Below are 72,089 nucleotides of genomic sequence, written 5' to 3' on the forward strand. Positions count from 1 at the left end.
CCACCACTCTGCAAACCTGGGCCATCACTGCCGCCACCAGTCCTCCTGCAAGGACGAGCACTGACAACGAAGAGCAGCATCAGCCACCTCAGCAGCATCAGCCACCTCAGCAGCAGCAGCCACCTCAGCAGCAGCAGCAGCCACCTCAGCAGCAGCAGCAGCCACCTCAGCAGCAGCAGCAGCCACCTCAGCAGCAGCAGCAGCAGCCACCTCAGCAGCAGCAGCAGCCACCTCAGCAGCAGCAGCCACCACCTCAGCAGCAGCAGCAACCACCTCAGCAGCAGCAGCAACCACCTCAGCAGCAGCAGCAACCACCTCAGCAGCAGCAGCAACCACCTCAGCAGCAGCAGCAACCACCTCAGCAGCAGCAGCAACCACCTCAGCAGCAGCAGCAACCACCTCAGCAGCAGCAGCAACCACCTCAGCAGCAGCAGCAACCACCTCAGCAGCAGCAGCAACCACCTCAGCAGCAGCAACCACCTCAGCAGCAGCAGCAACCACCTCAGCAGCAGCAGCAACCACCTCAGCAGCAGCAGCAACCACCTCAGCAGCAGCAGCCACCTCTGCAGCAGCAGCCGCCACCTCAGCAGCAGCAGCCATACCAGCAGACGGGGGACCTACATTCCATATTTGCCCCTACTTCAAGGCGAAATCAATCAAGGCGGGCATTGGGCCAAAGTCGGTCCAGGCACACAAGCCTACGGCGACATGCCATTACAACTAATGTAACTGAACAGATTTCCTCTCCTACAAGTGTTCCAAGTTTAATTCCCTTAACTGGACTACCTTCCCCCACAAGTTTTGTTGCCCCTTCCCCTCAAACACCGTCTTCAACTGCAAGTGTTGCATATTCCCTGCACACCCCCAAATTGAAACCATCTGCCCCCAAACGCCGTAAAAAATAATTTTTAGTTTTTTTTTTGTGATAAAAAATAAATTTACATTTGTGGTTCACCATTAATAAGTTTCATTAATGTTGTTTGCGCCGCTCACACACACTGATGGGTAAATACATGTTAAAAACCAACCCAAGGGCTAGTATAGTCATATGTGAAATACCACGGCCTAGTATAGTCATTCCAAGGCCTAGTGTAATAACTCGAGTTTTACCAAATAGAATCTGGTTTCATGAAAAACAAATTGTTGAAACTTGTCTAAAAAATAAGTTTCTTTCTAGTTTTACCAGTTTGTTTTTTGTGAAACAAGATGCTAGTTGTTAAAAATCGAGTTATTACAGTAGGCCTTGTTATGACTATACTAGGCCGTGGTATTTCACATATTACTATACTACTAGCCCCAAGGCCTACTATACTCATATTTGAAATACAACGGCCTAGTATAGTCATTCCAAGGCCTAGTGTAATAACTTGTAATGGAGCAGATTACATGAGCAGATTACATTCATCCACTCAATGCTGACTTGTATTCCCCATGGACTTTCATTGGGGTTGGGTTTTGAGGGTTGTGTTTTGAGAAAATCACATACTTTGTTTTAAACTAGTTGCACAATTTTCTCTTGAAAAAAAATGGTTTCCTGATTCATGGCCTGCAGCTTTGCTCATTCCAATATATTTCACGCAGACTAGCAATGCTGCATTTTAACTCATATGTGTATTTACCTGCCCAGGTGTGTGAACATAAAAAAATTCAGTTATACATGGGAAGTTTTTTAATTAATTGGAGTTTAAAAAATATAGTGCACTCAGTAATGGTATCAAATAAGGTTTTTTATTACCATAAACAAACAAAAACATTACACCATTTCATCTTGCCAGTGCACCCGTCCTACATCAGAAATAAAGTAGGCCGCAAATTGGTCCCTCATTTGGCCAACTTCAACGGATGACCTGAGAGTGTGCTGAGTGAATTCAGGCAATGGGTTAGGAGCATCATCGTCCAGTTCAAAGGTCGGGTGCTCTTTAGCCATCACAAAGTTATGTAGAACCACACAGGCCTTCACCACCTCATCGACTGTTTCAAGTTTAAGATTAATGGCCGTGCCCAGAATTCGCCATCTGGAAACAAGAATCCCAAAAGCACACTCGACAGTTCTTCTGGCCCTGGTCAGCCTGTAATTAAAAATTTTTTTGGTGTGGTCCAAGTCCCGGCTGGAGTAGGGTTTCAGTAAGTTTCCGCACATTTGAAAAGCCTCATCGCCAACCATTACAAAGGGCAGTGGCGGAGCTTCGGTGTGAGGAAGAGGCCGTGGCATAGGGAAATTAAATTGGTTGCCATACAACCTCCGGCCCATGTCTGAGTTTTTAAAAGCCTGCGAGTCATTACCACGGCCAAATGCTCCAATGTCCACTGCTACAAACATACATCCGGCATCCGCAATTGCAATGAGTACTATTGAAAAGTACTTTTTGTAATTATAGTACTCAGATCCCGTTCTTTGGGGTTTGATGATCCGTATGTGTTTCCCATCAACAGCTCCCAAACAGTTGGGAAAATTGCATACTGTCCAGAATTTGTCAGCAATTTCCATCCACTTTTCAGCGGTGGGCAGGGGCATAAATTCTGGGCAAAGAACATTCCAGAGAGCCCGGCAGGTGTCAGCAACAATTCCAGACAAGGTAGAGATTCCAATACGGTACTGGAAGTGTAGTGAAGATAGGGTTTCTCCAGTCGCCAGGAATCTGTGAACAGACAAAGAAGTAAAATTAATATTTATGTATATTATTTTTAAAAACTATAAAAAAAAAATATTAGTACATTCACGAAAACTAATTACCCAAGGTTTTGAATACTAAATTTACAAAAAAAAACATCAGACCACACCCCTTTGTTTTTAAAACATACCGTAATGTCACCAGTAGCCGTTCCTCAGGAGGAATCGCACGACGGAGCTGTGTGTCCTGTCTCCGGATGGATTGTTGGACACGAGCAAGCAAATCCATGAAACTTTCGTGGGACATCCGGATATAATCAGTAAATTTCTCCGGGTTTGCACGTAGCTCGCTGTAGAGGGTGTGGTATGCCCCACGGCTCTCCCGGAGTTCAACAATCGGATGTATCCACATACGCCGCCGTCTTCGCTGCCTCTCTCTCTTCCTTTGTTCATGGCAAGCAACTGCATACGCCTGAGCCATCGCGATGTCCAAATCCAAGTTGAAGTGAAAACTCTTCCAGCGCAGATCCATGGTCACGAGAAGAATTAAGCAAATGTGAAGAATACTGTAGACAGGGTCTATATATATTAACATACCACACCCACAATGAAGTCCCATTGGTCTTGTGTGTTGTTGAATGGTTGTTTTTTCTTTTTTGTGGGGTTTTTCCAAAATCTGTAAAAAAACGCAAACGCACAAAAAACGCATACAAACGCGCAAAAACGCTGCGTTTTTTTCCTGCATGCGCATTAAAATGCTGGAAAAAAACGCAGCGTTTGTATGCATTTGTATGCGTTTTTTTAATGCGTTTTTTTGCGGGAAAAACGCGCTGCAAAAAAAAGCAAGTGTGAAACTAGCCTAACTCATCAAATTGCATCTGACCTGCCCCAAAAACATTCAGGTGTCACACTACTTGTGTTCAAAGAAAAGTAAAGAGAAATATCACAGATTTCCCATAGAGATGCATTGTACAGCCCCACAGCTGCCAAAATTAGAAGCCTGGAGCTGTGGAGAGGAAATACAGAGCAATGCAATGCACTGAGAGCAGACTGTACTGCCATCTAGTGAATATTTTTTATACTACACTCTAGCAGATTTATGTTAAACCTCCCTCTATACAAGCACTTAATTAACATCCAATGTCTTCTCAGAGAGATAAGCTTCAATAGAGAAAGGCGTAGACTCCCTCCCCCAGCATTGTCTTGCACTGAAAACAGATTGTACTGCCATCTAGTGTGTATTTTTTATACTACACTCTAGCAGATTTGTTTCCACAGTACATGCTGTTCACTCTACAATATAGAAATAAAACCACCATGGTTACTTACCGGTAGCCGGTTTTTCCGGAACCCATGACAGCACCACATGAGAGAGGGATCCGCCCCGCCAGGACAGGAACCTACTGAAACATAAGGGGCGGCACCTCTCCCCCGCTTCAGTTGGATTACAGAGCATGAGAGGACTTCCCGGTTAGTTACATATTTATCCAACACCACATCACACAAATACACCCGACTATTGTGCACACCCAAACGGTGAAAAAGGGGGGGGGAAATATACGGGTGCTGTCATGGGTTCCGGAAAAACCGGCTACCGGTAAGTAACCATGGTGGTTTTCCCTTCACCCATGACAGCACCACATGAGAGATTCTGGAGACTTCGAACACCTTAGGGAGGGACCACCGCTTGCACCACCCTTCTACCAAAGGTCAAGTCAGCAGAGGAGGATAGATTTAGTCTATAGTGTCTAAAGAAAGTTGAGGGTGAGGCCCAGGTAGTGGCCTTACAAATTTGCTCTATTGATACCTCTGCTTTCTCAGCCCAGGAGGTCGCCACGGCTCTGGTGGAATGAGCCTTGATGCCGTCAGGAACCGGGACGCCACTAGCTGAATAGGCTACACTAATGGCCTCCCTAATCCATCGGGCAATAGTCCCCTTTGACACTCCATAACCTTTCCTAGCCCCCTGGAAGGCTACGAATAGGGACTGGGACCTCCTCCACTGGCTGGTTATAGACATATACTCTACTAGGGTTCTTTTAACGTCTAGGCTATGAAATTTCTCCTCCCCTGGGTTTTTCGGATTCTCACAGAAGGAAGGGAGGACAATTTCTTGGTTTTGGTGAAAGTTAGTTACTACTTTCGGCAAGTAAACAGGGTCTGTTCTCATAACCACCCTATCCTGGTATATCTGGGTATATGATGGGTTGACTGAGAGGGCCTGCAAGTCACTAACTCTACGTGCCGACGCTAGAGCTACCAAAATGATGGTTTTTAGGGTGAGGTTTTTAGTTGAAATCTGCTGTATGGGTTCAAACGGCTCCTTCGTAAGGGCTTCCAGCACCAGATTTAGATCCCATGGAGCTATTTTTGGTAAGGAAACTGGCCTAGATCTGTGGCAAGATTTTATGAACCTGGCTACCCATCTGTTTGCCGCTATATTGCAATTGTATAATGCACCCAGCGCTGAAACCTGCACTTTGAGGGTATTAACCGCCAGGCCTAGCTGTAGACCTGTCTGCAAGAACTCCAAGATGGACTCGATTGGGGGTTCTTGACCTAACTGTTTTCCCAGGAATTGTAGAAATTTCTTCCACGTCCTGCCATATATGTTGGTTGTTATTGGTTTTCTACTTTTCATTAGAGTAGTCACCAACCCCGGGGAAAAACCTTTATCTCTCAAAAGTGCCCTCTCAAATTCCACGCCGTCAGATGGAACCCCTTGACTTGTTTGTGGAATATCGGCCCCTGAGCTAATAAATCTGGAATTTCTGGCAGTACCCACGGGTCCGAGAGAGACATCATTTGCAGTAGTGAAAACCACGGTCTTTTTGGCCAGAACGGGGCTATGAGGATTACTCTGGCTTGCTCGTCTCTTATCTTTTTTACCACTGCCGGGATTAACGCTACTGGGGGAAAGGCATAGCTCAGTTTGAACAGCCACGGGATTTGCAGAGCGTCTACTGCCCACGGGTTTTCCCCTGGGTTTAATGAGCAGAACCTCCTCACCTGCCGGTTGTTTTTGGTGGCAAAGAGGTCGATCACTGGCTGCCCCCATAACTGTACTATCTTCTGGAATATTACACGATTTAAGGCCCACTCTCCCTGTTTTAACTTGTTGCGGCTTAGAAAGTCGGCTTGAACATTTTCTGTCCCTTTGATGTGTAGGGCCGTCAGGGAGGTTAGATGTTGTTCTGCTTTGAGAAAGATTCTTTTGGCTTCGTCCATTAGGGAGTTTGACCTTGTCCCTCCCTGGTGGTTGACATACGCCACTGCCACCCTGTTGTCTGACATAATTCGGACATTTTGACCCTGTAGCCTGGGAATGAATGCCCCCAAGGCTCTGTTTACCGCTCTTAACTCTCTTAAGTTGGAGGAAGCCTTCTGCTCTAGGTGACCCCAGGACCCTTGGGCTATTTGTTCTCTCAGGTGTGCCCCCCATCCCAAGGAGCTTGCGTCTGTCAATATTACATCGGACACGGGCCTGTGCCACAAAGTTCCCCCTGCTAAATTTGTGCTGTCTAGCCACCAAGTGAGAGAGTTTTTCCCCTTTTCGGAAAGTTCCAGCTTCCCTTCTAAACGCCCTTTCGATCGTTTCTGGGCTGACAAGATTTCCGCCTGCAGTTGTCGGGTATGAAACTGTGCCCAGTTGGCCGCAGGGATACAGGCTGTTAGGGTCATGCGCGGTTGTTGTATTGCTGTAAGGGTCATTTCTCTCACTTTCTCTAGTTTTTTCTCTGGCAAGAGACAAACTTGACGGTCGGAGTCCAAGACGAAACCTAGAAATGTTTGTTTCCTTAGGGGTTGAAGTTTTGATTTCTTTAAGTTTACCATCCAACCCAGTCTTTGCAGGGTTTCTGTTATTTTCTCTACTTGATGTGCGCAGTGACGTTCTGAATTGCCAATGACCAAAAAATCGTCCAAGTAAGGCACCATAATCACATTGTGGATTCGAAGGAAAGCTGTCATTTCCGCTATTACTTTCGTAAAAATCCTTGGCGCTATGGAGATGCCAAACGGAAGAGCTGTAAATTGAAAGTGCCTGAGGTTGCCCTGGATGTATAGGGCTACCCTCAGGTATTTCTGGTATTCTGGATGCATCGGGATGTGGTAATAGGCATCCTTCAAATCTATTACGGCCATGAAGCAGTTGTGGTGTAACAGCTTTATGGCCGAAGACACTGATTCCATTTTGAATGTTTGGCTCATGATCCATTGATTGAGGCGCCTGAGATTTATTATCGTTCTGAAGGAGAGGTCTGGTTTTCTTATTAGGAAGAGGGGAGAATAGAACCCCCTTCTCTCTTGATCTTTTGGGACCTCTATTAGAACTTTTTCTCCAACATTCCTAAAATTTCTGTTTCTATGGCTGATTGCTCCCCTGGTTCCTTTCTGACGGGGGTCACCACAAATGAAGCTCTTGGATGCTGGAAAAAAGGGATTTTTAGGCCATTCTTTATAATGCTCAGAATCCAATTGTTGGCTGATATTTTCTCCCATTCTTGAGAAAAGAGCTTCAATCTTCCCCCCACCGGAGGGCTGGCGTCATTGCGGGGATTTTTTGGCGGTTGAGGTAGTTCCCCCAAACATGAACCCTGGTTCTTTTTTCCTCTTGTCTTCCCACCTTTTCCGCTCTCCCGGGGGACGGCCCTGATTGAACTTTCCCCTCCGAAAGGGCGGTCTCCTTTGATCACCCATGAATCTGGGGAAGCCCTTCTTTTTATCCCCGGCCTTCTCCAAGATGTCATCCAGGTTTTTCCCAAACAGGAACTGCCCATCACATGGTAACGAGCATAATTTCGCCTTAGATTGAATGTCCCCAGGGCAGCCTTTGAGCCATAACGCCCGTCTTGCGGCGTTCGATAGCCCCGCTGCTCTTGCCGTTAACCTCATCGAGTCGGCGGAGGTGTCAGCCAAGAAAGCGGCAGCTCCGTGTAGCAAGTACATTTCTCCTAATATTTTCTCTCTTGGTACCTTGGAGACTAATTTGTCTTCAAGTTGTTGCAACCAGACCATTAATGACCGGGCTGTGCAGGTGCCGGCTATTGCCGGTTTCAGACCCCCTGCCGCTGCCTCCCAAGTGTGCCTTAGGTATGAGTCCGCTTTTTTATCCAAGGGATCTCTCAAAACCCCTGAATCCTCCAGGGGCAGGGCCGACTTCTTGGAAGACCTAGACACTGCTGCGTCAATCTTTGGGACCTTGTCCCAGACGTCCGTGTCTTTAGCCTCAAAGGGGTATCTTCGCTTTGAAGAGGAGGGAAGGCTACCTGACTTCTCCGGTTTCTTCCATTCTCTTTCGATTAGGGCCTGAACCTTGTCATTGACCGGAAAGGTACGCTTCTTCCTTTCTTGCAGGCCGCCAAACATTACATCCTCCAGTGATCTCTCTACCTTCTCCTCTTGCAGGCCCATAGTGGACCTGATGGCTTTAAGGAGAGCGTGCGTATCTTCTACGGGAAAGCAAGGTCTGCCCCCCGTATCACTGTCTGAGGATGAAGATGACCCGTGCTCAACTTGATACTCCGAAGAGGAGGAGCCTGACGAGGAACTCGGGGAGGCTTTCCTACTCTTACTCTTCTAACAATTTTTTAAGTGAGCCCTGTACCTCAGATTTTATCATCGATCTGAGGTTTGTTGCCAGGCTTGGCACCTCTTCAGCCATAGTCCGCTGGATACAGCTGACACATAAGTCCTTTTGGTAGTCTTTTGCTAAAGGGCTGTGGCATATGGCACATTCTCTATTTTTCTTTTTGCTTATAGCTTTTTTGCCTCCCTAAAAAAAAAAAAAAAAAAAGACATAGGAAAGCCTATTATTGTCTAACTTTCACAGAGATCACTCACCACCCAGGAAAGATGGATACCGGGCTCTGGGGCTGCGAAGGAGCGTGCGCTCTGCGCTCTTTTGATCTCGAGGAATCCCTCGATCGGTGACTCGGACGGCTGCTGCTTTTGCCGCTCGAGCGGCTCTTGCGACCAGAAGCTTGCGATGGGGGCAGAGACAATGGGGACGGTGAGCGATCCTCCTGAGACGCCATTGTCGCCCCTGCAGCCGCTTCTGCTCCTTCTTTTATGCGGTGAGTGAGCCCCTCATTACCCCTCCCCCCCGCGACCGCCAGCCGCTTCTCCTGGCCGGCGTCGCGCCCGGCGCCATGACCGTCGCGTCTTGATGACATCAGCGGTCGCGCTCCCATGTCAGACGCCGGTCTCTGCCCCCCGGCCACCCCTGCATGCAGGGGAAGGAACGGGCGCGCGCGCAGGGGGAGGGCGGCACAGGGAGGAACCTCCGAAGGGAGGACATCGGAACGTGCCCGCATGAACCCGGGGCCCGTATGAGGAAAACCCCGGGGACTGCGCTACCAGCTGCCGACGGCCAGCGTCGCAGGTAAGCCAGCCCTGCATTTTTACACGCCGGGACTGCCCTGGGTCTTTTCATCCTGACAGGCACCGCCGCTGTCAGAGGGATTCCTTTCCAGGACAGGAACCCAACTGAAGCGGGGGAGAGGTGCCGCCCCTTATGTTTCAGTAGGTTCCTGTCCTGGCGGGGCGGATCCCTCTCTCATGTGGTGCTGTCATGGGTGAAGGGAAAATACAGGATTTAAGTGAAAATACACTGTAGGGCATGTCAGTTTTTTGGTCAGTTTTTCATATCAGTTACTTTTAACCAATAACCAAAAACCAGGAATGCATGAAAAATACAGAAGTGGTGACCTGGGGAGGCAGTATTTAGAACTTTAGGCAGCTGCATCCCAAAAATGAGTCATCTCAAATGTACCTCAAAATGTGTCATTTATAGAAATAGTCCCTTGGGGGACATGAAAAATAAGATTCAGCATATTAGGAGCTGTTGAAGGTAGTATTAGGGGCTGTATATTATATTAGGGGCTGTATATTATTTATGTATATTAGGGGCTGTATATTATATTAGGGGCTGTTGAGGGTGGTATTTAGCACTTTGGGGGATGTACTTTGAATTGTACACAGGGAAGGAAACATTCAGCAATTTCAAAAGATTTGGGGGACTATTTGTCATGTGTACGGAATTGCGCAAAAAAATAAGTTTGCTGCACTAAAATCATATGCAAATCTCAACTTTCCATTGTATAATTGCGCACTGCACAGGGAAGGAAACACATTTGTCATCTTTAAAACTGTCATTTGTACGGAATTGCGCAAAACAGGTTTGTCACAGTAAAATCCAATGTACAATGCAACATTGTGTAACACAAACGCACACTGCACAAGGTAGGAAGCACATTTAGTAATTTAAAAACATTTGGGGCTGTACTGTCATGTGCACGGAATTGAGCGAATCAAGTTTGGCGCAGTAATATCATATATGGAACTCAACTTTGTATTACATAATTGCACACTGCACAGAGAAAGAAACACATTCATCAAGTTTAAAATATTTAGGGCAGTACTGTCATGTGTACGGAATTGCGCAAAACAGGTTTGGCACAGAAAAACCGTATGTGTACAATGTGTCACACAATTGCACAAGGTAGAAAGCATATTTAGTAATTTAACCCCTTCCCGACCTGTGACACAGCGTATGCGTCATGAAAGTCGGTGCCAATCCGACCTATGACGCATACCCTGTGTCATGAATTCAAAGCCCCCCTGCGGGTCGGGTGACCGGGGTCAATGAAAGGTCACCTGACCCGCAGATACAGGGGGCTTTGTAATTTACCACAGGGGGCGTGGCTTCGCCCCCACGTGGCTACGATCGCTCTGATTGGCTGTTAAAAGTGAAACCGCCAATCAGAGCGATAGTAATATTTCATCAATGAAAATTGATGAAATATTACAATCCAGCCATGGCCGATGCTGCAGTAGCATCGGACATGGCTGGAGACACCGATTTGACCCCCCCACCGGCGATCGCCCCCCCTGCCACTGAATGACAGCGGCGATCTGCCGCCGCTGTCATCATCTGCCCCCCCTCCCATTCCCTTCGCTCCCCGCCAGCTTCCGATCCCCCCTCACCCACTCACCGCCCCCGGCACCTTCCAAGTCCCCCCGTCGCTCCCGGTGTCCGGCGGGTCCGGTTCATGGGCGCCGCCATCTTAGAAAATGGCGGGCGCATGCGCAGTGCACCCGCCCGAATCTGCCGGCTGCAGATTCCATTATTTCATTTTGATCACTCTCAGAGTGATCAAAATGAAATAAAAAGTAAATGAACCCCCCGATTATCACCCCCATAGGTAGGCAGAACTAATAAAATAAAGAAAATATTTTTATTTTTATTTTTCCATCAGGGTTAGGGTTAGGGTTGGAAAGAGGGTTAGGGTTAGGGTTGGAAAGAGGGTTAGGGTTGGAAAGAGGGTTAGGGTTGGAAAGAGGGTTAGGGTTGGAAAGAGGGTTAGGGTTGGAAAGAGGGTTAGGGTTGGAAAGAGGGTTAGGTTTGGGGTTGGAAAGAGGGTTAGGGTTGAAAAGAGGGTTAGGGTTGGAAAGAGGGTTAGAGTTGGAAAGAGGGTTAGGGTTGGAAAGAGGGTTAGGGTTGGAAAGAGGGTTAGGGTTGGAAAGAGGGTTAGGGTTGGAAAGAGGGTTAGGGTTGGAAAGAGGGTTAGGGTTAGAATTAGGGTTAGGCTTGTGGTTAGTGTTATGGTTAGTGTTGGGGTTAGGGGTGTGTTGGGGTTAGGGTTAGGGTTGGGATTAGGGTTAGGGATGTGTTGGGGTTAGGGTTGTGGTTAGGGGTGTGTTGGGGTTAGGGTTGGAGTTAGAATTGAGGGGTTTCCACTGTTTAGGCACATCAGGGGGTCTCCAATCGCGACATGGTGCAACCTTTGATTCCAGCCAATTTTGCGTTCAAAAAGTCAAATGGTGCTCACTCCCTTCCAAGCCCCGACGTGTGCCCAAACAGTGGTTTACCCCCACATATGGGGTATCAGCGTACTCAGGAAAAATTCCACAACAACTTTTGGGGTCTAATTTCTCCAGTTACCCTTGGGAAAATAAAAAATTGGGGGCTAAAAAATTATTTTTGTGGAAAAAAATTTTTTTTTTCATTTTCATGTCTCTGCATTATAAACTTCTGTGAAGCACTTGGGGGTTGAAAGTGCTCACCATACATCTACATAAGTTCCTTGGAAGGTCTAGTTTCCAAAATGGGGTCACTTGTGGGGGGTTTCCACTGTTTAGGCACATCAGGGGCTCTGCAAACGTAATGACGACTGCAGACTATTCCATCAAAGTCTGCATTTCAAAACGTCACTACTTCCATTCCGAGCCCTGACGTGTGCCCAAACAATGGTTCCCCCACACATATGGGGTATCAGCGTACTCAGGACAAACTGGACAACAACTTTTGGGGTCCAATTTATCCTGTTACCCTTGTCAAAAAAAAAAATTGCGGGCTAAAAATCATTTTTTTTTTTTGAGGGAAAAAAATGATTTTTTATTTTCACGGCTCTGCGTTATAAACTTCTGTGAAGCACTTGGGGGTTCAAGGTGCTCACCATACATCTAGATAAGTTCCCTGGGGGGTCTAGTTTCCAAAATGGGGTCACTTGTGGGAGGTTTCTACTGTTTAGGCACATCAGGGGCTCAGCAAATGTAACATGACGCCCGCAGACCATTCCATCAAAGTCAGCATTTCAAAATGTCACTACTTCCCTGCTGAGACCCAACGTGTGCCCAAACAGTGGTTTCCCCCCACATATGGGGTACCAGCGTACTCAGGACAAACTGGACAACAACTTTTGGGGTCCAATTTCTCCTGTTACCCTTGTGAAAATAAAAAATTGCGAGCTAAAAATTCATTTTTTGAGGAAAAAAAAGATTTTTTATTTTCATGGCTCTGCGTTACAATCTTCTGTGAAGCACTTCGGGGTTCAAGGTGCTCACCACACATCTAGGCAAGTTCCTTATGGGGTCTAGTTTCCAAAATGGGGTCACTTGTGGGGGGTTTCCACAGTTTAGGAACATCAAGGGCTCTGCAAATGTAACATGATGCCCGCAGACCATTCCATCAAAGTCAGCATACCAAAACGTCACTACTTCCCTTCCGAACCCTGACGTGTGCCCATACAGTGGTCATCCCCCACATATGGGGTATCAGCGTACTCAGGACAAACTAGACAACTTTTGGGGTCCAATTTCTCCTGTTACCCTTGTGAAAAAAAAAAAATTGCGGGCTAAAAATCATTTTTTTTTTAGGGAAAAAAATGATTTTTTATTTTCACGGCTCTGCGTTACAATCTTCTGTGAAGCACTTGGGGGTTCAAGGTGCTCACCACACATCTAGATAAGTTCCTTGGGGGGTCTTGTTTCCAAAATGGGGTCCCTTGTGGGGGGTTTCTACTGTTTAGGCACACAGGGGCTCAGCAAATGTAACATGATGCCCGCAGACTATTCCATCAAAGTCAGCATTTCAAAATGTCACTACTTCCCTTCCGAGCCCCGACGTGTGCCCAAACAGTGGTTCCCCCCCACATATGGGGTACCAGCGTACTCAGGACAAACTGGAAAACAACTTTTGGGGTCCAATTTATCCTGGTACCCTTGTGAAAATAAAAAATTGCAGACTAAAAAATTTTTTTTTAGGAAAAAAAAAGATTTTTTATTTTCACTGCTCTGCATTATAAACTTCTGTGAATCACCTGGGGGTTCAACGTGCTCACTATGCATCTAGATAAGTTCCTTAGGGGGTCTAGTTTCCAAAATGGGGTCATTTGTGGGGGAGTTCCAAAGTTTAGGCACACTGGGGATCTGCAAACACGACATGGTGTCCGCTAACAATTGGAGCCAATTTTCATTTCAAAAAGTCAAATGGCGCTCATTCCCTTCTGCGCCCTGCCGTGCACTCAAACAGTGCCCCCCCCACATATGGGGTACCAGCGTACTCAGGACAATCTGGACAACAACTTTTATGGTCCAATTTCTCCTGTTACCCTTGTGAAAATAAAAAATAGCGTGCTAAAAAATCATTTTTGAGGAAAAAAAATGATTTTTTATTTTCACTGCTCTATGTTATAAACTTTTGTGAGGCACTTGGGGGTTCAAAGTGCTCACTACACATCTAGATAAGTTCCTTAAGGGGTCTAGTTACCAAAATGGTGTCACTTGTGGGGGAGCTCCAATGTTTAGGCACACAGGGGCTCTCCAAACGCGACATGTGTCCGATAACGATTGGAGCTAATTTTCCATTCAAAAAGTCAAATGGCGCTCCTTCCCTTCCGGGCCCTGCCGTGCACCCAAACAGTGGTTTATGACCACATATGAGGTATTGGTGTGCTCAGGAGAAATTGCCCAACAAATTTTAGGATCCATTTTATCCTGTTGCCCATGTGAAAATGAAAAAACTGAGGCTAAAAGATAATTTTTGTGAAAAAAAAGTACTTTTTTTTTTTTTTTTACAGATCAATTTGAGAAGCACCTGGGGGTTCAAAGTGATCACTATGCATCTAGATAAGTTCCTTGGGGGGTCTAGTTTCCAAAATGGGGTCACTTGTGGGGGAGCTCCAGTGTTTAGGCACACAGCGACTCTCCAAACGCGACATGGCAACCGCTAAATATTCCAGCATATTTTCCATTCAAAAAGTCAAATGGTGCTCCTTCCCTTCTGAGCCCTGCCGTACGCCCAAACAGTGGTTTATGACCACATATGAGGTATCTGTGTACTCAGGGGAAATTGCCCAACAAATTTTAGGATCCATTTTATCCTGTTGCCCATGTGAAAATGAAAAAATTGATGCTGAAAGGAAATTTGTGTTGGAAAAATTAAAATGTCCATTTTTTCCTTCCACATTGCCTTAGCTGTTGTGAAACACCTGAAGGGTTAATAATCTTCTTGAATGTGGTTTTGAATAGCTTGAGGGGTGCAGTTTTTAGAATGGTGTCACTTTTGGGTATTTTCTGCCATATAGACCCCTCAAAGTGACTTCAAATGTGAGGTGGTCCCTAAAAAAAATGGTTTTGTAAATTTTGTTGTAAAAATGAGAAATCGCTGGTCAACTTTTAACCCTTATAACTTCCTAACAAAAAAATATTTTGCTTCCAAAATTGTGCTGATGTAAAGTAGACATGTGGGAAATGTTATTTAGTAACTATTTTGTGTCACATAACTCTCTAGTTTAACAGAATAAAAATTCAAAATTTGAAAATTGCGAAATTTTCAAAATTTTCGCCAAATTTCTGATTTTTTCATAAATAAACACAAAAATGATCGACCTAAATTTACCATTAACATGAAGCCCAATATGTCACAAAAAAACAATCTCAGAATCGCTAGGATGCGTTGAAGCGTTCCAGAGTTATTACCTCATAAAGGGACACTGGTCAGAATTGCAAAAAATGGCCAGGTCATTAAGGTCAAAATAGGCTGGGTCATGAAGGGGTTAAAAACATGTGTGGCAGTATTGTCATATGCAAGGAATTGAGCGAATCAAGTTTGGCGCAGTAATATCGTATGCGAAACACACTTTATACAAGACAATTATGCACTACCAAAGGGTAAGAAACAAAATTTTGGCAGTATTGTAAAAAATCTGTACATTTAAATTTCTCTCTATACATCTATAAAGTAGCATCCCATGAGGTATAAGCTTGTGACCGTACGGCTGCAAAGCTTGTAACTGTATGGCTGCTAAAAAAGATTAACCTATGAAACCCACAGGCTGCAAAAAGTAAATCCTGAAGCTCACTGGCTTCAAAAAGTGAACCCTGAAGCCCTAGGGCAGCAACAGAGTGAGGCCAGAAGCCCAAGGGTAGCAACAGAGTGAGACCAGAAGCCGTAGTGTTATAACTGAGTGAGGCCAGAAACCATACGGCTGAGGGAGTGATCCTCTGCGGGTGGAGGTCGGTGCTGGAGGCTCCATTATTCTCTATGTGGAGTGCGGCTCTGCGGGTAGAGGTCGGTGCTGGAGGCTCCATTATTCTCTATGTGGAGTGCGGCTCTGCGGGTAGAGGTCGGTGCCGGAGGCTCCATTATTCTCTATGTGGAGTGTGACTCTGCGGGTGGAGGTCGGTGCTGGAGACTCCATTATTCTCTATGTGGAGTGCGGCTCTGCGGGTGGAGGTCGGTGCTGGGGGCTCCATTATTCTCTGTGGAGTGCGGCACTGCGGGTGGAGGTCGGTGCCGGAGGCTCCATTATTCTCTATGTGGAGTGTGGCTCTGCGGGTGGAGGTCAGTGGAGGCTCCATTATTCTCTATGTGGAGTGCGGCTCTGCAGGTGGAGGTAGGTACCGGTGGCTCCATTATTCTCTATGTGGAGTGTGGCTCTGCGGGTGGAGGTCGGTGCTGGAGGCTCCATTATTCTCTATGTGGAGTGTGGCTCTGCGGGTGGAGGTCGGTGCTGGAGGCTCCATTATTCTCTATGTGGAGTGTGGCTCTGCGGGTGGAGGTCGGTGCTGGAGGCTCCATTATTCTCTATGTGGAGTACGGCTCTGCGGGTGGAGGTCGGTGCTGGAGGCTCCATTATTCTCTATGTGGAGTGCGGGTGGAGGTCGGTGCCGGAGGCTCCATTATTCTCTATGTGGAGTGCGGCTCTGCGGGTGGAGGTCGGTGCTGGAGGCTCCATTATTCTCTATGTGGAGTGCGGCTCTGCAGGTGGAGGTTGGTGCCGGAGGCTCCATTATTCTCTGTGGAGTGCGGCTCTGCGGGTGGAGGTCGGTGCTGGAGGCTCCATTATTCTCTATGTGGAGTGCGGCTCTGCGGGTGGAGGTCGGTGCCGGAGACTCCATTATTCTCTATGTGGAGTGCGGCTCTGCGGGTGGAGGTCGTGCTGGAGGCTCCATTATTCTCTATGTGGAGTGTGGCTCTGCGGGTGTAGGTTGGTGCTGAAGGCTCCATTATTCTCTATGTGGAGTGTGACTCTGCGGGTGGAGGTAGGTGCTGGAGGCTCCATTATTCTCTATGTGGAGTGTGGCTCTGCGGGTGGAGGTCGGTGCTGGAGGCTCCATTATTCTCTATGTGGAGTGTGACTCTGCGGGTGGAGGTCGGTGCTGGAGGCTCCATTATTCTCTATGTGGAGTGCGGCTCTGCGGGTGGAGGTCGGTGCTGGGGGCTCCATTATTCTCTGTGGAGTGCGGCACTGCGGGTGGAGGTCGGTGCTGGAGGCTCCATTATTCTCTATGTGGAGTGTGGCTCTGCGGGAGGAGGTCAGTGGAGGCTCCATTATTCTCTGTGGAGTGTGGCTCTGCGGGTGGAGGTAGGTACCGGTGGCTCCATTATTCTCTATGTGGAGTGTGGCTCTGCGGGTGGAGGTCGGTGCTGGAGGCTCCATTATTCTCTATGTGGAGTGTGACTCTGTGGGTGGAGGTAGGTGCCGGAGGCTCCATTATTCTCTATGTGGAGTGCGGCTCTGCGGGTGGAGGTCGGTGCTGGAGGCTCCATTATTCTCTATGTGGAGTGTAACTCTGCGGGTGGAGGTCGGTGCTGGAGGCTCCATTATTCTCTATGTGGAGTGCGGCTCTGCGGGTGGAGGTCGGCGCTGGGGGCTCCATTATTCTCTGTGGAGTGCGGCACTGCGGGTGGAGGTCGGTGCCGGAGGCTCCATTATTCTCTATGTGGAGTGTGGCTCTGCGGGTGGAGGTCGGTGCTGGAGGCTCCATTATTCTCTATGTGGAGTGTGGCTCTGCGGGTGGAGGTCAGTGGAGGCTCCATTATTCTCTATGTGGAGTGCGGCTCTGCAGGTGGAGGTAGGTACCGGTGGCTCCATTATTCTCTATGTGGAGTGTGGCTCTGCGGGTGGAGGTCGGTGCTGGAGGCTCCATTATTCTCTATGTGGAGTGTGGCTCTGCGGGTGGAGGTCGGTGCTGGAGGCTCCATTATTCTCTATGTGGAGTGTGGCTCTGCGGGTGGAGGTCGGTGCTGGAGGCTCCATTATTCTCTATGTGGAGTGCGGCTCTGCGGGTGGAGGTCGGTGCTGGAGGCTCCATTATTCTCTATGTGGAGTGCGGGTGGAGGTCGGTGCCGGAGGCTCCATTATTCTCTATGTGGAGTGCGGCTCTGCGGGTGGAGGTCGGTGCTGGAGGCTCCATTATTCTCTATGTGGAGTGCGGCTCTGCAGGTGGAGGTTGGTGCCGGAGGCTCCATTATTCTCTATGTGGAGTGCGGCTCTGCGGGTGGAGGTCGGTGCTGGAGGCTCCATTATTCTCTATGTGGAGTGTGGCTCTGCGGGTGTAGGTTGGTGCTGGAGGCTCCATTATTCTCTATGTGGAGTGCGGGTGGAGGTCGGTGCTGGAGGCTCCATTATTCTCTATGTGGAGTGCGGCTCTGCGGGTGGAGGTCGGTGCTGGAGGCTCCATTATTCTCTATGTGGAGTGTGGCTCTGCGGGTGGAGGTCGGTGCTGGAGGCTCCATTATTCTCTATGTGGAGTGCGGCTCTGCGGGTGGAGGTCGGTGCTGGAGGCTCCATTATTCTCTATGTGGAGTGCGGCTCTGCGGGTGGAGGTCGGTGCTGGAGGCTCCATTATTCTCTATGTGGAGTGCTGCTCTGCGGGTGGAGGTTGGTGCTGGAGGCTCCATTATTCTCTGTGGAGTGCGGGTGGAGGCCGGTGCTGGAGGCTCCATTATTCTCTATGTGGAGTGCGGCTCTGCAGGTGGAGGGCTGTGCCGGAGGCTCCATTATTCTCTATGTGGAGTGTGGCTCTGCAGGTGGAGGTCGGTGCCGGAGGCTCCATTATTCTCTATGTGGAGTGTGGCTCTGTGGGTGCAGATCGGTGCTGGAGGATCCATTATTCTCTGTGGAGTGCGGGTGGAGGCCGGTGCTGGAGGCTCCATTATTCTCTATGTGGAGTGCGGCTCTGCAGGTGGAGGGCTGTGCCGGAGGCTCCATTATTCTCTATGTGGAGTGCGGCTCTGCAGGTGGAGGTCGGTGCTGGAGGCTCCATTATTCTCTATGTGGAGTGTGGCTCTGTGGGTGGAGGTCGGTGCTGGAGGATCCATTATTCTCTATGTGGAGTGCGGCTCTGCGGGTGGAGGTCGGTGCTGGAGGCTCCATTATTCTCTATGTGGAGTGCGGCTCTGCGGGTGGAGGTCGGTGCTGGAGGCTCCATTATTCTCTATGTGGAGTGCGGCTCTGCGGGTGGAGGTCGGTGCTGGAGGCTCCATTTTTCTCTATGTGGAGTGCGGCTCTGCAGGTGGAGGTTGGTGCCGGAGGCTCCATTATTCTCTATGTGGAGTGCGGCTCTGCGGGTGGAGGTCGGTGCTGGAGGCTCCATTATTCTCTATGTGGAGTGTGGCTCTGCGGGTGTAGGTTGGTGCTGCAGGCTCCATTATTCTCTATGTGGAGTGCGGGTGGAGGTCGGTGCTGGAAGCTCCATTATTCTCTATGTGGAGTGCGGCTCTGCGGGTGGAGGTTGGTGCTGGAGACTCCATTATTCTCTATGTGGAGTGTGGCTCTGCGGGTGGAGGTCGGTGCTGGAGGCTCCATTATTCTCTATGTGGAGTGCGGCTCTGCGGGTGGAGGTCGGTGCTGGAGGCTCCATTATTCTCTATGTGGAGTGTGGCTCTGTGGGTGGAGGTCGGTGCTGGAGGCTCCATTATTCTCTATGTGGAGTGTGGCTCTGCGGGTGGAGGTCGGTGCTGGAGGCTCCATTATTCTCTATGTGGAGTGTGGCTCTGGAGGTGGATGGATGGAGATTCCCCTTTACTGGTGCATTAATAGTAGAAACAGAGGCGGAGCTATGGGTTTAGCTCCGGGGGGGCGAAACATCTGAGTGGGCCCCTAACCAGGAAACCTTGATTACAACTATAGTGGCGCACACCCTAATTGTCGGTATAGGCAGTGATGGCGAACCTATGGCACGAGTGCGCGCCCTCTCAGCTGGCACACTGCCTCACCTCATTGATCTGGAGCTGCAGCTTTCTGGCTGCCTCTCACACATTTAGGCCTCTTTCACACTTCAGTTTTTTGTGTCAGTTAAAATCCGCCAAAAGGACGGATAGCGGATCCGTTTTAGTACTGATTACAACGGATGCCACCCGTCCGTTTTTTTGACTGATTCTCTCTCTCTCCCCCTTCCTTCCTGCCTTGAAAATTCTTCATTTGGCGGATCCGTCAAAAAAACTGACGGGTAGCATCCGTTGTAATCAGTACTAAAACGGATCCGCTATCCGTCCTTTTGGCGGATTTTAACTGACACAAAAAACTGAAGTGTGAAAGAGGCCTTAGTGGCGCGGCCATGGAGCAGAATGATGATGTCGTCCAGCCGCACCTCTCAATGTGTGAGAGCCGAGGAAGCTGCCGGCGCGCAGAGAGGTGAGTGTGGCCGCTGTGTGTGTGTGTGTTTGCCAGAAATATGGGGAGAAGGAAACAATGGAGGTGGTGGAATGGGCAATTTCTGCATTAAAGGGATCATGATGAGTCATTTGGCACGTGTTGGCAATTCGTCATAAATAATTGGGTTTTAGGTTGCAGTTTGGGCACTCGGTCTCAGAAAGGTTTGCCATCACTGGCATAGGGGAACCACTGCTGATGTCTATGGTATTACAGAAAATAAATCTATATTAAAAAAAACTTATTACCGCCATATGGTGCTAGATCCCACTACTGCAGAACATACAGTTGTGGCCAAAAGTATTGACACCCCTGCAATTCTGTCAGATAATACTCAGTTTCTTCCTGAAAATGATTGCAAACACAAATTCTTTGGTATTATTATCTTCATTTAATTTGTCTTAAATGAAAAAACACAAAAGAGAATGAAGCAAAAAGCAAAACATTGATCATTTCACACAAAACTCCAACAATGGGCCAGACAAAAGTATTGGAACCCTCAGCCTAATACTTGGTTGCACAACCTTTAGCCAAAATAACTGTAACCATCCATGAGTTTCTTACAATGCTCTGCTGGAATTTTTGACCATTCTTCTTTGGCAAACTGCTCCAGGTCCCTGATATTTGAAGGGTGCCTTCTCCAAACTGCCATTTTTAGATCTCTCCCCAGGTGTTCTATGGGATTCAGGTCTGGACTCATTGCTGGCCACCTTAGAAGTCTCTAGTGCTTTCTCTCAAACCATTTTCTAGTGCTTTTTGAAGTGTGTTTTGGGTCATTGTCCTGCCTGAAGACCCATGACCTCTGAGGGAGACCCAGCTTTGTCACACTGGGCCCTACATTATGCTGCAGAATTTGTTGGTAGTCTTCAGACTTCATAATGCCATGCACACGGTCAAGCAGTCCAGTGCCAGAGGCAGCAAAGCAACCCCAAAACATCAGGGAACCTCTGCCATGTTTGACTGTAGGGACAGTTTTTTTTTTTATTTTGAATGCCTCTTTTTTTCTCCTGTAAACTCTATGTTGATGCCTTTGCCCAAAAAGCTCTACTTTTGTCTCATCTGACCAGAGAACATTCTTCCAAAACGTTTTAGGCTTTTTCAGGTAAGCTTTGGCAAACTCCAGCCTGGCTTTTTTATGTCTCGGGGTAAGAAGTGGGGTCTTCCTGGGTCTCCTACCATACAGTCCCTTTTCATGGATAGTACGGGTTGACCCTGAATGTACCCTCGGACTGCAGGGCAGGTTGTACTTGTTTGGATGTTAGTCGAGGTTCTTTATCCAACATCCGCACAATCTTGCGTTGAAATCTCTTGTCAATTTTTCTTTTCCGTCCACATCTGGGGAGGTTAGCCACAGTGCCATGGGCTTTAAACTTCTTGATGACACTGCGCACGGTAGACACAGGAACATTCAGGTCTTTGGAGATGGACTTGTAGCCTTGAGATTGCTCATGCTTCCTCACAATTTGGTTTCTCAAGTCCTCAGACAGTTCTTTGGTCTTCTTTCTTTTCTCCATGCTCAATGTGGTACACACAAGGACACAGGACAGAGGGTGAGTCAACTTTAATCCATGTCAACTGGCTGCAAGTGTGATTTCGTTATTGCCAACACCTGTAAGGTGCCACAGGTAAGTTACAGGTGCTGTTAATTACACAAATTAGAGAAGCATCACATGATTTTTTGAACAGTGCCAATACTTTTGTCCACCCTCTTTTTTTATGTTTGGTGTGGAATTATATCCAATTTGGCTTTAGGACAATTCTTTTTGTGTTTTTCCATTTAAGACAAATTAAATGAAGATAATACCAAAGAATTTGTGTTTGCAATCATTTTCAGGAAGAAACTGAGTATTATCTGACAGAATTGCAGGGGTGTCAATACTTTTGGCCACAACTGTACAGGAGATTACACTACAATTATAAATAGTGACTTACCGCTGACGTTCTTTGTGGTAGAATCGTTCACTTTTCCTGTCTTTTCCATCTGGCCCAGACTGACGTGACAACTTCTCCAGCCAGGATTCAGCTGCAGAGATTACAACAAAGACACATATGATTGGTCACTTTTCCAACACTGTTCCCATCTATTCCATGCCCGCACAAGTTTCCTACTAATACTGCCACCTTTACAGTCACAAAACTGAGTGCCCCTTTAACAATAGTGCTTCTTAAGTGCCCGCTTAACATTTAATATTGTCCCGAGTCCCCAAAATGTACAGCTCCCCTATACACAGTATGAGGGACCCACAGCTCCCCTATACACAGTTTGAGGGACCCTACAGCTCCCCTATACACAGTATGAGGGACCCTACAGCTCCCCTATACACAGTATGAGGGACCCTACAGCTCCCCTATGCACATTATGAGGGACCCTACAGCTCCCCTATGCACATTATGAGGGACCCTACAGCTCCCCTATGCACATTATGAGGGATCCTACAGCTCCCCTATGCACATTATGAGGGACCCTACAGCTCCTCTATGCACAGTATGAGGGACCCTACAGCTCCCCTATGCATAGTATATTTTCCCTACAGCTCCCCTATACACAGTATGATTGTCCCACAGCTTCCATACAGTTTGTATTATGGGCCCAAATGTTCTCTATACACAGTATGATGGGTCCACTGCTCCCTCAAACACAATATAATGACCCCCACAGCAACACCCACACTATATAATGCCCTCCACACAGTCTATTCGCTCCCACAAATACTATATATTGGTCCTCACGCTTTATATTAGCCTCTACAATTATCGCCACACTATATGATGGCCCCTAAACTGTAGAATGGCGCTCATATTAGCTCTCACTCTGTATAATGGCCCCACAGCTTATATTGGCTCCCACACTATATGAGGGCCCCCTGAAATTTTATTCACATTGGACTAATTGGATTGTGAATATAATGTAATTCTTGTTGCATTCCTCTCTTGAGTGCGGAGGTCTACTTATGTTAACACTAGAAATAGGCCTGATGCTATTGCATCGGGAGTGCGGTGAAATGAACATCCGCCAGAGGACTGATCAGCCAATGAGTGGTATTCAAATCCCCCGCCCCACCGACTGAGCCAATGAGTGGTGCCGCACGGGATTTGAATGCATGCATGGCCCTCTCTCCCCCTATCCTGGTATGCATGGTCCTCTTACCCCCCCTGTCCTGGCATGCATGGTCCCCTCACCGCCCCTAGCCTGGCATGCATGGTCCCCTCATCCCCCTTATCCTGGTATGCATGACCCTCTCGCCCCTCTATCCTGGTATGCAAGGTCCTCTCGCCCCCCTATCCTGGTATGCAAGGTCCTCTCGCCCCCTTATCCTGGTATGCATGGGCCTCTCACTCCCCTATCCTGGTATGCATGGTCCTGTCACCCCCCCTATCCTGGCATGCATGGTCCCCTCACCGCCCCTATCCTGGTATGCATGGCCCTCTCGCCCCCCCTATCCTGGTATGCATGGCCCTCTCGCCCCCCTATCCTGGTATGCATGGCCCTCTCGCCCCTCTATCTTGGTATGCATGGCCCTCTTGCTCCCCTATCCTGGTATGCATGGTCCTCTCACCCCTCTATCCTGGTATGCCTGGTCCTCTCACCCCCCCCAATCCTGATATGCATGGTCCTCTCACCCCTATTAAACTGCACACTTACAAAAAAAACAAACATTTATACTCTCCTTCCCTGTGCTCCAGCGCTGTCCCGTTCTGCCGGAGGCTGGGGGAGGAGCGCCGGAGTATGTGTATGCCCATACCACGCTGTCCGGCGTCATATTGCTGAAGGCACACTGCAAATGTGTATTCATAGAATCATAGAGTTAGAACTGAAGGGACCTCCTGGGCCATCTGGTCCAACCCCCTGCTCAAAGCAGGATTTGCTAAATCATCCCAGACAGATGTCTGTCCAGCCTCTGAAGACTTCCATTGAAGGAGAACTCGCCACTTCTCGTGGCAGCCTGTTCCACTCTTTGTCAAAAAGTTTTTTCTAATATCTAATCTGTGTCTCCTCCCATTCAGTTTCATCCCGTTGCTTCTAGTCTTTCCTTGTGCAAATGAGACTAAAGATGATCCTTCTACAATGTGACAGCCCTTGAGATATTTATAGACCGCTATTAAGTCTCCTCTCAGTCTTCTCTTTTGCAAACTAAACATTCCCAAATCCTGCAACCTTTCCTCATAAGACAGGGTTTGCAGACCGGTCACCATTCTGGTTGCTCTTTTCTGAACTTGCTCCAGTTTGTTGATGTCTTTTTTAAAATGTGGTGCCCAAAACTGGACACAGTATTCCAGATGAGGTCTGACCAAAGAGGAGTAGAGGGCAATAATGACTTCACGTGATCTAGACTGTATGCTTCTGTTAATACATCTTAGAATTGCATTTGCCTTTTTTGCTGCTGCATCACACTGTTGACTCATATGCAGTCTGTGATCTATTAGTATACCCAAGTCTTTTTCACATGTGCTGTTGCTTAGCCCTATTCCTCCCATTCTGTATATGCTTTTTTCATTTTTATTGCCCAGATGTAGTACTTTGCATTTTTTCCTGTTAAAAACCATTCTGTTAGTTGTTGCCCACTCCTCCAGTTTATTTATATCTTTTTGAATCCTCTCTCTTCTCTAGTATTAGCTATCCCTCCTAGCTTTGTGTCATCAGCAAATTTAATTCAGTAAACTGGCGCCGGATAGCGCTATGCACATGTGCGATCTCGACACCGCACTCCTGCCCCGGTCTCCGGTGAGAAGAGATGCGCAGCGGCAATGCTCCTCCCGGTCAGGTAGGTAAGTAATCCCCCGCCCCGCCGGCTGAGCGCTGCCACGCAGGATTTCATTTGCTGAGGCCATGGACATGGCGTGGCGGGGGATTCAAATCCCGCGCGGCAACGCTCATTGGTGCGAACTTTCAAATGGGGGGCCCCCATGCCAAAATACACGCGCGGCTCCGCCCCGTCCACCTCGTACACGCGCGGCTCTGCCCCGTCCACCTCGTACACGCGCGGCTCCGCCCTGTCCATTCTGTAAACCCCTCCTGACCCCACACATAAACTTACCCTCATCCAGCACTCATCCATTGAGGCCCCTGATCATGTTACCCCTGACTCCTCCCCTCCTTTGACCTCATCACAGGTCCTGTGCGCACAGAGCAGCCATCGCATCAGGCCAATTGCAGCCTGGCAGCCACGGAGCTGCACAGACAATTAGCGGCTGCAGCTCCGCGATCGGGCCCCTAAGCACTTCGTGCCTCGTCACAGCTGCGACCGCGGTATATATGCCCCTACTGTTCCAGTATGGCGGTCGGCTCTGTGACAGAGCCAATTGGCAAATATATAGTAGATTTAATAATGGTCCTTGAGTCCCCCCCCCATGTACAGTAATAGTGGCCCCAGTATCGGTGATGTGAGCAAGAAGTCATGTGATCGCTGGTATACAACTTGCAGTCATGTGTCCACTATTCTCTTTCGGCTTCCCTCAATTCTTTTTTTTTTTTTATTGAAAGATGCCAAATGTATCTAGTCAGCATGTGCAAATAGCATACATGAGGTTGCATGACCGCCTAATTGCACTTTATTGGACTCGTGGCAGCAGGCGCACTGCACCTTCTCATGATATGGCAGCCTGCAGTCACATAGATTGACTGCAGACTTTTATCCCAAGTCTGAACTATCCCTTTAAAGGGAGTCTGACAGGTGATACAGGCTGCTCAAACTATGTGCAGCGTGTATCAGCCCCGGCTGTAGTCCCTCACCAGTTATGAATGTCTCTGTAAAGCTGCACGGTTTGAGAGAAAAACATACTAATGCCTGTTGGGAGCGAGCGGCGCTGTGCATTAGTCAGTAATTGGCAGCGCTTTGGACACAGCACACGTCCGCTGTGTCCAAAGTGACGAAGTGTGTTGAACACAGGTGATTCCGCTTGTGTTCACTGAACTGTGCGGAATCACCACGTCCAATACCTTGTCGGGGGAAATTTATTTTGCGGAGACTGAGCGTCTCCATGAGATAAATTGACATGCTGCCGTCTGGTAAGACGCGCCGAATGTCCGTTTCCGTGGGTGATCTGCGGGCATCTCAGCATGCATAGTGGACATGGGATATCCACTATGCTGTAACATTTGGGCGCTGTGGATATACACAGTGTCCAACCCGCAGCGTTTACTGACCGTGGGAACAAACCCAGCTGGGACACTACAGCCGCTGCTGATAGACGCTGCACAAACCATGAGCGGCCTGTATCACTGGTCAGGAGAAGATTAATAACTTTATTATAATAAGTCACTTACTGCTACATGCCGTGGTTACTGTATGGAGGGCTTGTTATACTCACATGCTGGGCCCGACCCTGACTGTAAGAATAATAAGCCCCCTATCTTTCCATCAGCCTCCCAAACAGCACATGTGCTGTAGTGCAAAACAGTAAGCACTTATAATAAGGCCCCCCATCCTGTCCTCCCTCCACCACTCATTCAATTCCCCCCCTGCCCCCATCCTCTCACATTCACCCCACAGAGATCATTACATGCCTGACTTTAATTATCATAATACATTCTGGCCGCCCTCAGATGGCGTTTGCAGGTAGTTTATAGATGCCCCTGGCAATTTGTGATCCAAGTGCTGCAGAGTAACAGCATGCGATGAGGTCAGGCCCAGGCAGTGTCTGAGGTAACTCAACGGTGAGCACTAGGATCCAGGGGAGCCCCAGCCTGCATGAGTCAGAGGAGCTGACTGAGCACTGACAGTGGAACCTGTCAGAAACGGTGGGCTCCTCAGCCCATTACACGGAGGACTCTGCCAGTGTTCTAGCCAGTGTGCCAAGTCTCAGGAAGATAGGGGAGCAGGCAATTTGCCGTGCTCACCTTCAATGCAGCCTTATGACAGATATGGCCATGGATCCGAGTAGGCCCCTTCATGGGTCGGGGCCATGGCCCCCCTCTGCCCCCCCAGTAGCTACGCTACTGATAGTCAACCAAACCCCCGAAATCAGTGCTTTCATGTAACTTTAGTCTAATGTGTATGGTGGCGTTAAAATGTATCATATTGGACGCTGCCTCTGGCCCGGCCTAATAGACCTTCGTACATTGTAGCCCAGACACCATTATTAGGCATGTAAGTATTATAATAACTAGGCCGCCCCATACTATCGAGCACTTGGGGGCTGAGGGCATTCAGCCGAACTCTGTCACACCTGCGTTTGTGTTTTCATTTTGTCTCACTGACAATATATGTTTGGGGACTATCTATTCCTTTGGGGTATGCTCTGGGGCAGTTTAGATTTCCCCTTTCTTGCTTTAGGCTTATTTAGTCCTCCGGCTGTGCCGAGGCGTCTAGGATCATCGTAGGTACGCTCCACGGCTACTGCTAGTTGTGTGGATAGGATCAGGGGTCTGTAATCCGCTTAGTTACCAACCTCTCTGGTTTTCTGTGGCTTAGCTTGGTCTTGCTCTCCTCCTCGGTGACCCAATCATAACACTGTTTATTACATGAGGTGCAATCCACCATTACAGGATATCTCCTAGCAACAACTAACCAACAAGTTCCAAAAATCTATAGTACACACAAAAACGTAGTGAGACCCTTAGAGGCCACATCATCATATAGCATATTGCTACAACATGTTCCCTCAAATAGGCTTACTTTCTATCACTCCATATTCAATGTCAAAGGCAAAGAAAGATATCCTTAAGCACTTTCTTATAGAGCTTGGAATCCCACGTACTCCACAAATGGATACCTGAAAAATATTAAGAGAGAAACAAAAACAAGAAACTGTCTCACGAAGGCCTGACATAGTCCAGTGCTTCCCACGACGTTCCCTGAATTCGTCGATAGAAAAAGTCTCTATAGGCTTTTGAGTCTCCATTGGCTTTTAGCAGCAGCCACTCCTGGCTTCCGCTGTGTTCCTCAAGTCCCGGTATCTACGAACAGCGGTAAAGAATCTTCTAGGTCACGCTGCCCTCTGTGAAACCTGGCGACTCTGATGACGTTAAAGTTACGGACATCACCACTGTTTAGAGCCACCGGGCCTTGCGGAGCGCAGAGGGAGCCGGGATTGGCTGTTGCTAAAAACCAATGGAGACTCAAAGCGAATCTCCATAGGCTTTCATCGACGGTTTCAGGGAACGTTGTGGGAAGCGCTGGCCTATGTCGGACCTGCAGGGGACACTTATTTTCTAATAAATTGGTGAATGAGGGATAGTGTCTTGCTCTTGTGTCCTGTTTATGTTTCTTTTTATGTTTTCCAGGTATCCATTTGTGACTACGTCGGATTTGGTGGACTACGTCAGACCTGCATGGTTTGTTTTTTTTAAATAAATTGGTGAACCAGATAAAGTGTCGGAGAGTGTATTCACATAAAGTCTTAGTATTTGTTTTTATTTTCGATTACTGGGTCAGTAATGGTGGTGTCTGATAAACCCTTCTCCATTACTAACACCAGGGCTTGATGCCAGCTGTGATTTTTGATAAAACCCTTTACATCAATTGTCAACACGTCAGGAAAACGCCATATTTGGTGCATCTCATGTAACGCACCTCTTCTGGGGCGGCTAGGGGTGGTATTTATAGACAAGGAGGGGCCCAATAACCAGGGATCTTCCCAACCTACCAGAAGTTTCTGTGTGTAGCCTCTTCCTCACTCCAGATATCATTCATGGAGGCCCCTGATCACGTGACCCCCTGACTCCTCCCCTCCTGTGACCTCATCACAGGTCCTGTGCGCACAGAGCAGCCGTATATGTGGAGTGCGGCTCTGCGGTTGGAGGGATTTATTTTTTTATTATACTATTAATTAATTTCACAGCTCTTTAGTGGAGATTCCCCATTCCTGGCGCATTAACACTAGAAATCTATTGCACAGGGGATATCGCAGCCAATCCCCACAAGAAGAATCCTGGAAACACAGAATTAGAAATGATTCTTTCTCCGCAGTTTCTATAGGACTTAACACATTCCTGATTCCGGAGAGTAATAGAAATACGGCAGAAACCAGAGGAAGAAAGCTCAGAGAAGAAGCTTCATAGAAAGACATTGAGGTTACAGACGCTATTTAACCCTTTGGGAGAAAGTGATTTCAGCACTTTACTGAGTAAATCCCACCAGGTCTGTAGCAGGTAAAGACCCCAATATCCACAGGTGTCCCTTCTAATTGGGGGAAACTATCCCCTCTAATAATCCTCGGACAGTTCTGACAAACACGGGAAAGTGCCCCTTTATGGAGGGGACAGAAAGTCTGTTTAGTCACTTTAGCTCCATAGTATCAGCTCTAATCCAATGGTGAGAGAGCGATTTACCCCGAAGAGTCACAGATTGGGGGGTTGGTATATAATGTTATTTAGGGGTTTGTAAAGGAAACCTATATTACTCTCATAGTATGGTGTCCTTTTCTTGGTATAATGTTTCCATAGTACCTCCAGGCTCAATTTTTGAGGGGGGTATTTTTTTATGTAATGTATTGAAGCCTACGGGAAAATGCTAAAAAAAAATCATCATATCCAGACATAAAAAAAACTGTACATTGAGAGATTGGCCTCAAATATCTCCTGTCTTGATGTTCTTACAAACAAGCTTTTATAAAATTAAAAACACATGGGACATGCACAAAAATGAACAGGTCAGTAAGACAATGTTCACACCACCAAAGACTGAGACACAGAAAAAACAGTGTGACAAACGTGCATGAATACTCTGTTGTAAAATATATGTAACAGTGAGCAGCAAGTGCTGGTAAAAGATGATGACAAAAACAGGGTATTTAGTTGATACGTTTTTTGCAAAAAATGTATACGAAGCCACTCCACCTCGTCACGGTAACCCTTCATGGAGCAGTCCTATCTAATGTATTTAAACTTGATCCTGTGAACAATACCTAAATGAGCAGGATTCAGAAAGGTGCTGCCTGGTATGGGCTCGCTGGGCAAATTTGCTTTATGAGCATTTCCCACAAAAGAGCCTCAAACTTCTGTGTGTGACTCAGACCTGAGATCTAACGTGATAGATTACAGTGCAGGGAAGACGGGAAACCTTCATATAGATGGCCGGTGGGGATGGAGTCAGTGACGGACTCTGGACAAATATTTTTCTAGAGCCGTAGTAGAAGATGAAGATGTCGTCCTCATCATGAAGTACCATGTTTTGCAGATTATAAGACGCACACCAAATTTTGAGAAAAATAGGAAAAACATTTTTTTTTTTTAATAAAATGGTGGTGCTTCTTACAATCCTGGCGTCTTCTTGCTTACCGGGGGTGGTGGCTGCGTTGAAGCGTGGTCCCAGGGTTACTGCTGGCGGAGGCAGAAGTGGGGCAATGCTGCAGACCCCAGACGGGGAGAAAGAGGTGTTCGTATGAGCGATGCTGCCAGTGTTCGGTGGTGCAGGCCACAGTGAAGCAGGGTCCCAAGGTCATTGCTGGAGGAGGCAGGAGTGGAGTGGCACTGCAGGTGTTCGGTTGTTCGGGTGCTCCACCGACATTTTGTGAAAGCCAAGAGCCCCGGCACTGTTTACAATGCGGTGGACTCCGCGAAAATGTCTGCCGGGGTGGTGCAGGTGCAGATGGAGATCTTGGTGCTGAAATCTCATCTCCCGAGATCTTGATGCCGAGATCTCCACCTGTGCCTGTACCGCATCCATGGCCATTTTCCTGGAGGCATCTCATAGAGGCAGGCACGGATGGAGATCTCGGCTTTCCTTCATCTGCGACAAGTGAGAAGCCGGACACCGGAAGAAGAATGGCAGCTGCCATATGCCACGCCACAGGGCTACCCCCGCTGCCGTACCACCACTGGCGGACCACCACTTGCCGCTGTACCACCACCGCACTCCACAGGACCACCGCAACACCCCCAGCTTCGGGCCCACAGCATTAGCCCCTCGGTAAGAACAGTGTTAGGTTTATAAGACGCACCTCCATTTTCCCCCTAATTTTGGAGATCATAAAAGTGCATCCTATAATCCGAAAAATACGATAGTTATTTCTCCTGTCCTGTGTAATGAATATCTCCTGCAGTATTGCTAATGCCGATTCCAGTGTCAGTAAATGAGACGAGAATTAGCGTTATGGAAGATGAGTCTATGAGAAACGTATTCAGCTGCCGACTCCGAGGAAGAAACTGCTTGTTGTCTGTGGCCTAAATATATAGGTTTTATTAGTAGATGTAAAGAAGAAAACTAAATACTGTAAAATAATAAAATCTCATATGTTTCCCTTATTATCTCCAGTAATTGTATTATTACACAGGAGTTTAATGATCTTACATCGGCTCATCTCATTCAGGTCTCTACAATATCGGATCCTCTCAGTGAAGACCTTTTATATAAGACAATTTTCCAGATTTATCAAGGATGGATATGGACAGAGACAAGAAGGCGGAGAGGATATTACACCTCACCCTAGAGATCCTCTTCCGGCTTACTGGAGAGGTGAGAGATTCTGATGTCACATTACATCATTCTTATCTATGGGAATAACAGATGGACAGAACTGAAGAGGTGAGGACTCTGGAAATGTCTGTAGTGAGATTTATTAATGTGTCTCTCCATAACCAGGATTACACAGTAGTGAAGAAGACCTCGAGTGAGCGCTGTCAGGACCCTGTGTCTGTGGGATGGGGAAGACCACTGAGCCCAATCACAAGACCTACACCTCACTGCCTGATACATGAGGACATCAATGACCAGAAGATCCTAGAACTCACCTACAAGATGATTGAGCTGCTGACTGGAGAGGTGACACTGCTGGGAATGCTGGGACATTATATAGTAACGCTATGAAGGGATCGGGGGATGACTGTATCATTGTATGTGTCAGGTTCCTATAAGGTGTCAGGATGTCGCTGTCTATTTCTCCATGGAGGAGTGGGAGTATTTAGAAGGACACAAAGATGTGTACAAGGACGTCATGATGGAGGTTCCCCAGCCCCTCACATCACCAGGTAATAGACAGGACTAAATACACACGGTCTATAATTATCTGTATGTAAAGAATGAATTCAGTCCCTGTATGTGTTTCCTCCAGATCTATCCAGTAAGAGGACAACACCAGAGAGATGTCCCCGTCCGCTTCTTCTACAGGACTGTAAACAAGAAGATCCCAATATTCCTCAGGATCATCAGGTAGATGGAGATAAGGTGTCATGAGATCTCCCCTATGATGTGTAGACGGCTGTGAAGGTCTTGTGCTCAGTCTTGTTTTATCCACCAGTATTATAAAGTCATGACCAAAACTGTTGGCATCGTTGATATTGTTTCAGAAAGTGAAGTATTTCTCCCAGAAAATTATTGCAATTACACATGTTTTGATACACACTTTTATTTCCTTTGTGTGTATTGGAACAACACAAAAAATAAACGTGTATAACAAAACAGCAATAATTATAGCTATAATAGTATTATTATAGCAGTAATAATACTTCAGACCTCAAATAATAAGAAAACAAGATCATAATCATTTAGAAACAACAATACTAATGTTTTAACTCAGGAAGAGTTCAGAAATCAATATTTTGTGGAATAACAATGATTTTTAATCACAACTTTCATGCGTCTTGGCATGCTTGCCGCCAGTCTTTCACACTGCTCCTGGCTCAAAAATGTTAGCAGTTCTTTGTTTGATGGCTTGTGACTATCCATCATCCTCTTGATTACATTCCAGAGGTTTTCAATGGGGTTCAGGTCTGGAGAATGGGCTGCCCATGACAGGGTTTTGATGTGGTGGTCTCTTAATTTTTGCCAGAGCTGTTTGTAATAAAAGGTACAGTATATCTTTATTCAGTGGTACTATAAGGCTATGTGCACACGTATGCAGAAAATTTCTGCATGAAAACCGGACTCGTTCCCAGACTGTGCATTTTTTGCGCAAAAAACGTGCGTTTTTTATGCTTTTTTTTCCTGAGCGGTCCCAGTCTCATAGAAAATACTTAGAAAAGCGAAATTTGCTAACGTGTGCACATACCCTAAAGAAAATGTGCACGTATCAGGACCAGATATACACTCACTGGCCACTTTATTAGGTACACCTGTCCAACTGTGTGTTAAGACTTAATTTCTAATCAGCCAATCACATGGCGGCAACTCAGTGCATTTAGGCATGTAGACATGGTCAAGACAATCTCCTGCAGTTCAAACCGAGCATCAGTATGGGGAAGAAAGGTGATTTGAGTGCCTTTGAACGTGGCATGATTGTTGGTGCCAGAAGGGCTGGTCTGAGTATTTCAGAAACTGCTGATCTGCTGGGATTTTCACGCACAACCATCTCTAGGGTTTACAGAGAATGGTCCGAAAAAGAAAAAAAATCCAGTGAGCGGCAGTTCTGTGGCCGGAAATGCCTTGTTGATGCCAGAGGTCAGAGGAGAATGGGCAGACTGGTTCGAGCTGATAGAAAGGCAACAGTGACTCAAATTGCCACCCGTTACAACCAAGGTAGGCAGAAGAGCATCTCTGAACGCACAGTGCGTCGAACTTTGAGGCAGATGGGCTACAGCAGCAGAAGACCACACCGGGTACCACTCCTCTCAGCTAAGAACAGGAAACTGAGGCTACAATTTGCACAAGCTCATCGAAATTGGACAGTAGAAGATTGGAAAAACGTTGCCTGGTCTGATGAGTCTCGATTTCTGCTGCGACATTCGGATGGTAGGGTCAGAATTTGGCGTAAACAACATGAAAGCATGGATCCATCCTGCATTGTATCAACGGTTCAGGCTGGTGGTGGTGGTGTCATGGTGTGGGGAATTTTTTCTTGGCACTCTTTGGGCCCCTTGGTACCAATTGAGCATCGTTGCAACGCCACAGCCTACCTGAGTATTGTTGCTGACCATGTCCATCCCTTTATGACCACAATGTACCCAACATCTGATGGCTACTTTCAGCAGGATAATGCGCCATGTCATAAAGCTCGAATCATCTCAGATTGGTTTCTTGAACATGACAATGAGTTCACTGTACTCAAATGGCCTCCTCAGTCACCAGATCTCAATCCAATAGAGCATCTTTGGGATGTGGTGGAACGGGAGATTCGCATCAGGGATGTGCAGCCGACAAATCTGCGCCAACTGTGTGATGCCATCATGTCAATATGGTCCAAAATCTCTGAGGAAAGCTTCCAGCACCTTGTTGAATCTCTGCCACGAAGAATTGAGGCAGTTCTGAAGGCAAAAGGGGGTCCAACCCGTTACTAGCATGGTGTACCTAATAAAGTGGCCAGTGAGTGTATATGGCTAACATTAAAAAAAGAAGAGAATTTAATTATATATAAAAAGCGATATTACAATATGGCGGATTAAAGGTAATAGTGATGTGATATAATCACATAAAATTAAATAAAATTATATATTTGAGTACCATAAAGAATCTTCAAAAACAGCACCAAAAAACATTTTTTACCACACAAAACTTAAAATTTCTTATGTTAAATTATTCCGTGCATGTGTATACACAAAAATAATAAGAAGTAAAAGGTAAATAATTAACAGGAGGGGGACCTTCTAGTGAAGCCAAATACTAAGGTGCATAAGTGTCAAAATAAACAGAACACCTCAATAGCACACAAAAAGTGCAGAGTGCTAAAGTGACATCATGATGAAACTAGAGGGTAATATAGCTTTAAGGCTCGCCAGATCTTGGCAACGCGCACACCCCGACGCTCATTTCGGAAGCAAGTTCCTTCGTCAGGAACTTGCTTCACTATTACCTTTAATCACTGTTACCTTTACCCCCAAGGGTGGTTTGCACGTTCATGCCCGGGCCAATTTTTACAATTCTGACCACTGTCCCTTTATGAGGTAATAACTCTGGAACGCTTCCATGGATCCCGGTGATTCTGACAGTGTTTTCTCGTGACATATTGTACTTCATCACAGTGGTAACATTTCATTCATATCACTTGCACTTATTTGTGAAAAAAAAACTGAAATTTGGCAAAAATTTTGAAAACTTTGCAAATTTCCAACTTTGAATTTTTATGCAATAAATCACAGAGATACGGCACACAAAAATCTTAATAAATAACATTTCCCATATGTTTACTTTACATCAGCACAATTTTGCACCAAATTTATTTTTTGCTAGGACGTTATAAGGGTTAAAAGTTGACCAGCGGTGTCTCATTTTTACAACACCATTTTACTTTTAGTGACCACATCACATTTGAAGTCATTTTGAGGGGTCTATATGATAGAAAATACCCAAAAGTGACAGCATTCTAAAAACTGCACCCCTTAAGGTGCTCAAAACCACATTCAAGAAGTTTATTAACCCTTCAGGTGCTTCACATAAAGTTTTTTGAATGTTTAAAAAGAAAAATGAACATTTTAACTTTTTTTCACAAAAAAATTACTTCAGGTCCAATTTTTTTTATTTTGCCAATGGTAACAGGGGAAATTGGACTGCAAAAGTTATTGTGCAAATTGTCCTGAGTACGCTGATACCTGATATGTGGGGGGGACCACTGTTTCGGCGCATGGCAGAGCTCAGAAGGGAAGTAGCGCCATTTGACTTTTTCAACGCAAAATTATTGAGATCGGGCGCCATGTCACGTTTGGAGAGTCCCTGATGTGCCTAAACTGTGGAACCCCCCCCCACGAATGACACCATTTTGAAAACTTGACCCCCTAAGGAACTTATCTAGATGTGTGGTGAGAACTTTGAACCCCCATGGGCTTCACATAAGTTTATAACGTACAGCCGTACAATTAAAAAAATCATATTTTTTCCTAAAATTGATCTTTTTACCCCCAATTTTTATTTTCTGCTGATACCCCATATGTGCTTCGGAAGGGAAGCAGCACCATTTGACTTTTTTGGCTAGAATTGAGATCAGACGCCATGTTGCATTTGGAGAGCCCCTGATGTGCCCAAACAGTGGAAACCCTCAAATTCTAACACACCCCTAGCCCTAACCCTTATGGTAAAATGGAAATAAATATATATATATTTTTTTTTATTTTATTATTTTTCCCTAACTAAAGGGGTGATAAAGGGTGGTTTGAGTTACTATTTATAGTGGGTTTTTATGTTTGGCAGCTGCAATATGCTAAAAGATGCTTTTTATTGTAAAAATAGTTTTTGCATCACCACATTTTGAGCGCTGTAATTTTTCCATATTTTGACCCACAAAGTCATGTGAGGTCTTATTTTTTGCAGGACGAGTTGACATTTTTATTGGTACCATTTTCGGGTACGTGACATTTTTTGATCGCTTTTTATTCCGATTTTTGGGACTCAGAATGAGCAAAAACCAGCATTTCATGAATTTCTTTTGCGGGGAGGCGTTTACACCGTTCCGCGTGTGGTAAAATTGATAAATCGGTTTTATTCTTCCGGTCAGTATGATTACAGCGATACCTCATTTATATTTTTTTTATGTTTTGTTTTGTCGCTTTTGTACAATAAAAACTATTTTATATAAAAAATATTTATTTTTGCGTCGCTTTATTCTGTGAGCTATAACTTTTTTTTATTTTTTCACTGATGACGCTGTGTGATGGCTCGTTTTCTTCGGGACAAGATGACGTTTTCAGTGGTACCATGTTTATTCATATCAGTCTTTTTGATCGCGCGTTATTGCACTTTTTGTTCGGCGGTATGATGATAAACCATTGTGTTTTGCCTTTTTTTATGTTTGAAGGGGTTCACTAAAGGTGTTAACTGGTGGGACCGTTTTATAGGGTGGGTCGTTATGGACATGTCGATACTAAATATGTGTATTTTTATTGTTTTGTTTTGTTTTTTATTTACAAAAAAAGAATTTATTATGGAATATATATATATTTTTTTATTTAGGAATTTTTTTTTTAAATTATTTTTACATGTTTTTTACTTTATTATTTTGTGGGACATCACTGAAGTGTCAGATCGCTGATCTGACACCTTGCAGTGCAGTGTCAGATCAGCGATCTGACACAGGCACTGCAGCATGCTTTCTCGGCGCCTGCTCTCCCCCGGGGGCGCCGCTGATTGCTATGATGCACTATCCTGTCCTTGGGAATTAAGTCCCAGGGCACATGGACGGGATAGCACGTCATATGGCAGAAAGGGGTTAATCCGATATATTGTAATATCGCTTTTTATATATAATTAAATTTTCATCCTTTTTTATTGTTAACCATATATATCTGGTCCTGATGCGTGCACAGTTTCTTTATAGTACCCCTCTTCGTTATTTTATTAAATATATACCTTTTATTATATATTTCTTGTCTGGATGTTCCTTGGCTTTCCATGGTTATTTGGCTCTTGGCTGTATTTTCTGGAACAATTCCAAGGGTGCCTACTAGCGATGAGCGAGCACTAAAATGCTCGGGTGCTCATTATTCGGGTTGACCAAATTGGAATACTCAGGTACTCGGACAGAACAACGAGCCCAATGTAAGTCTATGGGAGACCCAAGCATTTTTACCGCAATCCCTCGGGGGTCCTTTCAAGTTCTAAAAACATCAGAAATAATAGAAACATTGCAAAAATGCCACGGGAACATCATGGCAACTGCCCCTGGAAGCATTTCTCACTCCTAGGTCACAGCTCTAAATAATGTTGTCAGTTTCATGCCCTTTTAACAAGGGCACCCAAAAACCTATAAAAACTAAACCAAAATGGATTTTGCTGGGAAATATGTTAAGAAACATCCTTTCCAGGTTAATGACTTTTATCTAAGCCAAAGTAATTAGCCCAAAACTAAAATGTTCCTCCAACACTTGGGCTATGTGACGCTTAGAGTGTGGCATGCTTCTGAGACTGGACCCTCTGGGTTGCAGCACTGAAGCTCCCCCGAGTGAGTGGACCAGGTGGGGCCAACCCCTGTACTGGGATCGTTAGGGGCAGAACAGAGGGAGTCGGCTACCGTGACAGCTGGCACCAAGAGGGACTGCTCAAGGGGAGGCAGAGAAGCCACGCAGACTGAACTAGAACAGGTGGGGCTCAACTAGGACGGAGCAAGGGGGACGGAACTACCAGGACTGGACAGGAGGTCAGGATAACAGGACTGAGCAGGCAAAGAAGAACTAGGACGGACTAAATAACAAAGAAAGTAGTGGGCAGAACCCACGAACAAGGCCAGGACTAACGCGTAACATGCACACGATAATCAGGCGCCTCCAATATGGAGGAGCCGCTTGATATATCCTGTGTCAGCACCTGATTGCCGCACTAGTGCTTACGGGGCAGGTGCTGCAGGGTTAAAGGAGCTGGGGAGCGCGCGGCCTAAGGCGCATGCGTGGGTCTGCTGCCGGCCGGAAGGCTGACAGTGAAGGAGACAGACACCGGGACCCCTGGATAGCAGGACGGCAGGATGTGGAAGCGGCGCGAGGCGGGCACGTGAGTGGGGAGGTACGAGGCGGGCACGGCAGCGGGCGCCGTCATGACAGGCTATGTTCACACACAGCATTTTTGAGGCGTTTTGCAACTTTAGCATTGCTTTCAACCAATACAAATGCATTAACTGTTAAATGTCATTGTAACATTTAACAATTCTAGCTGGCCATGTGGTGTGTGACACATAAGCAGACACATCTTGTTTCATTTATGAAGGAGGGACTCTTAAAGTCACAGAGCCTATTTTTACAGAAACATCAGGCAGCAGTAATCTTCTTGAAGGGCCATTATTAAACAGTGGGTCTCCTATGCTGTTATTGTCTATGCAGTGAGTGGATGGGCTGCCAAGAATTATGACGCACCCCAATACCCCTTTCACGAGAGGTACTGGAGGGCTTCCTGAAAAAAATGTTGCATTGAATGCAAGGCCTGGCCTGCCCCGAAGTTACATGCACCCCAAAAGCTTTTGAAGTCACCTACTGGATGGGCACAGGAAAATCCACTTCACATTATTCATGTAGTACTCCCAAACCCTTTGCTTATGCATTCACTGCAAGGCCTGCCCTGCTATCCAGTCTTATGTACCCCAATCCCCCCTTGGAAGAAACATGGAGGGCCTCATAAAAAAAAAAATGTCCCATTGCAAAGGAGAGGTCTCCTAGACTTGTAATGCCCATACACTAAGTGTATTGGCTGGCAAACATATTACCTTGTGGGGTACACCTCAACCTTTTCAATAACAAGTATTTTACGCCCAGCATAACCATGCACCCTTGTTAATAATTCGACACTGGCTGTAGCAGCATGGAACACGTTAACCCTGGTGATCTAGTGGCGGTGGATGATGAGACATGGAGGAAGGTCTAATTAAAAAATGCCCAATTTAAAGGAGCGAGTCTCCTACACTTGTAATGCCTATACACTAAGTGTATGAGCTGACAAACATTTCCCCCTGAGGCTAGATACCACATGGTGTGTAATTGTTTTTTTTAGGGGCATCATAAACACCTTACAAAACTGTAACGTTGTTTCCTACACAGTTGCGGCTGGGAAGGTGCAGGTTTTTACTAAAAATATGGCGAACGAATTGTTGGATGAAGTGATCAGGAAAAGGGGCATGGTGATGACAGTAATGGGAAAGTACATGATTAATAACAGCAGTGGCTATGGGAAGTATGAGATCCAGGATACATCTTACAATGATTCGTTGTTTAGCCACCATCAATTACCAGAGTCTGTTTCATGCCCATCAGAAGATCGGTGTAACAGATGCGCGTGTGAGACTCGGCCTAAGAAATGCCCATCTCAAATATGTTGCCAAACACGCACGTGTCTGTATAAAGGGCAAAGTGCAACATAGAGAAAGCAGATCAGTGTCGGAGGAAAACCAAACAAACTGTTGGATGCTCGTAAAAAACTAAGTTTAAAGAGGAGTGCACCATCCGTAACTATAATCACACCCGTGGCACAAGCTTCTTCATCTTGACCCATACATATTACCAATAATATCCAAATGTCCCAGTCGAAAATTTTGTCCTAGTGTAACGAACACTGTTAAAGGAATGCTACTAAACATACATAACCACGACCCTTGGAAACACCAGATTTCCTCTTTACAAGATATGGACAATGATGGTATTGATGATGACTTTGAAATTTACCACATCCACACCAAGAAGGTGAAGATCACAGCTGCAAAAAATGTGCAAAAAAGGCTGTGAATGTCTGGAAAATAATTTTCTTTAGGGCAAAGTTTACCTCTTACTAAAATGGTACCGAATGATGCATTCACAGCTCTCATGTGTACTCAGCATGAGATGCTTGAAAGATGATGTATTCTGATTTGTTCACGTCCACTTTTTGAAAGCGAGCAGAAAACAAGGATGATATAGGGGGAAGATGTGTGATTTTGGTCTGTAAGGAGGTGATGTCCGGTACAGATAGGTAGATCTGCGTGTCATGGGCATAGTGATGATATTGCAAACCATGCCATGACATCAGCTGTCCCAGGCCGAAGGTGTAGATGGAGAAGAGTAGGGGTCCTAGAACAGAACCTTGGTGGAACACGGAAAGACAGTTGTCGAGGTTAGGAGGTGGTGTGGGAGAGGGAGACAATGAATGTCTTGTTGTTTTTTAAAGACTCTGCCGATAACCCCAAAGAGGCCATTTGCACCACTGGCCATGCCCGCATCAGCAAGGGTAGCAAAATTACCAGCCTTACCACCACCAGCATGATCAGGCACAATGCAGCCAAGCACCCAACTTTGTTGGTTGAACACCAGGCTCCATGAACAGTATCTGCGGGTGATACCACTGCTTCTTCCGCTGTTGTGCTTGCAAGCCAAACCCCTGTCCATAGTGCATGCAAAGATACCTCCTGCCCTGCATATGTAGTTGAACACAAACTCAATTAGCAACATTAACAATCACGTCCTTGTCCCAACGCAGCGTTCAGTTGTCCATACTCCAGTCCTTGGAACGCAAGCTGAAATACGCAGCCAACGCCACAGTTCTAAATTCACAGATTTCTTGTCTGCTTGCGCTCAAATGTTGCATTTTAGGCTCATGGGAGACGGAAGCTTTCCGCAACCTGATGGCGGTGACCGTAACAAGGTACTCGGTCCCCACTGACCACTATTTCTCGCGGTCTGCCGTCACGACATTACACAAGCAAGCACGTGTCCCACAACATTACCTGGGCCAACAACAATGCTGTTACAGGGAAAGTGCACCTAACTACGGACATGTGGACAAGTGCTTGTGGGCAGGGACGGTGCATCTCGCTAAAGGCACACTGGGTTAACATAGTGGAAACCTGGACCCACTCCGACCTTGGTATGGTGCACATCCTCCCAACCTCGAGTATTGCGGACCCTACATCAATCTGGGTTGCAGCCACAGTCTACAGCTCCTGCACCACCTCCTCCTTTGCCTCCTCTTCAGCCTCCAGCTACAAAAGTAGCACATCAGTCACAAGCTGGAAGCGCTGCAGCACTGCTTCATCAAAGCAGGAACAGGCTGTGCTGAAGCTAATATGCTTAGATGACAAACCGCACAATGATGAAGAGCTGTGGACAGCTCTGAAAGAGCAGGCAGATCTGTGGCTGACACCGCTGAACCCACAGCCAAGCATGGTTGTGTGTGACAATGGCTGCTCTGTGGTGAGGTGTGCTCACACACGTGCCATGCCTGGCTCATGCGCTTAAACTCATTGGTCAACGTTTTCTGAAAAGCGACACGGAGCTGCCCGATCTGCTAGGAGAAGTACAACACTCTGCGTACCCATTTTAGTAAGTCAGCTACAGCTCCATCCTCCCTTGCCTTGCTTCAGCAGCGCTTGCATCTTCTGTCTCATCAACTGGTGTGTGATGTCCCCAGGCGTTGGAACTCTACACTGCAGATGTTGGAAAGGATTTGTGAGCAGAAGAGGGTAGTTGGTGACTAATCTACCAGCATCAACAAGGTTGACGTTATTCTGTTCTGACTTCACACATAAGATCTCAAGAGTGGACATGGATGTCACATATATACCATCCTCCAAAACTTTCAGGAATCCACCAAGATGGTGAGCATCAATGATGCCATAATTAACGTCTCCATCCTGCTTCTCTTTGTTCTAATATGAATATTTATAGTTATTAAATAGTGGAAACATATTTACAGTTTAACAGTTTCAAACACAACAGTCCTTAGTAACAAGAATAATACAATAATTAAACCAAAATAAAACAACCCTGTTCGTGACAGCTTACAATCTACACTAGTAACAATGATAACAATAATTAAACCCAAAACAAACAATCCTGCTTGTGACAACTTACAATCTACAATGAAGTGGGGGAATAAAAACTACAGGGGTGTATTTACAAGAATATATTTACAATGATGTTTTTACAATGATATTACTGAGGTTAGTCGAAAGTCGTGGAGGCCTGTGGAGGAGGAGAGCATGGTCAGTCGTCCTCTTGGTGAGGACACTGAAGCATTGACTGTTAGCAGTCTTGCATGCATGGCTGAGTTTGTTGCGCTGCCTTTCACGTCACCCTCGCGTTCTCAAATATTTGGGTAACGGCCAATACTGATTGGTGACACTTCTAGTCCCACGCTACAAGGAGAACTTTATATCTTATTCCAGAGGCAGACAGGTGTACTAAAATGTTTGGAGGACCAGTGGGCCCTTCTTGCAGAATTATTTAAAAAATGTCTTTATGAAAACGATGGCAGCAGAGGTCACAGTTCGTTGGCCAAGCAAGGAGTACAGGTGAGAGAGACACAACTCCAATCCAGCAGAGGCAGTGGAACACTGGAAAAGTTCAGGGAGAGTTTTCTCAGACCTTCCCATCGCCCTGGCGCTGAGGCGGGGGGGACTCTCACAAGGAGTGCAAAGTTTGGGAAAATGCTGAGGGAGTTCCTTGCTGACCGTACCAACGTCCTCTGTCATTCCTCTGTGCCTTATAATTATTGGTTATCCACGCTGAACACGTGGCATGAACTGGGTCTCTCTACTGCGCACGTGCGCTGTGCGCACGTGCGCTGTACTCACGGCCAAGGAACGCACGGCGACTCGCTCTCTGACTGTCACTGGGCACACAGTGCCTCGCTAAATGGCAGTACTGCTTTTAGTGGCGGGAGCCAACGGGAGTAGTCCTTTGCAGCGCCAGTGCTCTAAGGACGGAGCACGCTGCTCTGCCTCCCATGCGCTGCTTGTCCATGCCAAAAATCTCTGCTGTCTTGACTGCTTTCTCTTAAGCTGGCCCTCTGCCTCTAGGTCACCGGGTCTGTCTGTCTGCAGCAGTTTGCTGGAGCGTAGGCGCTTCAGGTGCGTAGTGCACTGCCCCCTTGCTGCTCACAGCTGGGGACTCACTCCTGCTTTGCATTTTTTTCCCTCAGCTTCTGGCCATGTTCTCTGTCTAAACATGCCCCCTCTTCCTGTGTAATGGGGCCTGTCCATTCCCCTATTCCTTCCCCCGGGAAACAGGGAACACAGCCTTGAAAGCTCCTGACCCGACGCAGCCCGGTCATCTTGACTCTGTACATATCTGGCCAATCAGTTCTTTAATGCAAGCATCATAGAAGGCATGTTCTTCCAATTTTCAAGAGAAAATTGTACATTACATCCAGAACAGTTTCACTTTAAAAAGCATTTCCCCACTGATAGGTTGTGTATGTTCTGACTTATGTAACATCATTTGGGTGATAAATAATTATTCATACCTATTTGTGTCACACTATATTCATCTTTTTCTTCAAGGCTTCGGAATATAATGTTGTAAAAGTGAAAGCAAGTTGGTGAAGTGTGTTTTACCTCAAATGTGAAACTTATTGTCATATTTACTATTTCTCCATTTCGTGTGCGGCTAACCACCTCATTGATCTTATTGAGTTTCTTTGGCAAGAAAACAGCTCCATCATTACCACGTGCTTTTCCTATTAATTCATCATGCTGGTAAAGTAGAGGTGAGATTAGGGATCTAGATAACATCTGTGGACTGTAGTCAACATGACACTGTGCCAACAACCACTGGGGTCTAGCTACCAATTTGACAGTTTGTGCACAGCTGAACAGAGTTGTCAGAAAAACATGATTTTGATTCAATAACATGGTGGATGGATTGTCTAGTGGAAACACCCATATAGTAGTAGTATTATCATTATTATTTATATAGCGCCATTAATTCCATGGTGCTGTACATGAGAAGGGGGTTACATACAAAGTAATAGATATCGTTTATAGTGAATAAAATTACATTCTACGGGATAATGGGGAAGAGACAGAAGGTTGGGGGTGCGGCACCTTGGGTGGTGGAGAGGCGGCAGCTCGGGTAGTGGTGTAGAAGTCACATCTACGACCACCACTCTCTCCAATTGACACCTCTTGATATGCAGGGGCTCCTTTTTGACGTCGTCCAACCAGTTCAGTATTTGTAAGTGTTGGCTTGTCAGAATCTGGCCCAGGAACACCAGGCTTCAGTAGTTGCGAGCCCTGGCCCCGTGCGCTTCCACGTGCTCTGGCTCTTCCAGTCATGATTTAATCTAGAAGATTTTGCCTTCGTAATCCAGAGACAGAGTACAACACCGCTCAAGCATTCACCATCTGCTCCTCAAACTTTCTATCTACGCAGTGACTGCCTCTAGGCAGAAAATGATGATGGTGGTAGTAGTTGGAGCATTTAAGACAGTCATGAAGCAGCCATAACAACTTGAAACCAAAGTATTTTTACCCAGATTCCACACTGTTCAATATGTGGTGTTATGATGAGTCACCGAAGGAGGAAAAAACAAAATACTAGCTAAGTCCAGAAAAACCAGAGAGGTTGGCAGCTATCGGATTGCAGACCCCTGAACCTATCCACAACAACTAGCAGTAGCCGTGGGGGGTTCCTACGGTGCCCTAGACCCCTCGATCACAGCCGGAGAACTACATAGCCTAAAGACAGAAAGGGGAAAAACTAAACTGCCCCAGAGCAGACCCCAAAGCAATAGGCAGCCCCCAACATATAATGACGGTGAAGCAAGATGAAAACACTAACACAGAAAGATAGGTTGAGCAAATGATGGGGCCCAAGCTAACTAAATAGGACAGGATAGGAAAGCTGCTGTCTGCCATCCGCAAAAACCCTATCCAAAATGAGCCAACCGACTGATAGGAAAAACAGGCCCTGAAGTTGCTAGGCTTCAAAAGACTATATCAGCACTCAGGTATATTCTGAAGACAGAGTAAAAGATCAACAGATCAGAGACAAAAATGGAATTCAGCTCACCCCCGGCTGGGGATGGCAGAACTCCCAAAAAACAAGGCAAAACAAAACTGAAGAGTACAAAGCAGAGCAGAAAAACTTAGCTTTGAGACGCAGGAATCAGACTGGTCTCCAAGAATCCAGCAGGATCACCAGCAAGGCAGAAGGGCATCGGCTGCCTTATATCCAGTCCTCAATTCCAGCCACCCAGTCATCATCTAGCTGCCCAGGTGTTTGGTAATCAGCCTCACTACCTTCCTTCACCAGAGGAGGGAGTTCATCAGACCTCAATGGTGAAGGGAAAAATGAACTCACAACAATGTGGCCTGTATTTTTACCCCAAAATAGTGTAGAGAACTAGGGTAACAGACATCAAATACAGTGGAATGTAGTCCTAAATTGCCACAAGTTGTAGGCCGCAAATACATCAGACGTCTGACAGCGATACCAGACTGTTCAATATGTGGCCTGTATTTTTTATTTTTAAAAGTCTTTAAAAAATAACCAGGCTCGGGAAGACCTAACAGTTGGACTGGCAACTTCCATCATGTTGGTGTTACGGGGAACGGTTGCCTGCCTTCTGTCTGCAACCACCGCTTCTTCCTGCCTGAAGGGGTGCTACGCCTCCCTCCCCCTGTGTCCTCGCTCTGCATGTCCTGCCAGGTTGGGTCAGTTACTATAGCATCCACCACCTCATCTTCCACTTCCGCACCCTGGTCCTCCTGACTTTTTGGCAAATGTGTCTCATCATCGTCCACCTCTTGGGACCGTGGCTGCTGAAATATTTGGGCAACGCTACATGGAATCTCCTCTTGCTCTGCTTCAAGTGGACCGGGTGAGAGGCCCGAATCTATGAATGGAAAAGTGAACAGCTCTTCGGAGTGTCCGAGTGTGGGATCAGTTGTCTCAGGGCACTCAGCATGGTGGGAGGAAGGAGGATCAGGGTGAGGAATATGCGGTCCAGATTCACTGAACTTAGACTTGACCGGTTCTGGTGGTGGTGGCGGGCATGTAACTGGAAGTATTATCTGCTATCCAACCAACCTTTTCACTCTGCTCTGGCTTCAATAGTGCTGTCTTGCTGCAGTCCCCTAGGACTTCGAACACTAAGGTCCAGCGAGAAGATGTGGGTGTTTTCTGTGGCCCAATTTCAGCTTGCCCACCGCCTCTACATGCACCATCACGTCCACTTCCCTGTCCCTTGCCACGCGCCTTGACCATTGTAAATGGACTAGAATATTTTACACGTTCACTACAAATGGCTGAATTTAGAGCGAACTTGTATGTGATACGTGTGCGGGAAAACCAAACATTAAACTATCTGGACTGTAGTTAAAAATGTTTTTTTTGTGATTATCAAATTGGTGTCAATAAGTTCTGTAACAGACAGCAAAACCACTAGAATATCTAGGCCTAAAATGCCCAAATTTTTAGCACATGGATGTATGAGGCGTGTCACAGATATACCCCACTGTAAAATATGTTTCCTGTTTTTTTTTAAAAATGCAACATAGTGCTGTATATAACTAGAGTGACAGACAGGAAAATACTGGCCTAAAATGCCCCAATTTTTGTAACACGGATGTATGAGACGTGTCACAGATATACCACATTGTAAAATATGTGGCCTGTCTGTATTTTTTTGGGCAGTTCAGCAAAATGATGTCAAGAAATTGTGTAAGACACTCAAAAAAATTCTACTCTATCGTACCACATAAAAATGAAAGATTTATCTGCGCACTCAAAAGTGATTTTTAGGACCCCTTTAAAATTGCTGGATTTTCATGCTGTGCTAGGAAAAGGATCTGTCTGTATTGTGCAGTGTCAAAAAGCAAATGGAGAAAAAAAAGGGCTCTGGATTGCTTTGCACTAAAATAATCTCTATTAACCTGGCATAAAATTTTTTCCTAGCCAATTAGACTCGGGGCTATGTACACTCACTGGCCACTTTATTAGGTACACCATGCTAGTAACGGGTTGGACCCCCTTTTGCCTTCAGAACTGCCTCAATTCTTCGTGGCAGAGATTCAACAAGGTGCTGGAAGCATTCCTCAGAGATTTTGGACCATATTGACATGATGGCATCACACAGTTGGCGCAGATTTGTCGGCTGCACATCCCTGATGCGAATCTCCCGTTCCACCACATCCCAAAGATGCTCTATTGGATTGAGATCTGGTGACTGAGGAGGCCATTTGAGTACAGTGAACTCATTGTCATGTTCAAGAAACCAATCTGAGATGATTCGAGCTTTATGACATGGCGCATTATCCTGCTGAAAGTAGCCATCAGATGCCTGTTCTTAGCTGAGAGGAGTGGTACCCAGTGTGGTCTTCTGCTGCTGTAGCCCATCTGCCTCAAAGTTCGACGCACTGTGCGTTCAGAGATGCTCTTCTGCCTACCTTGGTTGTAACGGGTGGCAATTTGAGTCACTGTTGCCTTTCTATCAGCTCGAACCAGTCTGCCCATTCTCCTCTGACCTCTGGCATCAACATGGCATTTCCGGCCACAGAACTGACGCTCACTGGATTTTTTTTCTTTTTCGGACCATTCTCTGTAAACCCTAGAGATGGTTGTGCGTGAAAATCCCAGTAGATCAGCAGTTTCTGAAATTCTCAGACCAGCCCTTCTGGCACCAACAATCATGCCACGTTCAAAGGCACTCAAATCACCTTTCTTCCCCATACTGATGCTCGGTTTGAACTGCAGGAGATTGTCTTGACCATGTCTACATGCCTAAAAGCACTGAGTTGCCGCCATGTGATTGGCTGATTAGAAATTAAGTCTTAACACACAGTTGGACAGGTGTACCTAATAAAGTGGCCAGTGAGTGTATATACGAACAACATATCCTATAGGTAGCAGCAGCAGACACTAAGGGAATGGACCCTCTTGATGTATGCAATGATATGTATATACACACATAATGTGCCTGCAGGCCTTACACTGATATGTATAGAGCAATGTACAATCCCCTGCCTACCTAACTCTGCAACCTATATACTCCGGAATTAGTCCTTAGAAGGACTGTTGGTTTAGCTGGATTTGGTAGACTCCACACTGACTAACAAATTCCCGAATCTGAATCTATCTCGGCAGCAGCTCTCCCTCCACTATCTCAATCCGGAGCTGAATGCCCCAAGCAGGGCGGCGTCCAGTCTCTTATACCCCTGATGATGCTGTGCGGCCAGCCAATCACTACAAGACCACAACAAAGATGGCTGCGGCGTTACAGTGCCTGGCAGACAATCCCTGCATGAGGATTGGGTCTCTTTTGACCGCCAAAAAGAAGGGTGGAGACCCGAGTTCCCGCCAAGTAATCCTGGAAATGCTCGGTGCTCGCCGAGTACCGTGATACTTGGGCGAGTAACGAGTAGTGGCGAGCATGTTCACTCATCACTAGTGCCTACACTTTCAGCCATGACTGTATGTTTTATACTTGTGTAATGAGAATGGTGGAGATGGCAGAATGGCAGCTGATCATAGATGTGACTTCTCCACATGTCTGACTTTTACAATATTTGTTTCAGGGTGAAGATCTGACCCATAATGATACTACAGAGACATATGTGAGGGGTGATGAGCGGTGTAAAGAGGAGATTCCTACATATGACTACCCAGGTGAGTAGTAACCACTAAATACAGAGAAGTCGCAGATTGTTCAAAGCCACCGATTGTGGCAGCTTTATCGGTGGTGTAGTCTGGCCTTATCACAATCGTGTGATCACCATTTTGCCCCTAGACCACAATATTCTCCTCCACCAAAAACTGTTCAAATTACTTTGGTCATTGAAAGCCCTGTTTTACAGTCATATGTTAAAGTTTGGGCACCCCTATTAATGTTAACCTTTTTTCTTTATAACAATTTTGGTTTTTGCAACAGCTATTTCAGTTTCATATATCTACTAACTGATGGACTCGGTTATATTTCTGGATTCAAATGAGGTTTATTGTACTAACAGAAAATGTGCAATCTGCATTTAAACAAAATTTGACCGGTGCAAAAGTATGGGCACCCTTATCATTTTCTTGCTTTGAACACTCCTAACTACTTTTTACTGACTTCCTGAAGCACTAAATTGGCCAGGTGTATCAAATCATGAGAAAAGGTATTTAAGGTGGCCACTTGCAAGTAGTTCTCCTATTTGATTCTCCTATGAAGAGTGGCATCATGGGCTCCTCAAAACAACTCTCAAATGATCTGAAAACAAAGATTATTCAACATAGCTTTTCAGGGGAAGGATACAAAAAGTTGTCTTAGAGATTTAACCTGTCAGTTTCCACTGTGAGGAACATAGTAAGGAAATGGAAGAACACAGGTACAGTTCTTGTTAAGCCCAGAAGTGGCAGGCCAAGAAAAATATCAGAAAGGCAGAGAAGAAGAATGGTGAGAACAGTCAAGGACAATCCATAGACCACCTCCAAAGACCTGCAACATCATCTTGCTGCAGATGGTGTCACTGTGCATCGGTCAACAATACAGCGCACTTTGCACAAGGAGAAGCTGTATGGGAGAGTGATGCGAAAGAAGCCGTTTCTGCAAGCACGCCACAAACAGAGTCGCCTGAGGTATGCAAAAGCACATTTGGACAAGCCAGTTACATTTTGGAAGAAGGTCCTGTGGACTGATGAAACAAAGATTGAGTTGTTTGGTCATACAAAAAGGCGTTATGCATGGAGGCTAAAAACCACAGCATTCCAAGAAAAACACTTGCTACCCACAGTAAAATTTGGTGGAGGTTCTATCATGCTTTGGGGCTGTGTGGCCAAAGCCGGCACCGGGAATCTTGTTAAAGTTGAGGGTTGCATGGATTCAACTCAGTATCAGCAGATTCTTGACAATAATGTGCAAGAATCAGTGACGAAGTTGAAGTTACGCAGGGGATGGATATTTCAGTAAGACAATGATCCAAAACACCGCTCCAAATCTACTCAGGCATTCATGCAGAGGAACAATTACAATGTTCTGTAATGGCCATCCCAGTCCCCAGACCTGAATATCATTGAACATCTGTGGGATGATTTGAAGCGGGCTGTCCATGCTCGGCGACCATCAAACTTAACTGAACTGGAATTGTTTTGTAAACAGGAATGGTCACAAATACCTTCATCCAGGATCCAGGAACTCATTAATAGCTACAGGAAGCGACTAGAGGCTGTTATTTTTGCAAAAGGAGGATCTACGAAATATTAATGTCACTTTTATGTTGAGGTGCCCATACTTTTGCACCGGTCAAATTTTGTTAAAATGCAGATTGCACATTTTCTGTTAGTACAATACAATTGAATCCAGAAATATAACTGAGTCCATCAGTTATTAGATATATGAAACTGAAATAGCTGTTGCAAAAACCAAAATTGTTATAAAGAAAAAAGGTTAACATTAATAGGGGTGCCCAAACTTTAACATATGACTGTATACAACTGACAACCTGGAGGTTTCACCTACCTATATTACAAGATGTTGACACTTACCTACAGCGTACGTAGAATGTGCTGACAAGTTAGAAAATCATTTGAAGAAAAATATTTTGATGGGCCTGTAAAAGAAACTGGAGGGTAATGATGCTGTTGGCTTCCTAGATTCCTGATATCTTATTGTAATAATCTCCCTTCTCTTCCTTCTGTGCTGCTAAATGTGCTTATATGGTCCATACAAGACCAGGTCCAGTCTTCCTGGCCAAACTTCGGTTTTAAGATCGACAACATTTAATGTGCAGTAGGGCCAAGTGTGAATTTCTGTACAATAACAGCAGTTTCCCTTTATCCTGACTTTTCAATTTTTTTTAAAGCCAACTAACTTCAAACAGGATTGTGATAAACTACATAAAAAACATTACACCTGTGCCATGATATATCTCTAAGCTGTGTGTGGCTGATGGCTGTAATATACACTGCTCAAAAAAAATAAAGGGAACACTTAAACAACAGAATATAACTCCAAGTAAATCAAACTTCTGTGAAATCAAACTGTCCACTTAGGAAGCAACACTGTTTGACAATCAATTTCACATACTGTTGTGCAAATGGAATAGACAACAGATGGAAATTATTGGCAATTATCAAGACGCACTCAATAAAGGAGTGGTTCTGCAGGTGGGGACCACAGACCCAAACTCAGTACCAATGCTTTCTGGCTGATGTTTTGGTCACTTTTGAATGTTGGTTGTGCTTTCACAATCATGGTAGCATGAGACGGACTCTACAGTCCACACAAGTGGCTCAGGTAGTGCAGCTCATCCAGGATGGCACATCAATGCGAGCTGTGGCAAGAATGTTTGCTGTGTCTGTCAGCGTAGTGTCCAGAGGTTGGAGGCACTACCAGGAGACAGGCCAGTACACCAGGAGATGTGGAGGGGGTCGTAGGAGGGCAGCAACCCAGCAGCAGGACCGTTACCTCAGCCTTTGTGCAAGAAGGAACAGGAGGAGCACTGCCAGAGCCCTGCAAAATGATCTCCAGCAAGCCACAAATGTGCATGTGTCTGCACAAACTGTTAGAAACCAACTCTATGAGGATGGTCTGAGTGCCCGACGTCCACAAATGGGGGTTGTGCTCAAAGCCCAACGCCGGGCAGGATGCTTAGCATTTGCCACAGAACACCAGGATTGGCAAATTCGCCACTGGCGCCCTGTGCTCTTCACAGATGAAAGCAGGTTCACACTGAGCCCATGTGACAGATGTGACAGAGTCTGGGACGCCGTGGAGAGCGATCCGCTGCCTTCAACATCCTTCAGCATGACCGGTTTGGCAGTGGGTCAGTTATGGTGTGGGGTGGCATTTCTTTGGAGGGCCGCACAGCCATATGCTCGCCAGATGTAGCCTGACTGCCATTAGGTACCGAGATGAGATCCTCAGACCCCTTTGTGAGGCCATATGCTGGTGCGGTTTGCCCTGGGTTCCTCCTATTGCAGGACAATGCCAGACCTCATGTGGCTGGAGTATGTCAGCAGTTCCTGCAAGATGAAGGCAATAAAGCTATGGACTGGCCTGCCTGTTCCCCAGACCTGAATCCGATTGAACACATCTGGGACATCATGTCTTGCGCCATCCACCAACTTCACGTTGCACCACAGACTGTCCAGGAGTTGGCGGATGCTTTAGTTCAGGTCTGGCAGGAGAACCCTCAGGAAACAATCTGCCGCCTCATCATGAGCATGTCCAGGCATTGTATGGAGGTCATACAGGCACGTGTAGGCCACACATAATACTAAGCATCATTTTGACTTGTTTTAAAGACATTACATTCCACTTTAATTTTGTGTGTGACTCCAAATCCAGCCCTCCATTGGTTAATAAATTTGATTTACATTGATGATTTTTGTGTGATTTTGTTGTCAGCACATTCAACTTTGTACAGAACAAAGTATTCAATGAGAATATTTCATTCATTCAGATCTAGGATGTGTTATTTGAGTGTTCCCTTTATTTTTTTTGAGCAGTGTACATTTATTCACTCCTGCAGGAGATGTGTTGGCATGACTCGAGCCCTGGTTTCATGGAATCATTCCAATCCTCTTAAATTACATTATATTTTCGATCATAAAGAGTTCAGATTACTGCACAATCTCTCCTGAAATGGGGGGCACTAATACTTTCGCTTCTCTTCTGGTCAGGACTCACAGTAGCTCCAGTGGCCCACCATAAGTAAGTGCAACTCCAGTTTAACGTTGAAGTTCTCCCCCAAGACATATGTTATTGTTGGGGATATAACGTACTTTTTATTCTATGTCTTCTTTTACAAGTTCTTTCTGAAAGATAGTTTAATTGTGGTGGGATCGGTCTGTATCACTTATGAGTCTGTAACTCCCTGGTAATCTTTAACCCCTTTACCCCCAAGGGTGGTTTGCACGTTCATGACTGGGTTAATTTTTACAATTCTGACCACTGTCCCTTTATGATGTAATAACTCTGAAACGCTTCCATGGATCCCGGTGATTCTGACAATGTTTTCTCGTGACATATTGTACTTCATGTTAGTGGTAAAATTTAATTGATATAATTTGCATTTATTTGTGAAAAAAACTGAAATTTGGCGAAAATTTTGAAAATTTTGCAATTTTCCATCTTTGAATTTTATTCCCTTAAATCACAGAGATATGGCACACAAAAAAACTTAATAAGTAATATTTCCCACATGTTTACTTTACATCAGCACAATTTTGAAACCAAAATTTTTTTTGTTAAGAAGTTATAAGGGTTAAAATTTGACCAGCGATTTCTCATTTTTGCAACATTTTATTTTTATGGACCACATCACATTTGAAGTCACTTTGAGGGGTCTATATGATAGAAAATACCCAAAAGTGACACCATTCTAAAAACTGTATCCCTCAAGGTGCTCAAAACCACATTCAAGAATTTTATTAACCCTTCAGGTGCTTCACAGGAATTTTTTGAATGTTTAAAAAAAATGAACATTTAACTTTTTTTCACAAAAACAATTACTTCAGATCCAATTTTTTTTATTTTACCAAGGGTAACAGGAGAAATTAGACTGCAAAAGTTATTGTGCAATTTGTCCTGAGTACGCTGATACCTGATATGTGGGGGGGAAACCTCTGTTTCGGCGCATGGCAGAGCTCAGAAGGGAAGGAGCGCCGGTTGACTTTTTCAATGCAAAATTGGCTGGAATTCAGATCGGACGCCATGTCACATTTGGAGAGCCCCTGATGTGCCTAAACAGTGGAAAAACCCCACAAGTGACCCCAGTTTGGAAACTAGACCCCCCCAAGGAACTTGTCTAGATATGTGGTGAGAACTTTGAACCCACAAGGGCTTCACAGACGTTTATAACGTACAGGCGTAAAATTAAAAAATCACATTTTTTCCACAAAAATGATCTTTTTACCCCCAATTTTTATTTTCCCAAGGGTAACAGGACCATAAAAGTTATTGTGCAATTTGTCCTGAGTACGCTGATACCCCACATGTGGGGGTAAACCACTATTTGGGCGCATGGCAGAGCTCAGAAGGGAAGCAGCGCCATTTGACTTTTTTGGCTGGAATTGAGATCGGACACCATGTCGCGTTTGGAAAGCCCCGGATATGCCAAAACAGTGGAAACCCCTCACAAATGACACCATTTTGGAAACTAGACTCCCCAAGGAACTTATCTAGATGTGTGGTGAGCACTTTGAATCCCCCCAGTGCTTCACATAAGTTTATAACGCCCGGGCGTGAAAATAAAAAAATCATATTTTTTCCACAAACATGATCTTTTAGTCCCCAATTATTTTATTTTCCCAAGGGTTACAGGAGCTCTGCAGGCAGTGAGGAAGCCGGCTCTCTGCAGGCCCGCCGTCATATTGGACCCAGGGACCTGTAGGGAAGGAGGCCCAGGCAGCAGCGCTGCAGATCGCGCCTGCGCAGGGGTCTCAGGGAAGCACGGAGAGAGCCCCTCCCTACCGATGCTTCCATAAACCACTGGTACACTGCGATCGTGTTTGATCGCAGTGTACCAGGGGTTAACGTGTCGGGGGCGGTCCGTGACCGCCCCTGACACATAGTGCCGGGTGTCAGCTGTGATAATCAGCTGACACCCAGCCGCGATCAGCGGTGCTCCCCCCGTGAGCGCCGCTGATCGCTATGACGTACTCTCCTGTCCATGGGCATAGGGGCCTGGGTCCCATGGACGGGATAGTACGTCAGATGTCAGGAAGGGGTTAAAAAAGGTTTCCATTGCCTCTTCCAAATACCCGAGATCTAAATTTAAGACACCTCAGCTCTGTACTATTTAAAAAAATTATTTTTAAGTGTCTAATATTTCTTCTTGAAACTCATGTGACAAAAAATATTGGCACTCAGAATAGTTTAAATTGCAAAGAGCCACCGTGCCCCATACTTTATTTACTCCAGAGAGGCTTCATCACTAGTTACTAATTTTTTACCCATGAAGACTGTTGAGTTTGATCATTTCAGTATATGTGTTATTGTCTGTACTCAGTTTCACTACAGTAGTTAGTGTTCAAAATACTCTGATCTCAGATGTCAACCCCATAGAAAACCTCTGGATGGATTTGAAAGTCCATGTTGCCTAGTGACAAGCTCAAAATATCACTGCTCTAGAGGAGATCTGCATGAATGAGTGGGCCAACGTACCACCAACAGTGTCTTGTAACCTTGTGAAGACTTACAGAAAACGTTTGACCTCTGTCGTTGCCAACAAAGGATATATAACAAAATATTGAGATGAGCTTTTGTTAATGGCCAAATACTTATTTTCCACCATAATTTGCAAAATAAATCTTGCCAAATCAGACAAGGAGATTTTCTGGATTTGTTTTCTCATTTTGACTCTCATAGTTGTGGTCTACCTACGATGTCAGTTATAGGCCTCTCTCATCTTTTTAAGTGGGAGAACTTGCACAATTGGTGGCTGACCAACTGCTTTTTTTCCCCACTGTACATGGATGTTAAATGTGGTTTGGGCTCACTGCAAGGCTCCGAAGCGAGGGGGAGATTGACTTTGAGTGAATTGTGCTGAATTGGTTAATGGAAGGCATGTTGCATTTTAAGAGCCTTTGAGCCACTAATAATGTGGAAACCTCTGTTCTTTTCATTGACAGATGATGGACCTGAGTGGCAACTTGTTTTTTTGCAAGATGAGTAGAAGCTTTTAGTGGTATTTTTTTTTCCTACATAACATTGGTGGCTTTTTATTACATAATTGGGAGGCAGAATGACCGAACAGTTGAACACCACGCTCTACTGGTTCATCTAATTAGGTTTTCTATTAGACTGTCAATCATCTAATATTTTTACATAATTTGCCATTTCTGCAGACAGTTTTAAGTAGTAAATGTTCCAAAATAAAGATTTAATGAGCTTTTATTAAAATATTTTATTAAAAAATAATTGGTTTTATTCTTGGCAGATGGCTGTACCAGGAGATCAGAGCAACAGCTGACAGCTTCAATTTTTAAATCGGATGATCTTGAGATCCCACAGAATTCAATTGAAGTGAATGCCATTACTCCAGATATACCATCATCCCTTCACAGCAAAGATCTGTCATCTGATACTATGAAACAGGTCCTGCCTTCTGATTCATTACCGACTACTAAGAAAAATAAAAATCACAAAAAAAGCATTAAAAAACAAGCTGCTCTTAAAGCAAAGAAGCCATTTTCACTTTCAGAAGATGGAAATAGTTTTCCCCTCGAAAAGTCTTTTCTTAAACATCAAAAAATACACATAGCAGAGAATAGATTGTTTTGTTCAAAGTGTGAGAAATGTTTTTACTATAAATCATATCTTGTTAGGCATGAGAGAATTCACACAGGGAAGAAGCCATTTTCATGTTCAGAATGTGGGAAACATTTTAACCATAAATCAAATATTGTTAAGCACCAGAGAACCCACACAGGGGAGAAGCCTTTTTCATGTTCAGAATGTGGGAAATGTTTTAGCCAGAAATCGCATCTTGATCAGCACCAGAGAATTCACACAGGGGAGAAGCCTTTTTCATGCTCAGAATGTGGGAAATGTTTTAATGATAAATCATGTTTTGTCAAGCACCAGAGAATCCACACAGGGGAGAAGCCTTTTTCATGTTTAGAATGTGGGAAATGTTTTGCATGGAAATCAAATCTTAATAAACATCAGAGAAGTCACACAGGGGAGAAGCCTTGACTTTTGGATATGGGACAGATCTCCACTCCATCTTAAAACAACCATAACTACAGTAAACCTAGGCACTTGAATAAATACACAAAACACACTATTTTGGTTGTCAAACTGGCCACAGCTTTATTTAAATCACAAGATTAAAACAACTCCAGTAGGAGTCAGGTGAAGTGCTTGTACATTGGGATTCACAAGTACTTTTATACCCCCAGCTGTCTGACATATTATAGCACCAGGACAGACAGCCATAAAAGGGGCAGCACGCCTTGGCTTGCCATTCAAGCATAACCAGTAATCTTTCAGGGCACCAATGACCCTATTATCCTCACTCCTGTGCTTAACGACTGTGCCTGCCCCTGATTGACGTTACCGTTACAACGTCCTTGAGGCTGGCCACCAAAGCCGAGCCTGTTCACCACCATGAAGTTTTTACCTCCTCTATTAGTTAAAATGAGTCCACCTTAACTTGTCCGCAACTTCCACCTTACTCTTAAACCGCCACCAAGAGGCCATTTGACACCTTAAATGGACTCGACCGCCATCAACCATTTCTACATGCTATGGAAAGACTGCCTACAAGTAACACAATTCCAGAGCTCCAACAGAATAATTTATCAATGCAACTCTACCAAATTATGATCGATAATACTGTAACTAAAGCAAAATAACAGTCACTAGACATCCTGCAATGAGGATCCCATCATGGGGAATGTGAAAAGTAAACCATAATAAAGGAGGTAGCCACAGTCTGAATACCTATAAAATGACATCTGTCATGCCTCAAAAACTATTATGCTGCATGGATCGTAGCCAGCTCTAATAATTCACCAATTCACAGGTTTTTGGTTCTAGAAACCACCACTATATCCAGTAACTGTGCTGGGCAGGAATCATTTCTTAAACCCACTTACTACTACTACCGGAAAAGTGATGAGTATATATAAAGCGAAAGATACTATAAATAAGGAGTAATTAAAAGCTATACACAATATAACATCAGCATTAAAACTGACCCTTAAATAACTATCTTAATATTTGGACATGTATATATTTATAAACAATATTAGAAACTTGACGAATGTAAAAAAGTGCAATTTTCAAACTTTGAATTATTATCCCTTTAATTCAGACAGTCATACCACAGAAAAACATTAATAAATAACATTTCCCACATGTCTGCCTTACATCAGCGCCATTTTTAAAATGCTAATTTATTTTGTTAGCATTTTAGGAGGTTTAAAAATGTAGCAGTAATTTTTCATTTTTTCAAGGAAATTTACAAAATTTATTTTTTTGAGGGACCTATCCAGGTTTGGAGTGACTTTGGGGGTGCTATATATTGGAAAACCCCAAACATGATACCATTTTACAAACAGCACCCCCCTGACATATTGAAAACTTCTGTCAGGTAGTTTATTAACCCTTCAGGTGATTTTCAGGAATTAATGCAAAGTGGTATAGCAGCAATGAAAAAGTGTTTGTTTACCACCTAAATGTCGCTAAGTTCTGAACCGGTTGCTATAGCCGGGAGTCTCTTATGGTGGTTTCACATTAGCGCTTTTTAAGCGCACGCACGGCCGGGGGTAGCTCCGCCCCCGAGCCGGCTCTCTGCCCGGCGTGCCCCCCCTTGCTTGTAGCGCCGCCTGCGATCGGCGCACCCTATCTTTAGCATAGGGTGCGCAGATCGTGCGCAGGCCGTGCGCTAGTTGCGCTTTGACCTGCGCTGCGCACTTTTGACGGTGCGCCGTGCGCGCCAAAATCAAACTTTTCGGATTTTGGCGCGCACGGCGCACCGTCAAAAGTGCGCAGCACAGGTCAAAGCGCAACTAGCGCACGGCCTGCGCACGATCTGCGCACCCTATGCTAAAGATAGGGTGCGCCGATCGCAGGCGCCGCTGTGGGCTAGGAGGCGGCGCTACAAGCAAGGGGCGGGCACGCCGGGCAGAGAGCCGGCTCGGGGGCGGAGCTACCCCCGGCCGTGCGTGCGCTTAAAAAGTGCTAATGTGAAACCACCCTTAGGCTGCTGTTTGGCCATGAGCTGCTATGGCAAACATCAGAACCACACAATCATGATCTTAGTGTGTCAATTAGGTTAAAGCGGAAGCCCCCACAATCTAGTAGCCATTTATTTGATGTAGTCACTTTTGACAGCAGCTAAGGGGTTAAATAGATATAGACGGTGAAAACACTGAGTGTTTGTGATACAGCAAGTTGTCAGCTATAATATACAGTTGACAACTGCTGGATTGTCACCTGTATGGGGATGCTATTCTCTTATATCTCAGGTCAGTAAAAAGACGTATTGGCTGTCATTAATGGGTTAAAACCGACCCTTAAATAACTTTCATAATATTTGGACATGTCTTCTCCTTTTCATCTGGTGAAAGAAAGAGGTAGAAAGACAATTTACCTCCTCTATATAAACCCCCCCCTTCACAGAGAGAGAGCAGCCCCCACAATCCTCACAAAAGAAGACAGGGATACCTCACCTAAATAAGCCTCACAGTGGCACACCAGGCACAAACTCTTACTTAAAATCTACACCGCTATACACACACAAACTGCAGGAGTTAAAAGATCTGCCCATCCCAAAGTCATGCCCTCCTGCGCCTATTGCTTCAGAGGTTTCTTTTTTCATGTTCAGAATGTTGGAAATGTTTTAAATGAAAATTGAAATGAAATTTTCTTAAAAGGGGTTGTCCACTACCCAGGCAACCCTTTTTCATTCCTCATGCTTGGTCTCATTAAAATAAAAACACATTCTCACCTTCCGTGCTGGTGCTGTTCCAGCTGTGTCGGCATTTGCGTTCCTTGTGCTCATGTGAGGTTGTTACATCACACGAGCCCTGTGCCCAATAACTGTCTCCACTGCCCTCTGACTTTCTTTTATTGTTTGATTTGTCTGAAGTTGAGGACAGCAACACCAGTGCTGATTGGGTGCAGGGCTCACATGATGGGACAACCTCACACGGGCCCCGGGAATGCAAGTGCCGACATCGCTGTAACGACGCCAGCATGGGAGGTTTATTTCAGTGGTGTTTTTTTAACAGGACCAAACTCGTACCGATGGTCTTATTTGTCACCCCAAGACCCATGGTGGCCTATGAGCGCCTACTTATAGCAGGAGCTGACATGCCTCGTCTCTCCCAATCAGATGCTGCTCTCATGCCCTGCAGTGCAGAAGCATTGCAGAGTATCAGATCAGCGATCTGTCAGTGTAAGGATAATGTCCCATAGAGGAACAATGTAAAAGTTATTAATTGTTAAAATATATATATTTAAAAAAAAAAATATATATTAATCCAATAGCTGCATTTATTTATGTAAAAAAAATACATATTTATCACCAGTGAAAAGTATAGAACTGTCAGTGGTTAACTCCTTCACTGAACAACGTAAATAAACTAAAGAAAAAAACAGTAATACACAATGCTTTATCATCATACCATCTAACTAAAAGTGCAATAAAACGCGATAAAAAAGACAAATGTAAATAAAAATGGTACTGCTGAAAACGTCATCTTGTCCCTCAAAAAACAAGCAGCTCAGAATAAAGTGACGCAAATTTTTTTTTCTAAAACCTAGTTTTTATTGTGTAAAAGCTCCAAAACATAAAAAAATATAAATGAGGTATCGCTGTAATCACACTGACCCGAAGAATAAAACTGCTTTATCAATTTTACCAACCGCGGAACAGTATAAAGAAAACAAGCACACAAAAAATTCCTCAATTTTTTTTTCCATTTTCCTTCACAAAAATTTGGAATAGAAAGTGATAAAAAAAAAGTCATGTGCTCGAAAATGGTACCAATATAAACGTCAAGTCGTACCGCAAAAAAAGAAATGGTCACATGACTCTGTGGGCTGAAAATATGGAAAAATGATAGCTATCTAAATATGGCAAATCGAAAACTAGTTTTTGCAATAAAAAGTGAGTAACAGCATCCAAACATAAAAACCTGATTTAAATCTTGTATAGCTGTAATCACATCGACCCAAAGAAAATAGTCGTCTAATCATTTATACCGTCTGAGGAACGGCGTAAAAAATAAATAAAACCAATTCTTCACCTGCTGTTGATTTTTTCATTTTGCCAACTAAAGATTGCAGTAAGACTCTTCACACATACATCCTGTTGCCCCCAATGAGCACTTACACTGGAGTTTCAGTGTAAATCTCTGAAATATAGGATTTACACGGAACCCCCGGCGGAAGATTCCCTATAATGAGGCAGATGGAGGCACTGTGGATGCCATAGGACCTGTGATCTGGTGGTATCCGTCTTTTTAAGGGGAGCATAAAAGGGCAGTCGACCACAGTTTTGTGCACTTGTGAAAAGAAGAACACCGCTGAAGAGAGGCCAGATGGAGTCCAGAGTTACTGCTGCCTCATCGTAGTGAATGGATCCCTCGGGGGTTTCATCTGTCACGTCACTCGAAGACTTAGATGGAATCTCTAAAACTAAGTGCTCAGCGTAGAGCGCCTGATAAATGTTATGTAAAATGTTCCCAATAAAAGCTTCTACAATAGCAGATTAGCAATTTTCCCTCAGCAACATCCACTGCTGCTTGTTTCTGGAAAACACCCATGAAGTCAAAATCGTTATTACACCTGTAGATAAATTCCCAAACGGGTATGATTTCCAAAATGGGGTCACTTGAGGGGGATTCTGCTTTTCTAGCACTTAGGGGCTCTGTATAAGGAGTCAAACTATTCTAAGAAAATCTGCGCTCCAGGAGGCAAATGGCACATATGGGGTATTTCTACATTCAGCAGAAATTGTGGGAACATTTTGGTGCCATCTTACCCATGTCTCAGTATGAAAATGTAAAACTTGGGGTTAACACACAATCTTGGTAGTAAAAATGTTTTAATTATTTTTTCTTCACTGCCCAGTGTTATAAAATTCTGTGGCATCAATATAAATACTGCACCCCTAGATGAATTCATTGAGCGGTTTAGTTTGTAAAATGCGGTCATTTATGGGGGGATTCTGCTGTTCTGGCACCTCAGGGGCTCTGCCAATGTAACATGGCACCGTCAAACCAGTGCAGCAAAATCCGCTCTGTAATATGGTGTTACTTCCCTTCTCAGTTTTGCACTGTACTTCAAAAGTAGTTTTCAGCCACATATGGGGTATCGGTGAACTCAGGAGAAATTGTACAACAAGTATTGGGGTTAACTTTCTCCTGTTAAGCTTGTGAAAATACAAACTTTGGGGCTGAAAAACATTTATGTGGGGAAAAATGTGATTTTTTTTTTATTTTATTTTAATTTTTTTTTTGTTTTCACAGCTCAATATTATAAACTTTTGTGATGCACCTGGGGTTTCAAGGTGCTCAATATACATCTAGATAAGTTCTCTGATGGGTCTAGTTTCCAAAATGGTGTCACTTGGGGGGGTTTCCACTGTTTAGGAACATCAGGGACTCTCCAAATGTGACATGACGTCCACTAATTATTACAGCAAATTTTACATTCAAAAAGTGAAACGATGCTCCTTCCCTACCGAGCCTTGCCTGGTTTTTCCCCACATATGGAGCATCGGCATGCTCAGGAGAAATTGCACAACAAATTGTATAGTCCATTTTCTTCTGTTACTCTTGCAAAAGTGAAAAAAAATAGGAATAAAATAAAAATTGTTTAAAAAAGTTAAATGTTTATTTTTTCCTTTCGCATTCCATTAATTCCTATGAAGCATCTGAAGGGTTAATAAACTTCTTGAATGTGGTTTTGAGCACCCTGAGGTTTCAGATTTTATAATGGTGTCACTTTTTGGTATTTTCTATTATAAACACCCCCACATATTAGGTATCGACGTACTCAGGAGAAATTGCAAAACAAATTGTATGGTGCAATTTCTCCTTTTACTCTTATGAAAATGCAAAATTTGGGGCTAAAAAAAACATTTTTATTTTCATGGCTCAATGTTATAAACTTCTGTGCAACACCTGGGGGTTCAAGGCACTCACCACACATCTAAATGCTTTCCTTGGGGGGTTTCCACTGTTTAGGCACATCAGGGGCTCTCCAAGCAGGACATGGCGTCCACTGATGATTCAAAGAAATATTACATTAAAAAAATCAAATGACTTCCCTTCCGAGCTCTGCTGTGCACCCAAACTGTAATTTTCTCCCACACATGAGGTATCTGCGTTCCCAGGAGAAATTAAAGAGCAAATATTGGTCCATTTTCTCTTGATACCCTTGTGTAAATAAAAAAAAATGTGGTCTTCAGTCAAATTTTTGTGAAAAAAAGTTAAATGCTAATTTTTTCCTTCCACATTGCTTCAGTTCTTGTGAAGCACCTGAAGAATTAATAAATTTCTTGAACGTGGTGTTAAGCACCAGGAGGTGTGCAATTTTTAGAATGGTGTCACTTTTGAGGTATTTTCTGTCAAATAGACCCCTTAAAGTCACTTCAAACATGAGAAGGTCCCTAAAAAATGGTTTTGTAAATTTTGTTGTAAAAATTGGAAAGTGATGGTCAAGTTTGAATCCTTATTATTTCCAAAAAAAAAAAATCATTATGTTTCAAAAATTGTGCTGATGTAAAGTAGAGGTGTGGGAAAATTGTGCTGATGTAAAGTAGAGGTGTGGGAAATGTTATTTATTAACTATTTTATGTGACATGACTCTCTGATTTAAGGACATAAAAATAAAAAAAATTACAAATGTCAACATTTTCTAAATTTTTGCCAGAGGCTGCCATCTTTTTACTACCATGGTAACCAATGGGTGTGAGGAGAAGGACCCAGCTGTTTAGAGGGGCGTGTAGGCGCTTGACGCTTTTGCCGCTCCCCACATATCGTGTCACTTACAGGAACGCGCTAACGTGAACCACAAGAACATGCAGCAGAAGGACAAACTAATCAAGGATACTAGATGTGGTACAGAGGACCCAAGACAGGGTACTCAGAAGGAAGCTAAGAAAAATGAAGCAAAACTTCTTTCCTGCATACTGACCAACGCAAGAAGCCTGACCAATAAGATTGAAGATCTGGAGTTGGTAATGTATAGGAAAAATACGACATAGTAGGAATAACTGAGACATGATTAGACGACAGCTATGACTAGGCGGCTAACTTGCAAGGATATGATTTGTTTAGGAGGGATCGTAAAAAAAGGAAAGGGGGTGGAGTCTGTCTATATATAAAGTCCACTTTAAAGCTCACACTAAGAGAAGATATACAAGAGGGAAATGAAGAGGTGGAGTCTCTATGGGTGGAGATACAAGGAGGGAAAAGTAATAAAATCCTCATAGGGGTTTGTTATAAGCCACCAAATATAACAGAAACCACTGAAAATGTATTATTGAAACAAATAGACAAAGCAGCAAATCACAATGAGGTGATTATTATAGGGGGTGTCAACTACCCCGACATGGACTGGGAAACTGAAACCTGCGTATCTCAGAAAGTTAACCAATTTCTGTCAGTGACCAAGGATAACTATCTGTCACAACTTGTGCAGGGCCCAACTAGAGGGACAGCCCTTCTGGACTTAATTTTAAGCAACAGGCCAGATAGAATAACAGAAGTACGAGTCGATGGGCACCTTGGGAACAGTGACCACAATATAATACAATTCCACTTGTCCTTCAGTAAGGTGCCCTGGAAGGGGGTTACGAAAACACTGAATTTCAGGAAAGCAAAGTTTGATCAGCTTAGAGAGGACCTTCGCCGAATTGATTGGGACAATGTCCTCAAAAATAGGAGCACAGAAAATAAATGGGAAATATTTAAATCAGTTTTACACACCCACTGCAAGCTAGCCATACCGTACAGAAATAAAAGGGCCAGGAACAAGAGAACACCAATGTGGCTAAATAAGGATGTAAAAAGGGCAATAAATAACAAGAACAAGACATTTAAGAAGCTAAAACAAGAAGGCAATGAAGAAGCATTAAAAAGTTATAGAGAAAAAAATAAAATGTGTAAAAAAAACAAATACATTTAGCAAAAGTGGAAACTGAGAGACTCATTGCTAAGGAAAGAAAAACAAACCCCAAACTATCATTTAATTATATAAACAGTAAAATGATTAAAATTGATGGTGTCGGCCCTTTAAAGAAAAATGAGGGTGAAATCATAGAGAGCGATGTGGGAAAAGCAAATGTTTTAAATACTTTTTTCTCAACAGTGTTCACACAGGAAAAGGATTTGCCAGGGGAAATGCAGTGATAATGTAAACTCCCCATTAAGTATTACCTGCCTAACCCAGGAAGAAGTGCAGAACCGCCTTAGTAAGATTAAAATTGACAAATCACCAGGCCCTGATGGCATTCACCCTTGGGTATTAAGGGAGTTAAGTAATGTGATAGACAGGCCTCTATTCCTTATATTTAAAGACTCTATAGAAACAGGGTCTGTTCCTTTTGATTGGCGGCAAGCAAATGTGGTACCAATATTCAAAAAGGGGTGTAAAAGGGAACCTGGAAACTATAGGCCGGTAAGCTTAACATCTGTTGTGGGTAAAATTTTTGAAGGGTTTCTAAGGGATACCATTATGGAATATCTCAATTTTAATAAATGTTTAACTCCATATCAACATGGATTTATGAAGGATCGCTCCTGTCAAACTAACCTGATCAGCTTCTATGAGGATGTAAGCTCTCAAATGGACCAAGGAGAATCATTGGATGTCATTTATCTCGACTTCTCTAAAGCATTTGACACTGTCCCACATAAAAGATTGGTAAGTAAGATGAGAAAGTTTGGGCTAGGGGAAAATGTGTGTAGATGGGTAGGTAGCTGGCTTAGTGATAGAAAACAAAGAGTGGTTATTAATGGTGCATACTCAGATTGGGCCAGGGTAACTAGTGGGGTACCACAGGGTTCTGTATTGGGGCCCCCTACTATTTAATATATTTATTAATGATCTAGTGGATGGCTTACACAGTAAAATATCAGTATTTGCAGATGATACAAAACTATGTAAGGTAGTTAACACAAAGGAGGACAGTTTGCAACTACAGACAGATTTGAGTAAAATGGAGAATTGGGCTGAAAAATGGCAAATGAGGTTTAACACAGATAAGTGTAAGGTTATGCACATGGGAAGGAGAAACATGCTATAATTACTTACTAAATGGGAAACTGCTGGGGAAATCAGACATAGAAGAAGACTTAGGCATCTTAGTCAATAAGAAGCTAAATTGGAGTGCCCAGTGTCAGGCAGCTGCCACCAAAGCAAATAGGGTCATGGGTTACATTAGAAGAGGTCTGGGGACACAAGATGAAAACATAATTCTCCCTCTGTACAAATCACTCGTCAGACCACACTTGGAGTATTGTGTGCAATTTTGGACGCCGGTGCTCAAGAAAGACATTACTGAACTTGAAAGGGTTCAAAGGCGGGAAACTAAAATGATAAATGGAGTTGGTTCACTACAATACCCAGAAAGGTTATCAAAATTAGGTTTATTTACTCTAGAAAAGAGAAGACTTAGGGGAGACTTAATATATATGTACAAGTATATCAGAGGGCAATACAGTGAACTGTTTGTACCAAGGACTGTGACAAGAACAAGGGGGCATTCTCTTCGTTTGGTGGAAAGACAATTTCTGCACCAGCATAGAAGAGGGTTCTTCACGGTAAGAGCAGTGAGGCTCTGGAATTCTCTTCCTGAGGAAGTGGTGATGGCCAACTCACTGAATGAATTTAAGAAAGGAATGGATGCTTTTCTTGTAAGTAACAGTATAGAAGGTTACGAATAACAGAATATTATAGGTAGATAGTTGACCCAGGTTAGGGGAAGGAATTTTTTTCCCTATGGAGAAAATTGGCTTCTACTCTGTGGGTTTTTTTTGCCTTCCCCAGGATCAACAATGCAGAACAGCTGCACTAAAAATAGGCTGAACTAGATGGACATAAGGTCCTCCTTCAGCCTTCAAAACTATGTTACTGTGAATGCATGTGGTCACGTGTGAAGCACGTCCGGAAGTCACCCAGGGTCAGGAAAGCTGTGCATATGCACTGCCACAATGAAGATTATGGGAGCGTGCAATAAAGCAATAGAAAGTGAATACATGGGTGTCAGAACCCACCACCACTCCGCCCAATACATAGAACACTACCAAGAAGTGCATTATATATATCATGACAGAAGTGATTACCACATAAGCCTGAATAGTTTATTATAAATAAAGTAAAAGTGGAGGACACCAAGATATGAGTAGGATGACATAAACAACATATTATATATATTAACCTGACCAGAATACCAGGGAAATAAACTCTAAAAAGACTAGGACAGAAGAGGTCCTCACTGGAAAATAAAATTAAAGGTGCATATAAAGATTTCAAGTCATGCAAATAATATAGAAATGGACAAATATGCCACAAAATAGATCCACATAAAATATTTAAAAATAAATAGTATCTCACACAATCCTTATTGAAAAAATGGCTAAGTATGGAATGGACAAGGCAACTGTTAGGTGGATTCATAACTGGCTTAGTGATCAGACCCAAAGAGTGGTTGTAAATGGCTGCACATCCAGTTGGAAGAATGTCTCAAGTGGGGTACCACAGGGTTCTGTCCTGGGCCCTGTATTGTTCAACATCTTTATCAACAATTTAGATGAAGGAATTGAGGGTTAACTGATTAAATTTGCTGATGACACAAAGCTAGGAGGGATAGCTAATATTAGAGAGAGAGGATTCAAAAAGATATAAATAAACTGGAGCAGTGGGCAGCAACTAACAATTGTTTTTTAACAGGGAAAAATACAAAGTACTACATCTGGGCAATAAAAATGAAAAAGCATATACAGAATGGGAGGAATAGGGCTAAGCAACAGCACATGTGAAAAAGACTTGTGTATACTAATAGATCACAGACTGAATATGAGTCAACAGTGTGATGCAGCAGCAAAAAAGGCAAATGCAATTCTAGGATGTATTAACAGAAGCATACAGTCTAGATCACGTGAAGTCATTATTGCCCTCTACTCTTTGCTCAGACCTCATCTGGAATACTGTGTCCAGTTTTGGGCACCACATTTTAAAAAAAATCTACAAACTGGAGCAAGTTCAGAAAAGAGCAACCAGAATGGTAACCGGTCTGAAAACCATGTCCTATGAGGAACGGTTACAGGATTTGGGAATGTTGAGCTTGCAGAATAGAAGACTGAGAAGAGACTTAAGAGCTGTCTACAAATATCTCAAGGGCTGTCACATTGTAGAAGGATTATCTTTATTCTCATTTGCACAAGGAAAGACTAGAAGCAATGGGATGAAACTGAATGGGAGGAGACAGCTTAGATATTAGAAAAAACTTCTTGACAGTGAGGGTGATCAATGAGTGGAACAGGCTGCCACGAGAGATGTGATTTCACCTTCAATAGAAGTCTTCAAACAGAGGCTGGACAGATATCTGTCTGGGATGATTTAGCGAATCCTGCTTTGAGCAGGGGGTTTGACCAGATGGCCCAGGAGGTCCCTTCCAACTCTACCATTCTATGATTCTATCATATAATTAATACAAAGTAATTAATAGACAAATATGCCATATATGTATTAAGTTAAAAAAGGGGGGTCCCTATGAGAAGAGTGTATATAAAGTGCTTATGAATAAAACATGATAATTGCAAAATCAAAGTGTCCATAAAGGACCTCAGATGAACACAGTGAACATAGATAAATTAATAAGGTGTCTAAGGTCTGTGCATACTATACTAAAAAAATTCATATATACCCAAAGAAGGGAAAAATACCCCTCAGAACAAATGAAATGAGGGGAGGAGGGCGGAAAATAGGGGGAGGGAGGGAGGGATGGGAGAGGAAAAAGAAGGGAAAGGATGTATCACAGTCATTATAACCAAGAATAAGTAACCAGTCCAAAGAGAAGTATTCATAAGATAACTTCATCCTTTTATCTTCATGGTTTCCTTGCACTAACATTTTTCCGTAGATGTTTCTTTGCTGATACTAAGTGAGCCTGGGTGCTAAGTGCTAGATTCCACGAGGTAAGGACGCTCATTTACCACTTTAAAGAGCAGAATAGAATATCTAAAAGTGAAAAACAAAAAACAAGAGAATGAATAATAAGAAAAATGCAAAAATCAAAACAAATAATAAAAACACCCCTAACCCCTAAAAACATGATACCTATTTATAAATATGCTACAAACCCCAGATTTTCATTGAGACCAGCAGGGCTCAAGGTACCTAACCGATAAATCCACTTACTTTCCAGGTGAGCCAGGACTTTGCCAGATCACCACCGTGTGGGCCTAAATCGACCTGATCGATTCCCTTAATTTTAAGGCCTCTAGGATTACAGTTGTGAAAACATTTGAAATGTCGGGGTATCATTTTCAAGGTAGTAATGTCCTGTACAGCGCTGGCTTTCTCAATATCACGAATATGCTCCCTAACCCTGAGCTTAAGTTCTCTAGTAGTCAATCACACATAAATCCTACCATAGGGACATTCCGCGTGGTAGATCACACCCTTTGAAGAACATGTCAGGTGTTTTCTGACTTTGAATGAATCAGAACCATCCTGGTTCTTGAAGCATGTTGTCGAAAGGCTTAACACATGCCGCACGGAAAAAACCCTCTGATCCTACATTATTATTAGTGTTCCATTTTTTCAGATCATAATGGCTATGTATCAGGTGGTCTTTCAGATTAGCTGATCTTCTAGCCACACAGGAAAGAGAAATGGGTAATATTTGTTTTAATATAGGGTCAGCTTGGAGGATTTTCCAATGTATTTTAACAATACTGTTACCACGGCTGGTCAGAAGTGGGATCTCCAGGAGTGGACCCTCTGGACCGTGGCACCGAGGGGCCCCAGGCGAGCTGCCAGGTGGAGCCGACCCCTATACAGGGATCGTTAGGAGCAGGCCCAGGGATTCGGGTACCACGATAGCTGGTACCGAGAGGGGCGACTCAGGACGGACTGGAGTAGGAGTGCAGGACTGAAGCATAGACAACAGGACAGAGCAGGACTGGAGTAGGACTGGAGTGTGGATAGCTGGATGGAGCAGGAACACAGGAGGCAGGACTGGAGTAGAACTGTAGGACTGGAGTGTGGATAACAGGATGGAGCAGGAACACCGGAGGCAGGCCTGGAGTAGGACTGAAGGACTGGAGTGTGGATAGCAGGAACACCGGAGGCAGGACTGAAGGACAGGAGTGTGGATGGCCGGACGGAGCAGGAACACAGGAGGGAGGACTGGAGTATAGATAGCTGGGCCCACAGAGCACTGGACTGCAGGGATACTGCAGGGACCACGGATGGCAGGACTGCGAGGCTACTGCAGGAATCACTGAAGACAGGACTGCGAGACTGCAGAGAGCACATGAGGAAGCAGGGCCCAGTGTGCTAGCAAACACAACGATTAGGCCCTCCTTCAGGGGGGAACGGCCTGATATGGCCCTATCTGGTCTTCCATTGGTCAGCAGGTACTTCCGGGTCAGGGCATTGCCAGAGCACAAGTAACAGGAGGGAGGCGCAGACTATGGCGCATGCGCATTGCATGCAGAGACCCCGCCGGCCGCGAGCCTGTCAGAAGGGAACGCTGTGGCTGTCGGGTGACGGGGGGCTGTGGCGTGGGAGCGGAGGCCGGGTTAGTATGCAGAGGCGTTGTGACAAATACCAGTCACTTCTTGCCATTCTGTACAGTAACTTGAGACAAAACAAATTTGTGCCTCCTCCTTATGTGTGATTTTTATTCTTGGTACCATAATACAGTTGGTTTCTCGTGGTTTGGTCTGCTCGCTTATACCCTCGTCTAATAACGCTGTTGCTATATCCATGCTTTTGAAATCTGTGATTGTCTTTCAAAAGTTTCTTCAGTGGAACAATTAGGCTTAGCCCTCATATTGAATTATGTTCTGTTATGAAGTGTTATTGAATTAATATATACCCACACCCGTTTAAATTACTTAGTGCTGATGCATGACAGACAAATCGGATTACAAAAATATTTAAACACAGGTTGTAATGTAAAAAAAATAGGTAAAAAGCAAAGAGAGGTGAATACTTTTGCAAGCCACTATACACGGATAACCACCAAAAGAGACTAGCAATAGCTATCTGCATAGCTGTGACCCCACGGTGACAATTCAAGACAGGAATCGTGAAACTCCTGCAGCAGACGCAACCATGGGTACACCAGCACAAATAATTTGGAACCTGGAGTAGCAAAAGGGGCCAATGCATCCAACTCTGAAGATACCATAGAAATCACAAACCCTGAGGAAGAATGGAGGATGAAGGCTTTGGAGGAGAAATCAAATCAACGCTGAATGATAAAGCGGCAGCACTCACATTGTAAGGCAGGAGTATCAGGAAGTTTGGCTGAGACGGGACCAGGGTGCTCTAAGTGTCCACATGGGCTATAAGCCAGGATGGCTCGGCAGCCACACAACGTTAAGTAGCGACAGCCCACGTTATCCACGGCCACTGGACATCATTACAGTGGGCCAGTACAATAGAGAGATGTGGTGACTCATAGCCTGGGCAAACACCTTTAGGGAGGGAGTCGGTTAGAGTGAGGAACAGAAGGAAGTTGAAGCTTCGCAGGGAATGGTACAGATGGGTTAAATGCTTTTCCAAAGGCAACCAAACCGGGTGGCGGATGAATTCAAGTCTGGGGTGAAACAGGCAGAAGGAATTGTCGTCATGGCAAGGTTAGGCCAGGAAGAAACTGGGAAATAGTCTAAGAAGGTCCGGTCTGGACGTGTGCCGTATAGACAGGGCTGCCACTAGGAATTTCGGGGCCCCATACTGGCAAAATTTTCGGGGCCCCCTTTAGACTCCGCCCAGGCTCCATCCAGCCCCGCCTCCACCACTCGAACTGTCCACAGTCCCACCGCTCTCTCTTGGATAAACTCCACTTCTCACCTATCACACATTAACAGTTCCCATCACCAGGTCATACATATAGCCAGCAGCTTTTGCTTTGGCCAAAAGATTGTTTTAAGTCGCCACCATAACAGGGTAGACACTTTTGGCCAGGCCCTACTCTACTGTAACCTATTAAATATTTGTTAAAATATGCAATACAATTTAGGTATATTTTTATTTATTTTTCAATTTTTTAAAATGACCAATAATATCACATACAAGGAACAAATACCACCGCACCATGTCCAGACCACAACTTACCACCACATACAAGGAACAAATACCGCTACACCATGTCCAGACCACATATTACCACCACATAGTGACCTATAATAAGACATACAAGGAACAAATACCGCCATACCATGACCAGACCACATATTACTACCATAGTGACCGAATAATATCACATACAACGAACAAATACCACCGCACCATGAACAGACCGCAAATTACCACCACAAAGTGACCAAATAATAGAATATACAAGGGACAAATACCACTGCACCACGCCCAGACCACATATAACCACCACATGGAGACTGAATACTACAATACTGACATTAATTAAAAAAACATAATACTATGACCATAAGAGACATTATACACACAAGATCTGTACTTAGTATGCAGTGTCTGTGTACAGGTAATATAATGATCAATGACATTATACACAGGAGCTCTGTATATAATGTACAGGTAACACAGTGATCACCGGTGACATTATACACAGGACCTCTGTACATA

The 72,089-nt window shown here is 44.8% G+C and overlaps 1 protein-coding gene across 1 annotated transcript; it reads left to right on the plus strand.

Annotated features, from left to right (window-relative positions):
* Positions 1-28,465: 28,465 nt before the first annotated feature.
* LOC141055905 (uncharacterized) lies at positions 28,466-57,663 on the plus strand. Its single transcript, XM_073552621.1, has 7 exons — positions 28,466-28,924; positions 31,084-31,229; positions 31,356-31,535; positions 31,618-31,741; positions 31,825-31,922; positions 48,382-48,472; positions 55,726-57,663. Exons 2-7 carry the CDS (start codon positions 31,152-31,154, stop codon positions 56,481-56,483), a joined length of 1,329 nt encoding a protein of 442 aa, XP_073408722.1. The 5' UTR covers positions 28,466-28,924; positions 31,084-31,151; the 3' UTR covers positions 56,484-57,663.
* The last annotated feature ends 14,426 nt before the right edge of the window (positions 57,664-72,089 follow it).

The sequence above is a fragment of the Dendrobates tinctorius genome, unplaced genomic scaffold (assembly GCF_039654945.1).
Source record: "Dendrobates tinctorius isolate UK_male_01 unplaced genomic scaffold, ASM3965494v1 ptg000192l, whole genome shotgun sequence".
Classification (NCBI taxonomy): domain Eukaryota; kingdom Metazoa; phylum Chordata; class Amphibia; order Anura; family Dendrobatidae; genus Dendrobates; species Dendrobates tinctorius.

Coding starts and splice junctions, on each gene's coding strand:
- LOC141055905 (XM_073552621.1), top strand. CDS start 31,152: ATGGATATGGACAGAGACAAGAAGGCGGAGAGGATATTACACCTCACC. Junction 31,536..31,617: donor TTGAGCTGCTGACTGGAGAG/GTGACACTGCTG, acceptor TGTATGTGTCAG/GTTCCTATAAGGTGTCAGGA. Junction 31,742..31,824: donor CCAGCCCCTCACATCACCAG/GTAATAGACAGG, acceptor TGTTTCCTCCAG/ATCTATCCAGTAAGAGGACA.